The sequence below is a fragment of the Rosa rugosa genome, chromosome 2 (genome assembly GCF_958449725.1).
Source record: "Rosa rugosa chromosome 2, drRosRugo1.1, whole genome shotgun sequence".
In the NCBI taxonomy this organism is placed as follows: Eukaryota; Viridiplantae; Streptophyta; class Magnoliopsida; order Rosales; family Rosaceae; genus Rosa; species Rosa rugosa.
In genome coordinates, this window is record NC_084821.1 from 39,588,619 (window position 1) to 39,660,707 (window position 72,089).

The window sequence follows — 72,089 nt, forward strand, 5'->3', positions numbered from 1 at the left end:
AGAGAAGAGGTGGTGGGCATTAGATCTGTATAGTTCTTAAACTTGCTTGTTCAGAACACTTCACTTGATATATTGTTGCCTTTGTTCAAATTTTAAACTTGATACACCATTCAATATGGTTTCAGAGCTTAGTGAGTAAATTCTGTGTTTTGTCAGGTTAGATACCAGCTTTTATGAGGTTTTAGAGCCTTCTTCAGTGTACAATCAAAGACAAATGACACTTAAAAGAAAGAGTACAGGGAAGCAAAATGATGTACCATTTAGTTGCCCTTTTTCTGTATTGCAATATTGAAATCGATGTTATATATGGTTTTAATGAGTTTGCTCTATTTGTGTTTTCAGATTTGGTCAATAACCTTGGTGCCATTGCAAGGTCTAGCACCAAGGAATTCATGGAAGTCTAGGCTGCTGGAGCTGATGTTAGCATGACTGGTCAGTTTGGTGTCGGGTTCTACTTTGGATATCTTGTTGCTGAGAAGGAAGAGGAAGGAAAGGTATAGAGTTCGGAAGTTGATGAAGACGTACAAGGAAGTGGACTAGTACAATATGTTTCTGGCCTTGATGTTTTTGGGCTTTATGTTTAGGTAGGGTTAGTATGTTAATGTTGGGGTGATGATGGAATGAATTGGTTTTGAATGTTTAATCAATGGATATGTTTTTGAATGTTGGTCAATTGGTTTTGGTTAAATGCTATGTGCATAATGTCTTGTGACTCTCTCGTACCATTTCATTCCAAATGAAAACTATTGTCTAACAATTGTCTGACAATGGAACATTATAAAATGGTATTCAAAAACTGTTGTATGAACAATCTAACTACAATACTTTTCAAACAATTTTAATTGCCCAACTAGAAAAAACACAACAATAAAGTACCATGTTCTGTAGTATCACACCCAAACACACAATGCTTTCTACAAACTTCTGTTGTTTTGCTTCAATTCAGACAACAGCGTTATCTCAAAAAAATGATGTAGAACATTTAAAGGGACAACAGTTTCTACACAACTGATCTTGTCAAACTTTGCTTCAAAAGTTACTTTTCATGAGATTGCTGCTGACTTAATATGACTTGCACAACGGACTCTACACAGTCGTATGTCGTCCTTTCTGGTATTCAGACAACATGCATATTAATACTAGCGCTTGTCCAAATTGGATTCAGACAACAGTTTCGCGCTGTCGTCTGATACCTGCATCAGATGGCAAGAGTATTAACAACAGCAATTTTCACTATCAGACGACAGTGAAAAACTGTCGTCTGATTCATTTTTTGGCATAGTGTATGCATGTAATTGGAGCTAGATTTAAGTAGTGAAGGCTTTGGACAAAAGTCGAAATCAATTAAGGAGGATTGCAAATAGATGAGCTTTCTCATACTAGGTTGTGCACTTTGGTAGACATCCTTTCTTTGTTCTTCATGCATTGAATGTGTTCTTGAGTAGCTAGCTTTCTAGACTATGATTACATGTTCAATAGGTTTAATTTAGGTGCTTTCACTTAGATTAAATATTGAAGGAAAGTAAAAAAATGGGAAATCGTTTGCTTATTAACGTTTCACATGGTCAATTTATTTCTCATAACATAGAAAATCAACTATAGGAATTGTAATTGGATTTCTTGCATATGGATGTGGTTCTGATCTTTGTTCCTTGGGTTCCACCCTTGTATATATGTTTTTACATTTTCTTTTTTTTATTTATTTTAATTTTTAATTTTATAATCCTAAACCCCCTATTTGTGTTTACTTGTATATATTTCTTTCTTTGTTTTATTTTTGTAAATAATACTTTTTACTTTTATTAATTTGTTTTTGCAATTACAGGTGTACCCTCAATCCCCGGAATAGAACGATCCCTTTTTACTATATACTAACAACTACATTTTGCAGGGTTAAATTATGCGCTTGCTTTTTAGCGTATCATGAAGTGGAAGAGAAGCGATTAGGATGAACATCGAAGTGTGGGAGGAACAGCGAAGTGTGAAAAATGTTTAGAAGAAGGAGACTGTTTAGAAGTGAAGGCCCAACATGAAGAATTTGGCATTTGTCCTACTTCACGAATGTTTTAAATGTTATACCTTGAGGAGACTTCAAAGATTTTTCATCTCTTACTTCATTACTCGCTCCACTAGTTTTTAGAATTTTTGTGATATCCTATCCTTTCTTTCATTAGACCTCAAACCTTGACCCTATTACAACCTTGAATAAAGACTTTCTGATCTTTGAAGTTGTGCATTCGATTTGTGGAGACTTGTACAGAAGGGTGAGCATATGGTATCACTGGCCTTCATTCGAGTTTTGGCCTAATCATGGGATCATAAACAAATAAAAAATAAAATAAAATAAAAAATTAGAGAAAGCTTTTCTTTCTTGTTATCATATGTGAGCTATTTGTTTTCCTTATTACATCATTTATCTCACATATAACTTGAGTGAATACTTATGCTTAGGTATCAAGTCAGAAAATCATGAGGGAAAAGAAATTGAGAGCATCTTTGTGAGAAATTGAGTTGAAGCTTGTTTGAAACATGTAGATGTTGAGTTTTCTTTTGTTGCATTGGTTTTGATTATCCTTGCATTATATTTTGAGTATGGTGGTTATCAAAGTAAATTAGCTTTTAAGTCTGATTATGGATTTGATCTCGTGTAAGCTTGATTCTTGTTGACCATATGTGTGGGTGTTAAGAGATCTCTAAGATGTTGGAAGGCATTAGGTCCATGTCTTAGATAGTTAGTGTCTAATTGTTTGCTAGGGCCTACCAAAGTTTAAGTGTGGGGGTGTTTGATAGAAGCATTTTATCAACATTTACAATGTTAATCCCTATATTAATCTTTGTTAGTTTATTCTATTTTCCCTTTATTAATTTACTTTTGTGTTTATTAGGTTTCTGGGGGCAAATATACAAAAAGGAGATGATATGGAGGAAAGATGTGCAAATAAACAAAAGCTTGAAGTCCTGGCCCTAGCAAGTGACCTTGATGAATCGAGAAGCCCAATCCATGGAGATGACGTACGCAACAATAAAGGAGAAAATATTCAGAAAATATTGATGATGATATGGCAAATTCTCATTGGACAAAGTGTGGAGAATCCTAAATCAAATAGAGAATTAAGAAGTTGGCTTTCTCTACAATTCAAGGAATCTCAAACCAAAAAGGAATGAAAGAGGAATCAAGGAGCAATATCAAAGGCTATGCAAATCTGAAAAGCTTCTCTCTTCTTTTCTCTCTTCTTCTCATCTCCCGCGACTTCTTCGTCCCTTTCTTTAGTTTATTTTGTTTTTATTATTCTTTCTATGAGAAACTAACTCTTTAGTTAGGGGTTGTTGAAGCCCTAAATCATGGTTGTAAACTTGTTATGACTTTCAATTAGTTTTGTTTATCTGTTGGATGAGAACCTAATTTCTATTTTTACATTGATGATTCCTTTGCATGTTTTCTTTGGTGCACAACTTAGATTGCATGTTTAGGGTTCTATTGCTAAGAATAATCATTGCTTGTGCCTTGTTTCGAGGGTTCCGTTGAGAGTTCTAGAGTAGTAAATTGTCTATAAGGCAAGTGATTAGATTCCTAGGTTAATTGAGACGCGTCGTACTCAAGATGCCTTGTGATGTCTCGTTTTTCTATTGCATAATGATTTCTTTGTGTTAAATCTAGAGTTGCGTCAACGTAGGTTGCATTTAGAAAATAGGTTAGGTGTAGAGCGTCTTGTAAGAACCCAATTGGACATATCATCTAATAATAAAGTTTACACAATAATTATATGTGATGTCTTTCAATTAAATCAAAGGATCATATATGCAGTAAATCAGTGGCTATAATGTTGTGATTGATGTTATAGATTATGAGCCTAATAATATGTCTTAAAGGATATGAAATCAAGTGACTTAACCACTAAGGAGGTGACTTGATACACATTTACGCAAGCGTACGTATCATTGTCAAGATAGGGAAATATTAAGCCCAAAGTTTATCGTACCACGGGGATTAGTGGCTAACCCACAATCCTTGGGTAGTCGGAACTAAAGTCACTAATAAGCAAACAAAAGAAAAATAAAGAAAATAAAATAAATAAAAATGCTACTCTAAGGCACCAAGCCCTAGCAATGCTCGGCTTTGGTTTGCACCGAAGCCTAATAAAAACTAAGAGCCTAGTGATGGCTATTTACAATGAGGTAGAAATTGTCATTCAAAATTGTGATTTTAATTTATCTAAAAGACTACGTCAAAAACTAAATTAACAACAACAATTAAAAATGAAGAAAAATAAAAGAGAGATAGATTTTGGGTGCTAGGAATCACTCTCTAGCAATTTCAATGCAACAAACACATTTCAAGCAAACAAACATATTTTCATGAGAACCAAATCCGGTAGTACTTATTGCCGGTCAAGGCCACTAAGCCAAATTTCCTTAAGGGTATTCACATTTTCGGTTAGGACAAATATGAACTCTCTAACTCATGAGTTAGTACCTTACCAGGGCTACCAAAACATGAGCTAAAGCCGTAGAGCTCTAGAAATTAGGGATTTAAGCATGCAATAGTTACGACCTAAAATGTAATGATTACGTAGTTCTCTACATAATGCCGGTTAAGGCCACTAAGTCAATTTCTCTTATTTGGTATCCATTCTTCCGGTTAAGGCAAGAATGAACTCTCTAACCCTAATCATTATGCCTTGTTAGGGCCACAACGTCTAGGATTAAAGGCGAAGGGCACAAGAAAATAGGAACTTAGGCAATCATTCATTCTCGATTAAGCAACTACTTGACACACCACACTAATTACGTGAAGCTAGTGAACAAAAGAACCACCAATTGTATCACACATCACAAATCTCAACACATAACAAAGAGAGTGGTTAATTCCCTAAATTCATGCATCAAGAACCAAGTAGCATAGTAATTAGAGTGCACCCATATGAAAATGCATTATTTATCACTTGAAAAATAGGGAAAATGGTCCGTACGGTACCCCGCCTTTTCTTCCTTATAACTTTTGGTACCTGACAAAAAAAAAACATCAATACGGTACCTGGAGTTCTTTGCCCGACCGAATATTGGTACATTTGGTCGCTACCCCCGTTACGGAGTAATTAAAAATTCAAACGGGGGAGGGTACTTTGGTCCTTTAATATGTGTCAGTTTAACCTAAGATGTTTTCCCCTTCCCTTTCACTCACTTTCTACCTCTCTCTCTCCTATCTCGAAAGGGGAAGTCAAAGTTCCCTCTGTAACTCTCTCTCTCTCTCCGAATCTCCGAATCTCTGAACTGTCGCTCTCTCTTTCACTTTTATACAGAGATTCGATTCTCTGAATAGAAATAGAGAAAGGTAAGATCTGTACGATGGTGGGTAAGGTGTGGAGAGACTTTCGAATCCACCGCAATACGCAGGTAAAAAATGGTCCCCCCCCCCCCCCCCCCCGAAAAAGTTATTCCATTTGACTCGAATCTGCTGGAATCCTATGTATTGTTTATGGCTTTATATGGTATTGTCTGGACTTGGGGTGTTTCATGTGTTTTGTTTTTTGGGTTTTTGTCTGGGTCTGCAATTTTAAATTAAGGTTTTGTCGCTCTGATGTCGGGGATGAAGTGGTTGTGGAGGTTAAATGAAACAAGTGAAACAAGGTGGGGGTTCTTAAATCCCAGCAGCAGTGGTCGAATCTGGACATAAATGAAGAGGGCTGGGTTTGGTGCTTGTTTGGTGAACCTCATCACTGTTAAATGAATGAGAGTGAATGAATTTTTTTTTTTTTTTCTGCTCTTTTATCTGTGTGCATTGTGTGTAACAGTCTGAACATGATGAGTATACCATGTTGATTAGGTAGGTTAAGTGAATAAACTTTGTTACCATTGCAGATCCCAATCTTTTCACTATGAGGATTCATCATGGGGGGAGATTTCATAGTGAGAGGGGACTGAATAGGATTTACAGAGGGGGGCCAATTGTGCTATGTTGATGGAGTAGACGCGGACACGATGTCCATGACAGGGATACACTTCTGGGCCTATGATTTGGGGTACCAAATGCCACCAATTCAATTTTGGTTTAGAATTCCTGGAAGTGAGGAGGGGGATGGGTATCTGCCTTTATGCACTGATCAAGAGGCTGTGGAGATGTGTCACTATGTATGTCCAAGGTCAAATTATATGGACTGAATAGGATGTGTTAGCTGAAAATGTTGTTTTTGGTATAGCTTGCTAGACAATGGTCTCATAGATGTTGTATTTTGTATGTTGCATTTGCCTCAAACAAATGTATTTTGAATGTTGCATTTGCCTTTAACTCTATGAAAATGCAAGCTTTGTTTCATGTTATGTGCATTTCAGTTTGTCATTTCTGGCAAGATGAATATTTGCCATTACAGGTACTTATGTTCTGTCGGGTCAAAAACCTTAGGTACCAAAGTGATCTATAGTTTCAACAGCCCTCCCCTCCTTTTTCTTCAACTTTGGCCCCACATTCTAATTGTATGTCTGACTAATTTGGCGGTAAAAGTCACTAAAGTTCAAAACAAAGTCTGGCGGGAAAGTATGACTGCTAATTTGGGCGGGAGTGAGTGAAGGGACTAAAGTGCCCCTGTAAAGTTGTCAGCTGGCAACCTCTGTAACGGGGGTAACGACCAAATGTACCAATATTCGGTCGGGCAAAGAACTTCAAGTACCGTATTGATGTTTTTTTTTTGTCAGGTACCAAAAGTTATAAGGAAGAAAAGGCGGGGTACCGTACGGACCATTTTCCCTGAAAAATATGTCAATTACATCAAAATTGAGCTAGAGTTAGAAACCCTAGCTCCCAAAAGTAACTACTCACAACCCATATTCATGAACATCAAAATTACAAAATTCAAATAGCAAAGAGTAGAGAAAGTGTATGAGAAAACAAGGATAGTCACAAATAGCTATGAAGCTAGCATGACTAGCCTTAAATTACAACCCCACAAAATACCCAAATCTTGAATCTTGTAGAGATTGAGCTCCTTGATAGATCATTGAAGCTTTGTGTGAGTAGTTCTTCAAATCTCAAAAGAAATTATAAAGAAAAGAGGAAAAATGAAGGGGAAGGAGAGGTGAGTGAGAGCAGCCCAAGGCTGCCCCCTGTTTTGGTATGCGCGGCACTCTTCTTCTGTAGGGTTGAAGAGAAGAGGATATAAATATGGGTACTCTGCGAGAGAAAGAGATAAATGGGTGGCTATTTCGTGTGGAGGAGGAAAAGGTGAATGGGATAATGGGACACGTGGTTGGATAGGAGGGTATGATTGATAGCTTTGGTTAATTGAAAGGAGAGCACGTGACAGATTATTCTGATGGTAAGTGAATAGAATGAAAAATTGCCACATGCCAAGCTCATATTTGGTTAGACCAATTAATGGTTATAAACGTGCATGCATGTTCAAGTAAGTGGCTAATTAACCAAATGCTCAACTGATTAATCAATCCATGCTTATTGGTTAATTAAGTCATTCTAATTTCGTCATTTTGTCGAAAATCACGAATTGCTCTCCTTTCGCGCCATTTTCTTTTAAAATCGACAACTCCGCACATTTCCTACAAAATAGATAACAATAGATTAATTACATTATAATTGACTTGGAGATCCACTTGCTTCTAGTGTTTTAGATACAACTACATGCATAGAAATGCGTGTAATCAGGAGGTGCATATGGTAAGTGATAAATTCTCTTTGATGGGTGAGTTCTATCACATGGCACCTATATAAGTCAAGGTCCCTGTTCTCCCAATTCTACCGGTTCACAAGTAATCTCGCCCCATTGAGAGATAGAACATATCGATGTTGGAGAGAACAAAAGACTTTGTCTTACTGAATCCTTGTTTGAAGACGATGGACTCCATAGGTATTCATTTTATCTACGAACATTTATAGTCATTCAAAAAGTTTTGTACTTGTATCTCTATCTCTATGTAGATTATGACATGTTCATATTATTTTTTATGATCTTACAAGTGGTATCAGAGCCACTCTGCATATATAGAGATCGGTTGAAGTTTTGGTTGTTCCTTAAAAATAAAAATGATATCTCTCATTTGGGTTTTTTTGTATAAACAAAACAATAGGGAAATTTGGAATAAAGTAAATTACAATAAAATAAAATGGGGCCTGATTTTTTTTTATTTTTTTTTATTTCAAACGGTGCGTTTTGTTTTATTGGAATCAACATGATTCATCCCATTCATCCCCATTCTTCCGCTGCACATTTTGGGTTTTCAGAAATTCAGTTTTGGGGGTTTTTTCTTTCGGTGTTTATGCTTCTTATTTACTCAAATCAAGCAATGGGTTATTCACACTCTATCGCTGGGAGCCCATATCATGTCCCTTTTGTTGTTTCCATGCTTATACCCATCCATACTTCATGCTTCTCTCACCTATCATACAAGTAAGGAAAAACAATAGGTTAATTCAATCGTTGGGTTACTTGATCATCTTCATCCATAGATTAATGTAATTAGGTTGAACATAATTAGTTTGCATGATTGATTGGTGGTGGATGCAAATCCCATAACTTGTTTTATCTTTAATTTTCAAAACCCTGAATCAAGTCTTTTTATTTTCAGAGTCATTTATTATTTAGTCTTTATTAAATTATTTTGTTAACCAAAACATCTTCAAAAATTATCAAACTTTTTCGGTAGTTAGTTTATCGTGTCTAAAGTCTGTTTGTAGATTTTCGTGATATTTAAAATAGTTTAGAGTCATCTGCCAGTCAGATCTTTATAATTGGACAGTTTAAGTTTTATTTTGTTTTGAGTCTTTAGATTAGTGATTTAGACCACAATCTCTTGTGGGAACGATATCTACTTACCTATATTATTTTCGACATTCTTATAGAGTTAAGTTATAGGCATTTTTATTCATCTATTTATTTTTTTTTATTTTATTTTTTTTTAAAAGGAGGTATTGGGAAGGACCACAAGGAGGCACGCAATGGCCTTTTTACCCGAAGTCCAGCACAGTGCCGCGCCAAAGACGCAACGACACCCCCCCTCCGGGCATTTTTATTCATCTATTTAGGTGTATAGAAATAGCCTATCAAAAATCTTATGCATTAATGCGTGTGGTTGCAACCAGCATGGGAGCCGAAGATTTGAACATTATCTATCGCATTCTGCGATTATTTTGAGTAAGGAAGAAGCATAGTCCGTATGAGTTAATGACAAGTATGAGTTAATGACAAGTGGGTAAAAGATATCAATATCGGTACCAATATTGATATGATGCTTGCCCGACGACCAAATGACTGATGACATGTTGATCTCTACCAAAAAGAAGGACCACTGATTTGGGCAGAAAAGCACAAAACCTCATAACTTACAGAAAAGCTTTTTTAATTCTCCATCTATAATTTTGTAAAATCAACTTAAGTTTGTCAGACATTAAAACTGCAAACTCCTCACAGTTAGTTGTTGGCAGGTACATTTAATTTAAACGAGTCCGATCTGAATGTATAATTGAGAAAATAAATTCTCCATCTATAATTTTGTCGTTCTCTACTAGGTCCTCTATAAAACCTAAACAAGCTTTTAAATCATCTAACATAAGCAATCAACTCCCAAGTTTTTATATTGTTTGATTTCTTTCCTTACAATGGGGTTGGACAGCATACTAGGTTATCTGCAGAATAAGACAATTTTGATCACTGGTGCGACCGGCTTCCTTGGAATGGGTATATACCTCTCTCTCTCTCTCTCTCTCTCTCTCTCTCTCATTTGAGTACTTGTGAATATGTGGTTATTGCATGGCATGCAGTGTTTGTGGAGAAAATTCTAAGGGTGCAACCAAATGTGAAGAAGCTCTATCTTCTTGTAAGAGCCTCTGATACCAAGTCAGCAACACATCGCATGCAAGATGAGGTCTGTACATAATTCACAGCTGCCCTAATCAGTAACGAGATTAAACGACTTGCATTTTCATGTAATTTGTACGTGATGCAGGTAAATCGTTATGATTATTAATTGACTAACATAGATCTTCAATATCTTATACAGATTATAGGGAAGGAATTGTTCAGGGTTCTGAGGGAGAAATGGGGGGCAGATTTTGATTCTTTCATTTCCGAAAAAGTTGTTGCTCTCCCAGGAGATGTCACTTTCGAGAACCTCGGAGTGAAAGAACCCAGATTGGTGGAAGAACTATACAATGAAATACAGATAATATTCAACTCTGCAGCCATCACCAACTTTGACGAAAGGTAAACCCATTACATCAACCTGCATATTTATTTAAGAGGCAACTATAAATGTACGTTCATCTTTACACCTTTCTAGACCTTATGCATATTTATTTTACACCCAACCATATAAGTACGAGAAGATGCACAGCTACTGTAAATAGAGGTGGCAAACGGGCCGGCCCGGCCCGACCCAGTCCATTTTAAGCGGGCCTAGTCGTGCTTCGTGCTGTGCTTGGGCCGGCCCATTTATTATCGTGCCGGGCTCGTGCCGGCCCATTTACTTAAACATTAAGCCCGGCCCGGCCCATGGCCCGAGCCCATATCGTGCCGGGTCGTGCTCGTGCCGGGTCAATAACAGGCCGTGCTCGTGCCTACCCACTATAAAGCACGATTTTAAAATCTTAATTTGAACAAATAAAAAATAATTTTATTTAACTATTTAGAAAATTAAAATAAATTAAGTTCTACAACGTTTTTCTTAATCTTAGCTTTTTAAGATTAGATTTCTAATAATTTTTTATATTCCACTATAAAAAAGAAAAAAAATACTCAAAATATATTGTTTTTAGTATATTATTGTGAGATTAATCTTTATTAATATAATGAAGATTTAGTATCTATTATTATTTCCTTCAATCTATATAGTTGTATTACTATGAGATTAGTCTTTATTAATAAACATATATTTAATATTTAGAAAAAATGCTTATGTCAAAATAAGGATATAATGTTTTGTTTCATTATTTTGACAATATAAAAGAAAGCATTGGTGGAATTGTCATGAGATTTTAAATAAAAATGTCTCATATTCAAATCTCATCATTGTAGTTTTTTAATATTTTTAAAAACAAAATGAAATTTTGTGTTTGTAACGGGCCAACCCACAATATGTCGTGCTTGGGGCGTGCCGGGCCCATTACGGGCTCGGGCCAAGCCGGGCCAATGGGCCAATATTCTTAGGCCCAGCCCGACCCGTTATTCTAACGTGTTCGGGTCGTGCCGGGCCACTAACGGGCTTGAGCCGTGCCGGACCGCTTTTAAGCGTGCCGGGCCATTGCCGTGCTCGTGCTTAGTGGCCCGTTTGCCACCTCTAACTGTAAATTAAGAGGTTGCAGAGAGAGAGGGAGAGAGGGAGAGAAATCTGCATGCACGACATTTATTGTGCTTTGAATGATCCATCCAAGTACTAGTCTACTTTTGGAGACAAGCTATAGTATTTGTGGGTATCTCATACACTCATTTACAACTATTTGAACAAAAAATTATAATTATTTGAACCAAAATTACAACATTGAGAGCAAAAGTTACCATATTCATTTACACTATTTACATATAGTTAAACAAAAATTACAACATTGACAACGAATTTGTTCAAAAGCTTGTAACAATGTCGTAAGAGGTGTAATTACTATTATTAGAACTAAGATTACACAAAATAGGACTCAATATTACCGTTGTGACAACAAATTTGTTGTCACTTTTGTAAATGTGGGTATGAGATACCCACAAGTACACTAGAATTTCCCTAACAATTACATATATGTTTGTGTGCAGATATGATATTTCACTGGCGGTAAATACTTTTGGAGTTCTGCAAGTGTTAAGCTTTGCGAACAAATGTTTCAAACTACAGATACTTCTCCATGTATCAACTGGTTAGGATTACTTTTCTTTTCTAGTTAAGATGGGTTGGTCTACATAATAAATTTTGTAGTTTGGTTCAGTTAATGGCGGCCAGCTTACAAGTATAGTGAAAAAGAAAACTAATTGATAAGGGGGAGACTCGTACTAGAAGACTATATAAACTAAAAAGAATATAATCAGAAATCTCATATATATTTCCTCACTGATGGTGAATTATATGTTTCCAGCTTACGTGTGTGGGGAAAGGGCGGGGCTCATACCAGAAGACTCATCTTCAATGGATAAGATGGTAAAGGAGATGGGTAATTTTGATTTTGAAGCAGTGGAAAAGGGCCTTGTGCAGGAGAAATTGAATGAACTAAAAGCACTAGATGCTTCAGAAGAAGTTGTTACAAACACAATGAAGGATTTTGGCATTAACAGGTCTTTGACTTAGCATCCATGCATTAACAAAGCCTAGCTACTACACTAATATGACCCTATTTAATTTCTATTTGGATTTTTGTCTACACAAATTAAACTTTAGGGCTAGACTATATGGATGGCCAAACACGTATGTGTTCACAAAAGCAATGGGTGAAATATTTCTACAACGCTCGAAAGACAATTTGCCTCTTGTGGTCGTACGTCCAACAATAGTTACTAGCACTTACAAAGAACCATTTTCCGGTTGGATCCAAGGTTTCAGGTAAGATAGCCAGCTTCAATGTACTTTATGAGTTTTAGGTGATAAAATTAATTTTGTCTAATTCAAACACCCAACATTGTTTAATCATGTCATTACTAACTATTCAATCTTGGTGTATGCAGAACTATTGATAGTGTAATTGCTGGTTATTGCAAAGGCAAGCTGACATGCTTGCTTGTCGATCCTGCAACAGTACTCGATATAGTAAGTCATTCAGTCAATTACCAGTAATTTTTTTTTTTTTTTGCTTGATATGTGAATGATCTAAAGGGACTTAAATTTTGAACTTTGGCCGCAGATTCCTGTTGACATGTTGGTAAATTCAATAATCATAGCAATGGTGGCAAATGCAAATCAGTCTTCTGGAAATATTATTTATCATGTCGGATCCTCACTGAGAAACCCTTTGAATTTCTTTCAAATGCACAACTTTATCTTCCAATACTTCACCAAGAATCCATGGCTTGATAAGGATGGTAAGCCTGTCATTGTTACCAAGGGTACAATATTGACGACTATGGCTACTTTTCGCATGTACATGAATATTCGCTACATGCTACCTTTGAAGGTTTGTGCAAGGAAGCTTCAAATTTATATCATGGAATAATTGTTTCTTTTTCTTTAACAGTCAACGATTCTTGTTCTTTGTAATTTTAATTTCATTCTTCTTTTTCAGGGATTGAAGTTCATGAACAAAGCATTCGGCCAGTATTTCCAAGAGATATATGTCAACTATAGTCGGAAACTCGACTTAGTCATGCGCTTGGTAGAGCTATACGAACCCTATATGCTATTCAAAGGAATGTACGTGTGTTTTTCTATTTAATTATTTAGTTTAATGATTTCTTATATTTACTATAATCATCCATTGACATTAAGAATGTTTGGTGAGTTGTGTAGCTTTGATGACACCAATACAGAGAAGTTGTGGAGGACAGCAAGGGAGAGTTTCATAGAGGTTGAAAGTTTTAATTTTGATGCGACATGCATAGATTGGGAAGAGTACATCATGCATACTCACATTCCTGGCCTCCTAAAACATGTTTTGATCAAATGATAACTACATCTGAGAAGCACATACATTGTCACACGTCATACATGAATCTTGTTATAACTCATATAATTGAAGAAGGAAATTAGGTGGTCCAAAGTTCTTTCCTATACTTTATATGGATGATCAGTTTATCGTTGTGGTTGATCCAATATTATGAATTATCGCTTTTCTTTGTTGTTTAGGGTTTATTTTATTTTTATATTTTTAAAGAATGTGTTATTCTTTTAGCGATTTAGTCTTCGAAATGACATTATGTATTCATTATTTCAATACTATAATTATCGGCAAATGCAACATTTGCTTTGCCACGAATTAAACAATGGTGGGAGCTTTCACTGTTAATTTGAGTGCAATGTAGTTGGTATTTTATCTCACGACTGCTTATAAATGTGGATAAGGAAATTCCTATTGTACTAAAACTTGATAATGGTCATTGAAAATTCCTGTTATATTCATTTCTTTATCTCTCCTCTCTATTCTCTCCCTTCAGTCCTCTTACACTTGCATCTTCTTCTCTTGTCCTTGAACTCACCGAAATCATCAATCCATCATCCAATGAATTTTTCCTTCAACTTGTTAAGCCTCAGCACCTTGTCTTAGATCCCAGTTTATTTACTTCTTAGTGGATCTATCAAATTTGTATGGGTCTATGCCAATCATCTCTAATCCAAGATCCACAAATTTTATTGAAAACCATTCAACAACGACATTACTTGATCGAAGACTACCGCGCAGCTATATTTGATTGCCTCTCACCGACTCACTCAACATAAGGTGTGTCCAGACCATTACAATTATAAAATAGAAATGGATCAATGTGTACCAAATTACTGGCATTTTCATTTCCTTGTATTGTACTATTCTGCACATTGCAAGTATTTATTAAGCTATGCTCTTGGCAATGTAGTCACGTTTGATGGCCATGTAGTCACAATGGTACCTCAAGTTCAATGATATCATTGTCTCCTTCAGTTTTAATTGTTGATTGATGTATATACCTGAAGATCGGTGTGGAAGAAGCTATCGGCCTTACCATTGTCTCCTTCGGTTTTAAAGAAAACATTGTTGATCTATGTATATACTTAAAGATTAGTGTGGAAGAAGACACCGGCCTTACCATTGTCTCCTTCGGTTTTAAAGAAGGGAAAATTTCAAGAACAGTACATGAAGTATCGGCCATTCTAACCTTTTGTGAATCAACTTTCGAAACTATCAAAACGGTACATGAATTTCAAATCTCAACCTAATTTTGGTGTATGCCGTTACATGCTCTGTTAATTAATGTGTTTTCTGTCAAATTTTTGAGGGTAAATCCGTTTTTCAAGGATGATGGAAAAAAAAACCCAACTAAATTGAGCACCTCTCTCTCTCTCTCTCTCTCTCTCTCTCTCCCCTTCCCCCTCGTACTGACCGCAACCACCACACCACTTCGGGCGAACCGCCACCATCAACTTTCTGCCAGCCACATCACGCCTTGAGGAGGCAGCAACCCTATAAATCGGATCCATACCCAGATCGCAGGCAAACGAGCCAACCCAGATCTGAACAATCTGATCCGAGCCACGACATGCCGCCCCGACGTCGTCCCCATCAAACCGCCTCCGAATCTGCAACAGCACACCATTCCGCCGGCCGGGCCTGCAATTATCGAACCAATCCCAGCTAACCTCCGCAATTTCCCTCTCCCTCACCTTACCGTTTTGAAATTTTCCCTTTTCTTTTTCTTTCTTCTGGAATTCTTCTTCCTTTTCCCCCTTCACTCTCTTTCTTCACTCTATCTCTTTTACTCTCGCGTCCTTCTTCTTCCCCCTTCTCTGCACGTTGTCTTCACCTTATCCATAGTGCACTTCATCCCAAACACCTTCCTTCTCCCACACCACCGATCTCAACACTCCACCCACAACCAGCCACAAATCCACCATGGTCAACACCAGACCTCAAGCCATACGCCAAATCGCTGCCAACCACCAACCAATCAATCCATTAATCTCGTCCCCTCTCCCCCTAACGGCGACATGTCCTTGCCCAGACCCGAGGATGATCCGGTCCCTCTCCGATCTAAAACCCATTCTAAAACAAATACCCATTCTCTTAAAAAAAAAAAAAAAACAATCTGATTGCAGCTCCGACGGCAAAGAATAGCGGGTAAACCTCAAGTTTCAACCACCGGGAAGCCATTGACTGAAAATGAACGGAGAAAATTGGAGAGAGAAGTCTGGAAATGCGAAAAGAGACGGAGCTGAGCCACAAGTTATGGGTTCTTGTGTTTTGGAGCTTATTAGCTATCAAAGTTTCTGACCTTTAACAGTTTTTAATGGGGAGAAGGGGTTAACTCCTTGGCTGGGTTTGAATGGGGAGGGGGGAAGAGAGAGAGAGAACATGAGTTTGCTGGGTTGGGTTTGAACGGGACAAAAGAGAGATAACATATTGTTTTTTTTTTTTTTTTAAATTTCTCTCTCTCCATTAATTATTAATATTAATAATCAATTAATACGAAATTAAGAAGTGACTGAATTGCCCCTTAAAGTTTGACAGAAATCACATTGACTAACGGAGAATGTAACGGCATACACCAAAATTAGGTTGAGATTTGAAATTCATGTACCGTTTTGATAGTTTCGAAAGTTGATTCATGAAAGGTTAGAATGACCGATACTTCATGTACTGTTCTTAAAATTTTCCCTTTAAAGAAAACATTGTTGATCGCTGTATATGTTGAGAATATATAGATCCCAAATGGGAAAAATGAGACATTGCTTATAGGTTTATAAGGGTTGGGCTACTCCATCCATTAACAATTGGTTTTGAATGTGACCTCCAATTACTTTATCATGCTATTAGAGTTGGTTATCCCACGTGTGCATGCCTCACGGCCACACGGGCTCCACGTCACCCAATATAAGTTGTCCACGTATATGGCTTGAAAATTCGCTATGTGTTCAGGGGTGTGTTGAGAATATAGATCACACATGAAAAAATGGGAACCTTGCCTATGAGTTTATAATTAAGGGTGTAGACCACACCCTAAATTACTTTATAAGTATATACCTGAATATCAGTGTGGAAGAAGACATCGGCGTAACCTTTGAAAAATATAATCAAGTGTCTACATGATATAATCAAAGTGTCTACATGTGCATTCATATTATAACAGAGTCTACTTAGCATTCATCATCGAAAGCTACTTACGGAGAAAAAGCCTATTATGTATAAGAGTGAACATCATTTTTTCCCAATACCCAAGCTAACAAGGCAGTTGCGATGTGATTTGGAATGCAACATGTAGTAGACTGTAGTAACTTGACATAGCAACCTGTTTAGGCCGTTTATTTATTTTTCCTTATGCGTTCATTTTCCTTTACACTGCACATTGAAATAAATTAAATCAGCATCAGCATCAGAAGATCAGTAAATGGCCCGTGGGTGTGCAGAGAACAATTGCCTCTGCAAGGGCTCATAAATTTTCTATGTGTAAAAGAAACCCAAGTTCTAGATTGAACAAGCTCTAACCATATCATTTTTATGGGATCAGATAGTTTCAATAATATTCTATGATATTATTCTTTTCCACCTGTTTGAACCCAAAATAACATTTTTTCCCGATAAGGGGGACTTGAGGAAAATCGGGCCAGTATCCGTGGCCCAAGCTATATATTTTCGATAAGCTCGGAATATATTGTTTAGAGGCTAAATAAAGCCTACTTGAAGATCAAGCAATCGCGAGGCAAATCGTGATATTCATGGATTTACTAGTAATTATCAAGAGATTTGATGATTAATGGTGATTTGCTTGGTTATCAAGATTGTGCAAAACGGGAGGATAAATATACAGGCTGTATATATGGCCGAGATTACGCGAGCGTGAATATCAAGTTGGCCATATATATATATTTCCCATGCAATTATGGTCTTTGGTTGATCAATTAAGGAAGAAGTCAAGGTGGGCCACCAGCTAAGCTTTCCCATGCAATTGATGGTAGCTGGACGTGGGAGGGATAGGAAGCATGTGATCATCCTTGATTGTCAATAATGAAGGAATACATATGTATATATATATGTGATGTGGTGGCTCATGCATGGTGCAATTAAGGACAAGTCTCTCATGCAATGATGCAATTAAGGTGGACGTGGAACTATTTGCTGCCAATATGTATATGCATGCCGCGATCTACAGAATCTCCGCGACGAGTGCTCGCGAAGATATATATGTAATTAATGCATATCAAACAGATTCACATCAAAACTATTAAGAGTTTTGATTTGATTCAAGGCCAATAACTGTGGCCTAAAATATAGTATTTCATTCCTATTAGGAAGGAGAAGCTGCAGAGCCTATATATAGAGGCTAAAGACTATACAGAAAAGGGGCTCTCTCATATCAATCAATCCTAGCGATTACAAAGCCTCCCCGGAGCAAACCTTCAACCTTGTTGAAACCCGGTGACCGTGCGCCAGTCCTAGTCTCTCCAAGAGCCGACTGTCAGCATCACCAAACCAACCGGCGACCGTACTTCCAGTCCCAGTCTCCCCAGGAGCTGACTGCGAGCGCAACCGCCACTGTTACTACCAGCGAAGCAAGGGTAACGCCCTCGCAACCCAGCGAAGCTAAAGTCACGCTTTAGCGCAACCCGTGCTTTCTCCAAACTTCCCAGTGATTGCTCTGCTTAGTCTGCAATACTAAGTATCGATTCGGTGACGCGAAGAGGTCACATCCAAAGTCCTTATCCGTAAGGCAAAAGTCCTTTTCCGAAAGGCTAGAGAAGAACCTTGTGACGAGGTTAGTGCTCTCCTCGTCCACAGCGCTTGAAGAAGAAGTCAGGTCAAGGGACTACCCCAACGACTGCACCCCGCGGTGCTGGCACGCCTGCGCAATCACTCGCTCAAAAGAGACAGTTTGCAAGCCAACTGGTTTTGGAGCCAAACATTTTGGCACGCCCAGTGGGACTGCACTAGAGTCTTTTTGTAATCACCATCATTGGGATGCCAGAGGGAAATCTTTACCAAAGGAAATTCCTAAAGTGAAAAAATGGCCAATGTTGCCACCATTGGCGACACTACGACAAGGGAGGCTTTCGTTGCGAAGCCTATTCCAGAGGGAGCAACCACCGAGGTCGCTCTCGCGATCATGAGGGAAAACGTTGAAAATCATAGCAGGTGGTTAGCCGCTGATTTAGAAAGAAAACAGGCGAGGTTAGACCAGATCATACGCGAAACAAACCAGCGCATAGCCCAACTGGACGACGAGTCGAAAAAGGAAGCGATTGAGTCTAGAACGCAAGCCAGAAGAATCGCTGAGGAGCATACTCAGCAACAAAAGCAGGTCGTGGAGGCCATCGCAAGCCAAAACAAGACTGCTCAAGTCAGTTCGCATCAAGGCGAATTGGAACGTCAAGAAGCTGCTCGCGAAGAGGTTGTTTCTGAGACTGAATTGCCTATTGGTGGCAATCAATCCAAGGGTACTGATCAAGCCAAATATGTGGCTACTAATCAGATGCATGGGGGGCAAGATGCAGACCACGTTGATTCCCATGATCAACATAAGCAAGTTCATGTTCAAATTAATTATGATTCGGCTGCTGGACGCCACCTTGATCAAGAAATTGATCATAATCATGGTCAAGAACATGACCCACTCAATTATGACCATGCAGGGGATCAATTAAAGCATGGCCCACCTTGCAATCATCAATTTTGCCTTGGCCATGCTACTGGACGTCATGGTGAAGATGGCCACAATCATGGCCAACTTAATTATCAATTAAGTTGTGGTCTTGGGAAGCCAATTTGTGGCTTTATTAATCAATTCTACTTCAATTTCTTCATCAGTGCTTCAAGGCCAAGCGGTGGTTTTGATATATGTGGAGGATACATATGCAACCCACCTTGCAAGAATGGCCAGAATAATTATTCTAGTGGCCAATTTGTCCTTCGCGACTGCAAATTTGAGTATCATCAATACAAGTTAACTCTTGTTTACAATTATCAAGCTTCAAATTTCTGGCAAGAGAAATTTATTTATGATACTAAACAGTCCATAGAGGCGTCTCAATATGATGCCTGGAAAGAAAATAGAGGCAAACAAATATTTGATATGCCTATTTGTGAAGAAGAGATCAATTCATCAAATTTTGGTGATTCTAAATATGATCTCAACATGGAGCCAATATATGATGAATATGATGATGATTACAATTTAATTATTGGTTCCAAAAATCATATGCAGGAGTACAAGTCCTTTGAGGCTCTTGACCAACAAGTGGTCAAGTACAATAGCCAATCTGTGGCTTATTCTGAAGACACCATGTTCTATGATATGGTAGTTGGCAACAAAGCCGATCTTGGGACATCGTTATCTCCAAAATTGCAATTGAAGATCATGCTTCGTCAACCAACAAAGATACTTGGGGGGCAATATTACTCCTTCTACGAGCCAAATTTCTTCCAAGTTTTCGACGCGAAGTATCTTTGTTACATTCCGGCAAGCTCCCGCAAGAGAGGTTTTCATGCTATAAATTTTGATGCATCGGAGCTTGGAGTGAAGCATAGGTGGCCTCCCCCGTGGCCTTCTAGAGGTTAGCCAAACGCACTGCTGCTAGCTTCTTTCTTTGCTTTTAACTCTCTGTCAATTTTCAGCTTGCATCTTCCTTTTAGTTTAAAAAAAAAAAAAATAGAAAAAGAAAAAATACAAAAAGAGTTTCAAATTGGTGCATCGCAGAGGATGCAAAAATTGTGTTCTTGCCTAACAGTGGCTTGAACTTTCTGATATACTTAGAGGCCATTAGTTTTGGCCTGGGCACATATACAAGAGGCATTTAATATGCTTAATATGGCATCAACAATACTTTTGCCAATAATTGTGGCGAAAATAGAGGGCTGCGCTTAAAGCCAGCGAAGTGGTTTTGATTGCATGGCCTCGCGAAGAGGGTTCGCGAAGATTGGTGATTAATCGTTCACTGCTCGCATATATATGAAGAAGGAGAGCACGTGGTCTCTCAGCATGCAGCGGCTGCAGATTGTTCGCGAAGCTATTTGACATAATTATCAACACCGCGCTACTTGAATAACATGGAAGCACGTGATGACGACATTGAAGAGCTTCTACAAAGCACCGCGAAGATGTAGGGCCAGCGAAGTGGTGGCTTTGATAGCATTGGTTTAATTGCCTTAATCATTCCAATCATAGGTACATGAAGCATTATAAGTGCACACATGATAATTCTTGGGTTGCTTAGTTGTTGGAGCCATACGTATCCCTCAGCTTTGGCATAAATATATATCAGATGATGCTAGCTGGCTTAATTGTCAGCACTTGCCGAAGACACCCAGCCTTCATTGCAAGACACTCTGCCAAGGGTGGTCGCGTGCGCGAAGAGTCCAGAAAGGGACCATCAAGTTAGCAAACATTCGCGGGCGGAGCCCATTATCATAGCGAGAGAGTGGCCGCGAAGCGCGAAGGCGAGTGGCCGCAAAGCGCGAAGGCGAGTGGCCGCGAGCGAGTGCTCGCGAAGGAGGCTGCGCGACCGCGACTGTTTGTGATAAACGTTTTCGCGAATGCTTTCTAGCGAGCACTAATCGAGCAAGCGGAGTTCACTGATATACCTCGCCTGGGCTTCGCCAGCGAGCTTCGCCAGAAATTTCCAACAAGCTATGCTCCAACCGAGGCGAATTCGATCTATAGGGCCAGCGAATGGTCTTTAATGGATAGTATGCCAGTACAGTGGCAGAAGTCGAGACAGAGACAAGAGAAAGGGAGGTTCTCAATGCCATAGCAGCTTCAGAGAGAGTTATAATCCCGTCGGCGAGGAAAGAAGCAGATTGATATCCAGGGGACTCCATATCCAGGCAAGATTAATCCACAGCTCCCACTGCCGCTGCGAGGAATCAAGCGCAATCTCCAGGAAGTAACTATTGTTTCATTGTTTGTACACTGGTTGTTGGTAAATTAATCTCTTGTGGGTCATTCTGTTGAGCCATAGTCAAAAATCTGCGAATCTGGGATATGCATACAAGGTGTTTGATGGAGTGCCTGAGAGAAACATCTTGTGAAGATAACGCGCGCAGGCTTTGGGGGCATAACTGTTGCCTCAAGATTACAATCCTCAACAGAACACAGTGGTAGTCTCGTGGTGATTTCGCATGGAATGTGAAGATTTCATGAGAAGATTAGTAGCAGCAGTGTTCCTTGGTTAGTGCTTCACAAATGCACCATGGGATGTCAACTACACGCAAGTCAGCAGATTGATGATTATCACAAGTGATGTATGCCAATTACAGCGACAGTGCGCATTGATTTGCAGAGAAGGCAGCTACATTGAATACTGCATAGCTCGAACATTCTCCCAGGTATCAGAGGCTTTGAGCCAATGGGTGGTTTTTGCTTATATGCATATTTGAATGCCTAACTGATGGCTATATGTATGTGTGCCAGTCTAGTGGCTAATGCTTTATATAGGCCATCAAGCTCTTTATTAAGAGATTCAAATAATGAATTGCAGCGTGTTCTTACCCACTGGGGGAAGCATAAAAGAGGCTTGAAATCGTTTGGTTAGCCTAATGGCTTTTATATATAAGCGTGTACAGGGTGCCTATAGAGGTACTGAGACCAAAGGCAATTTGGCGTTGAGGCGTATTTAAGTTATATTCAACCAGCAGCAAGCGATCAGTCGCAGGCCTAGATCACAATTATGAAGGCTCGTCAGCATTTGCTTTATACATAGGCTGATAAGTAGCCTAGTCTGGGGCTGCTGCACGTCATGAGCAGGCTTAGCTAGACATGATGTTAGCTCGATTTGATCACTGCATGTTCTGTTCATGACTATTTATGGTTGATGTTCTTCAATAAAAGACTACGTCGCAACAGCTTCGTGGCAGCAACTGAAAGCATAAAGATGGTGTTTTGGTTTGATTCATAAAGGACAGAGCTGGAGGTGCAATTTTCTATTGCCAAATATTAACCACAAATCACGGGGAGAAAAGCAGGATTGAAGTTGCAGGACCACCATTCCTCCTTTGTCAAAGAGTTCACACCTACAGGAAGTAGGAGGTGATCTAATTTGGCTTTATATATATATCAACACAGGGCCTACCTTGTGGCTACATGTACTTTAGTCAGGTTGATGGCTATGAGCAAGTGCACCGGTGCTATTTTGCCCGGGCACCAGCTCAGCTTTCATTGATTTTGACTGGGTATAATCAAAATCAGGCTTCCACCGGTCCAATTATGACTGGGCAAACTTTGGCTTGGCATGACCCAGGTCAAATTAATGGGCAAGCCCATGACTAAACTCTTGCCCGGAGGCATCTGGCTGCCAGCTGAAGGAAGAGAGGAACGTGGGTGATGTCATTGGCTGACGCACCTTATCAAACGCGTTGCAAGCCCAGAGTGGAGGACACGGCTCAATAGAAACGCGCCATGTGGCCAAGCATCAGACTGAAATGCATTTTTGTCGCGTAGCGACAGTGAGTGAGCTCAGGGGACAGGTGGCATCGGGCCGTTGGCTTGTTCAGAAAATTTGAAACCAACGGTCCTTTAATCTGGGCCGTTGGTTTCAATTAATGTTTACAATCCGACGGTGGAATTAATATGTATATATATGAATGATGCTGTTCAGAATCCAACGATAAAAACCAACGGTAGTTTTTAATATGTATATACATTAATTGTAACGGTAAGAAACGGTAAGAAAAAAATTGTTAAAAAATTCTAAAAATTTCTCTATAAATACCTAGCATTTTCTTGACATCTCACACCCAAAAAATTAGAGTTCATAGTTACACATTCCTCCTCTTCATATAGCTCTCACCATTCAATTTTTTCATTATCCAATATGGCCGAACAAATGGGAAACACACGTCCAGTGCCCGGACAAGAGGGAGATCAAAGTGAAGATACCCAAGATAAAAGGAGATGGACGGATGAGGAAGATGTTCAATTGTGCAAGTCTTGGAAAGTTGTAAGCCAAGATCCGGCTGTGGGCACAAATAAAAAAAAAAACGACTTATGGTTGCGAGTGAAGCGACACTTTGACGCAAATTGGCCCAAGAGCCGAACAACCCAATCTTTGCAGGGAAGGTGGAAAATTTTGAAGGTTGAACTTTTTGAGTGGCATTGTGCATTAAGGCAAGCGAAAAATTGGTACAAGAGCGGTTCGAATGCGGTTGATGAGGTATGTATTTGTTGATAAATCATTTAATTTGTTGATACATTATAGTAAAATATTACATGATAATCATTATTTATAATATCATTTTAATTGTAGTAATTGCTTTTTGTTACAATTAAGAGTTCATAGTTGATAAATAATGATGTAATTACAACGATGTTTATATTTGTACTTGTTGATTTTTGTTGTAAAACGGTAAAAATACATTCTTATTAAAATTATGACCTTTATATTTTTTGATAAATCATTTAATTTGTTGATACATTATAGTAAAATATGTCTTGATAAATAATGTAATAATTATAATATCGTTTTAATTGTAGTAATTGTTTTTCTTTATAATTAAAATAATTAGTTGATAAATAATGATGTAATTACAACGATGTTTATATTTGTACTAATTGCATTTTTTATTACTTTTTTTAATTACGTAGCAAGATGAAGCACAAAAATTGTGGCATAACGGGATGAAGAAAAAAGGGAAGATCAAAAGACACCTGTTTCAGAGTTTTGATAGTTACGCTGTTGTGGAGGGCTTTGCACAATTTAAAGACTTCCCTAGCCATACATCCGGAGGAACATCAAATGTAGGAAGTCAACATACGCACACACAACCAATTGCTGAAAATTCCCCCATCAACTTGGACATGGATGTAGATGAGGTAATTGCAGGTGAAACTGCAGGTCCAAATGTGAGGCCTCAAGGAAGGAAGGCTGCGAAAGAAGCAATCCGGAAAGCCAAAAAGGCAGCGAAAGAAGGAAGTCCTTACTCAAGCAGTCTCGAGAGTATAGCGAACAACCAAATAGAGGCAACGAAGGGCAAGAAAAAACTCGATGACGAATTCGCTCGAAGTCTCCAAGAGGAAGAGAAAAGAGCATGTATCCTCTTGCAAATCGAAATGCGAAAAGAGCAACTCCTATTTCAAGAAAGGCAAGATCGAATTAAAGAGATGGAAGAGCGTATTAAAGAGAGGGAAGAGCGTATTATGGAGATTGATACAAGTAAAATGACGCCAAATAAAAAGCGTTATTGGTCAAGAAAACAAAAGAAGATAACGGAGAAAGAAGATCTTGACGAGCAGCCGCCACCTTCTATGGGTGGATACTATCCGCAACCAAATTTTGGTGGTGCATTTCCACAACCAAATTTTGGTGGTGCATACCCACAACCTCCTTACCCCGGTGCATTCCCACAACCTCCCTTAACCGGTGGATTCCCACCACCTCCCTTCACCGGTGGATTCCCACAACCCCCTTACCCCGGTGGATACTATCCGCAACCACCTTACCCCGAGGGATATCCTACACAACCACAATTTTCACCTTTCTCTACGGGTGAGTCCACCAACCCGTACCCTAACCCTAATGATGAGCCTTCAAACACAAATTACCTTTCTAGAGAGGATGAGGATTATGATTTGAACAATTAGGTTATTATGCATGTTTGTTATTGTATTGTACTTTTTCCTAGTTTTTCATTTATGTAAGCGACAATTTAATGAAATAAAAGTTGTATTTGGAAATTCCATGTATTAAAGCACACACCTTATATTCAAATAAATAACACATAATAAACATAAAAAAGAACAGTAAATTTAAATAGTAAATTGCATAATTATGACATTAATTATCCGTAAATATATTTTATTTGTTTCAAAAAAATTTTAAAAACCTATGAACAGTAAAACAAGAACGGTAAATAGTCATAGTGAAACCCACGGACGAACAGTGAATTACGTGAACAGTAGTGTGAACAGTAGTGTGAACAGTAGTGTGAACAGTGAAAAGTGAACAGTGTTGACCGGGCAAGAAAAACAACGGGTGCAAACCCATGTCCAGTGGCAGTGAATAGTAGCTTGACCGGTCGAATTTTTGACTTCTCGACTTTGCCTTTTCTTGACTACGGGTGCACTTGCTCTAAAAGATTTAATCAAGACCATCACATGTTCGTTATTATATAAAAATATTGCAACCAGCTTCAAGAGAAGTACAGGTTTGACTGACAACTATTATTGCCAGACTGTGGCATGTGTAGAAGAAAGAAAATCATGAACTTCTCTATGTCTTTCTGCATATGGTTAGCTCAAGAGCATAATCATGAAATCATGTTGTACATGAAAAGAATTTTTATTTGTTTGGCCAAATTCTGTGGCCATAAGCTTTTGGATGTTCTGTGCCAGCGTACTAGCAGCCCCTCACTGACAAAGATGAAAATTGAAATCCATTGAAGAGTGGCCGGGGATAATTCTTTCATGCAAGGCATCTGTGATTCAAGGCTCAGGTCATGCTTATTATATGATTAATCACTATGCCACTATTATAATCAACTATCTGATTGTTCGTCACAGTGAGTTAGATTATGACATTCATACTTCATGGCCTAACTAAGAGGCCTATATCCATGATCAGTCAAGTGATTTCAATGTTGTACTTATTGTGAAGCCAATGCAAGTGGCTTTAGCGCGACGTTATCGTAAGATTAGTGCTGACTCAAGACCTCTTCAGTCAAGACGGGGAACTTTGACTTCGAGGTCTCGGGGGCAATGTTTGAACCCAAAATAACATTTTTTCCCGATAAGGGGGACTTGAGGAAAATCGGGCCAGTATCCGTGGCCCAAGCTATATATTTTCGATAAGCTCGGAATATATTGTTTAGAGGCTAAATAAAGCCTACTTGAAGATCAAGCAATCGCGAGGCAAATCGTGATATTCATGGATTTACTAGTAATTATCAAGAGATTTGATGATTAATGGTGATTTGCTTGGTTATCAAGATTGTGCAAAATGGGAGGATAAATATACAGGCTGTATATATGGCCGAGATTACGCGAGCGTGAATATCAAGTTGGCCATATATATATATTTCCCATGCAATTATGGTCTTTGGTTGATCAATTAAGGAAGAAGTCAAGGTGGGCCACCAGCTAAGCTTTCCCATGCAATTGATGGTAGCTGGACGTGGGAGGGATAGGAAGCATGTGATCATCCTTGATTGTCAATAATGAAGGAATACATATGTATATATATATGTGATGTGGTGGCTCATGCATGGTGCAATTAAGGACAAGTCTCTCATGCAATGATGCAATTAAGGTGGACGTGGAACTATTTGCTGCCAATATGTATATGCATGCCGCGATCTACGGAATCCCCGCGACGAGTGCTCGCGAAGATATATATGTAATTAATGCATATCAAACAGATTCACATCAAAACTATTAAGAGTTTTGATTTGATTCAAGGCCAATAACTGTGGCCTAAAATATAGTATTTCATTCCTATTAGGAAGGAGAAGCTGCAGAGCCTATATATAGAGGCTAAAGACTATACAGAAAAGGGGCTCTCTCATATCAATCAATCCTAGCGATTACAAAGCCTCCCCGGAGCAAACCTTCAACCTTGTTGAAACCCGGTGACCGTGCGCCAGTCCTAGTCTCTCCAAGAGCCGACTGTCAGCATCACCAAACCAACCGGCGACCGTACTTCCAGTCCCAGTCTCCCCAGGAGCCAACTGCGAGCGCAACCGCCACTGTTACTACCAGCGAAGCAAGGGTAACGCCCTCGCAACCCAGCGAAGCTAAAGTCACGCTTTAGCGCAACCCGTGCTTTCTCCAAACTTCCCAGTGATTGCTCTGCTTAGTCTGCAATACTAAGTATCGATTCGGTGACGCGAAGAGGTCACATCCAAAGTCCTTATCCGTAAGGCAAAAGTCCTTTTCCGAAAGGCTAGAGAAGAACCTTGTGACGAGGTTAGTGCTCTCCTCGTCCACAGCGCTTGAAGAAGAAGTCAGGTCAAGGGACTACCCCAACGACTGCACCCCGCGGTGCTGGCACGCCTGCGCAATCACTCGCTCAAAAGAGACAGTTTGCAAGCCAACTGGTTTTGGAGCCAAACACCACCGATATGCATTATACTAAGATTAGGAACATAATTTAACTAGGACAATATAATTCAACAGAAAATAGTTATGCATGCAGATGCAACCTCTGATATCCAGCAATTATTTTGAGGCTGGGTGATGACCACCTGAGCAAAGAGATATCGATCAATGTCAATATTAATACCATGATATTGTTATGCTGGACGGCAAATGACCAATGAGAGTCCTCTACTAAAATGAAGGATCAATGAATAAATATCATCATCCTATGTAGATTTAAAATTGTAAACTCACAGTTAGTAGTTGGCAGGTATATTAATTGTATGCTGGGCGGAACTACTGTTCGGCCTGACGGGGTCGGGACCCGGAGCCCCCCTGCCGCACCCCCCCAAACCAACAACTCCCTAAACCCAAACGTCAGTTTGTACTAAAAATAATAATAATAATAATATTTATTTTATAAAGAAACAATAAAATAAGAAATAAAAGTTATAATAATAATAAATAAGTACTTATATTTCCTATATTGGGTCTGTAATCTGTGCTTTGCATTCGTAACTTAGTTTTTTTTTTTCTCTCTTAATTTGCACCAAGCCACTGAACAAGCAAACTGTGAAAGGTATTTTGCGATACTTTTTCTTTTTGCTGTATTATATTTTTATTTCTTTCTTGTCTAAACTTGCTATTTCATCGATCAAATCTTTAACTGAATTCTTTTATCATATAGTAGTTCGGTTATATGATCGATACTTTATGTCTAGACCCCCCCCCCCTCCCCCCCTAAACTTGCTATTTCATCGATCAAATCTTCAACTGAATTCTTTTACCATATAGTAGTTCGGTTATATGAATCGATACTTTATGTCTAGACCCACCCCCCCCCCCCCCCATGATTCCAACACATACCCATATTAATTAGATAGCTAACTAGTATGAAATAAACAAAGAAACTGGTAATGAACCTACAATTAACCACATGAGTAAACTTAATAAATAACAATAACAGCAAACTTAATAAATAATATACTCTTGGTTGATTATTCTTCACTTATTTTTTCAAATTATAGTGTACCTACCCAATTAATATATAATTTTTATGTGTGGATGAATAATTTTTCTATAATATTATATATAGTAGTTCTCAAGATTTTTTAAAATAATAATAGTATCTTGCATTAAAATAAAAATAGTATAAAAAATTACTGCCGCTCGAACTTAGTTTATATCCCGACCCCCCCAAGTTGTAAATCCTAGTTCCGCCGCTGCTTAGCTGATGCAAGCAATCATCCTAGTAAGCTTTCGATTAAGAGCTCAACCAAGGATAACATCCCCACCCCCAGGGTTCACATTGTTTATTTGCAATGGGGTTTGACAGCATACTAGGTTATCTGCAGAATAAGACAATTTTGATCACTGGTGCGACCGACTTCCTTGGAATGGGTATACCTCTCTCTCTCTCTCTCTCTCTCTCTCTCTCTCTCTCTCTCTCTCTCTCTCTCTCTCTCTCTCTCTCTCTCTCTCTCTCTCTCTCTCTCTCTCTCTCTCTCTCTCTCTCTCTCTCTCTCTCTCTCTCTCTCTCACTACTAGAAAAGAGGCCTAAGGGGACACAATTTATGTGTGCCTATTGCTACCTATAGGGACACATATGTGTTCCTAATGATCAAAGGGGACAAATAATGCATTTGTGCCTATTGAAGGTGTTCCTATTGCTAAATGGCACACATAACTCATAACTTATGTGTCCCTATTCTTGAGTCTGGGGCCCACCATTGTGTAACCACCATACTCATACTCCCCTTCAAATACGTTACTGTTCATTCATACTCCACAAGCTTGGGGACAGTTCCCAGATTTGTGCCAATAGGCATGTAATTATTTCTTTATTTACTTTTAGTTATTCCTTTGTTTTTTTTTTTCCTTTACATTCATGGATTAGAAAGAGCAGCTTGGGAATGGAAACAATACTCAGGGAATGGCAAAATGCTGGATACCAAATGCATTATTAAATAATTACATTGAGACAATTGCAGCAAAATAAATCCACATTTACATATATTTTCTCCTTTAAACAACAACGAGTTTAAACGTCTGGCATGCCTAAGCCCCATTCACCTTGGACTAATAAAAGCTTCATGTATCTAACATATTTCAGTCCTATAGTATCCTCTAAGAGCTAGGCTGCTGGGAAAAATTACCTCCTTCCAGTAATTAATATCTGTAGCTTTACTTTTGAGGAATTACTTCTACGAAAGCTGATCATCATGTCATTTGGAGACTTGGTATTATTGGAGAAGTCAGCTGATCATCATATGTCATTTGGCCAAATCTACCAACATGTGATCTTTAAGTATGCTGACAAATGAATAATCAAAGACATCCAAATCAAAGATCGATCAAAAACAAGTCTCATGTTATCTAAAACCAGCAATACTTTAAGTTTCTCTGTTTCGATCTTCAACTATATACATATATGCATCATATCTTACACACTACAAAGTCGAAGCTTTCTTATAGAGAAGGAGGGAAAACCTGACAGTGTAATAACTGTGTATTCCAAGAAGAAAATTCCCCAGCTCTCAAGCAAGCCCCTGAATAAGTAAGACAGAGAAACCACAAGCACATGTTAGCAGTATTAAACAACAGATCTCAAACATAAAAAGTATTCATTCAATTTGATTGGCAAGATTAAGAAAAAGAATCGCAAGATTAAGAAAAAGAATGAACAAAGATATTGATCGAAAACTTACATGTCTCACTCGTTTTTAACCTCACTTACCCACTTATGCTCTGCATCTTGATACATGTTTTCATAATTGTCTATAAATGATACATGCTTACCACCTTCCTACACTTCAAAAAACATCCAGTTAATAAGAGTTTCAAATAATAGAATGCTTCATAAGCGACTTTTATTTAATTACCTTAACTGCCTGCAAAGCATGCTGAATAATTGGCATTGAACCACCCCAAAGTCGTGCAAGTCCCATCCAATCAAATAAAAGCTGGACTTGCTTGTGTATAGTGAAACTTAATGCTTTATACTTACTTTCACTTTTAAAATATGGATGAGAAATTGTGCCAAAATAAGTCCAAAAGGATATTCAAAATCAATATGGAACACATAAATTGAACAGCAAAGTAAATAAAAAAATGCAACCAAATAAACTGAACAAATAGAAGGAACAAAGAAAAAGACCTTTCTTATTCCTCTAAATGAGAAAACCTGAAACAAAATCAGTAACACAGTTGAAGAATGGAGGCTGAGTCTGACCTGCAATCAAAATTTGAAGCAAATGTACTTTTAGAATAGCATGCTAGACTATAAAGGCTTTAACTCCAGTTTACTAGAGTATCATATCTTACACACTTTGAAGCAAATGCATTATGAATGCAGGATCATATTTTACTAGAGTATAACGGCCGGTGGGATACTTCTCGCTAGCTAGCTCTGGTCACCTATCAAGCTGATCAATTAACCTCATAATCCAAAACGTCTCGTCCTCTTCGATTTCTTCATTTCGTCGTCCTGAAATCATAGAAAAGTTACATTCTTGAACTTAGAGTCTGACATTTCGATGCTCAAACCAAGCAAACTCATAATCTCAGGGAATATTTACCAATTTCCTGCGTCAAGCTATTTTTCTGCAGGACCTCCACAATGAAAACAAAGATCAAAATGTATAGCGAAAAATATGTCCTACGAAATCAAGGTCACACTAGGATAGAGGCGTATTGCAATAAAAGTGCTAGTTACTCACGAGGTTAATGAAGTTATTTTAAAGCATTTTTTCAAACCCAGTAAGGATCAGCCTCTTGAACTATAACCTAGACCTTTAAACAACAACAACTAACAAAAAACCAAAATATTTTTTTGCTAATTCATATAATTCACTACTTACAGAACACATTAAACACAGAGCAGAAAGCATATATCTACACTTTACATACCCACAACTTTGAGTTCAACAAAAATAAGAATCAATGTTCCAAAGTCTCAGCAAGTCAAAGAGCATTTAGCTCTAAATTTTACCATTCTGACTAAACAGAGACAAAGAGTTGACATTTTTCTCCTTGAATGCATTCTCCCAGTTCAAATAAACATAAGATACAGTGACAGAATGATAGAAATTAGCGAACTGACCATACCCCAAGTGGTCAGTTCAAGAAGCACCTTCAAACATAGGATTCAATTCAGATCGAATTGACGCTTGGTTTCGAAGAAGATCACATCCATCCACAAAATGCAGCAAAGCAAATAAAAGAAAAAATACCTCAAAACTTGGACTGTGAATAACCTCAAAACGATCTGAGTGTCTGGGTGATTCTTCTTCTTTTTCAGGTTCTGATTCGGTGCCTAAGCACAGATTGTCAGATTGGGGACCTGACAGATTGAAATTGGACGATCGATTGAGGAGGGGTAATGCATCGGTAGTCACCGATTATCGATGGTGGTCACTGGAGATAGATGGTGATCACCAGTAATCGTTGGCGGTTGCCGGCAATCAGAGAAGGTTGGTGGTAGAGTGGTTCACATGGTGGGGAGATGAACAGGACGAGTAAGAGAGAGAACTGGGATGTAGAGACAACACAAAAGACAACTGAGATTCCTAACAACGCTTCCAATTGCTCCGCCAGCTGCCAACCCTCCTTTTGAAAGTTTGCGACATGAAAAGGGGGAGGCCGGAATGATCTAGATAGATCGGGAAGTCGGAGAAGGGGGAAGGGAGGAATTGATTTTAGATCTACTTTCTCTCTCTACAGAGCCGAGAGAGAAAAACAAGCTACAGTAGCGATGGGAAAGGATTTCCCTGGTTGTTGACGATGGGAGAGAGAAAGTGAGATGGAAAATACGTATTTGCAAGTATAAATTTTTTTTTCTATTATCTTCTTACTGAAAAATTAATTATTTATAATAAAATATTGTACTTTAATAGTTTCTTCTTACATTTTCTTTATGGGCACACATGATCTGTGCCTTACTCATGCAATGGGCACGCATATGGATATATGTCCCTTTTCATCATGCAATGGGCACACATACAACAAGTGTCCCCATATATGTGTCCCCATAGGCCTCTTTTCTAGTAGTGTCTCTAAAATCAAGCAATTTCACTTGCGAATATGTGGACATTGCATGGCATGCAGTGTTTGTGGAGAGAATACTAACGGTGTAACCAAATGTATATAGCTTCTTCACATTTGGTTGGACCCTTAATATTTATCTTCTCGTAAGAGCGAACCATGCCAAGTCAGCCACAGATCGGATGCACAATGAGGTTTGTCCATAGATTCAAGCTGCCCTCATTTACTCATTAGTTATCACTTATCAGATCGATTGCATTAATATATTCAACTACTTTTGTAATGCACGTACTACTGACACACATTCTCTTAATCATTTATTTACTACTAACATATATATAACTTGAATATATTGTATTATCAGGAAGGAGTTATTCAGGGTTCTGATCGAGGGAGAAATGGCGTGAAGATTTTGATTATTTCATTACCGAAAAAGTTGTTGCTCTACCGGGAGATGTCACTTTCGAGAACTTCGGAGTGAAGATCGATACCCAGATTGATGGAAGAATTGTACAATGAAATGCAGATCATATTCAACTCCGCAGCCACTACCAACTTTGACGAAAGGTAAAAATATCAAGGGTTGAGATTATTTGATAAGGGTTGGGTCACTTGCACCGTCGGTGCATAAAATAATTTCCACACTTGAACCTACATATTTATTTGACAGCCAACAATATTATCTATGTTCGTCTTTACACCGTTCTGAAACATATTTATTTTACACCCCACTATATATGTACGTTCTCATTTACACCATTCCAATTTCCAAAGAGAACATGTACAGCTACTGTAAATTATGTGTGTACGTCAGAGGCTGCAGGGAGGGATCCGCACCACATTTATGGTGCTTTCAATGATCGATCTAAAGTGCTAGTCTACTTTTGAAGTTTCTGTTAAGTTACTATAATATTTTGGCTGAGTTTTTTTTTTTTTTTTTTTTTTTTTAAGGGGGATTTTGGCTGAGTTTATACTATAGCGATTTTTGAAGTGAATTAACAAGTGGATGACCCATAATGAAAAATTTTACAATATATTAACATACATATAATTATCACTTTTAGCACTTAATTACTTAAATGAGAACATATTTTACTCTAATAAGGATCTTATTTATCTTAATGAAGACTTTTTTCTAGTTATTATATTAAGAGAAATTTTAAATACACACCCCTAATCACTTAATACACATCCCTATTATTTTATATTTCAAATTAGATTTTGTAGGTAGGTTAAATGACCAAAAAAGACATCCATGCATTAGAAGAAGAAAAAAATAGTCATATTTTCCTTATATTATTCTATTTATGTATAAATAGTTAGATAAACACAACAAATTTCTATACATGGCCTCCCAATTTAATACAAGAATAAAGTTAGAAACTATCTAATTTAAATTTTCCTTAAATAAATTGTAATTAGATGAGGTTAGAGACCATAATATTTAGAATTTCAAAATCAATGGCATTAAATATTTTTAAAACATATCGCTTTACTCCCATTTTTTAGTTAATTTCCTTTTTTTCTAAGAGTTATGATTAATCAATTTATTTTCTAATATAATACATCACAGGTGAAAAAACTTTGTAATTGTTAATTTGTTTGGCCCCTCTAATGACAACTATTTAGTTCCGCCACTATGGAGAAGCTACTGGTATAGTTTTGGTTGAATGTTCAACTCATAATTTTATACTTGATTAACATGGTGTTTGGTGGATGAGAGCTCAAATAACACAAAGCCTATTTATATGCATCTATTTAAAGGGAACAATAATAAATCTTTATGGATTTCTCAATAACTAACACAAGTAATAAATGTCAATATACTAGAATATACTAATCATATTAAATAGTAACCTTAATATAGTCAAAAAGTAGGATATTTCATGATTTTTGAGATCAAGGGTATTTTAGGTACTTTGGGTTGTGTATTTAGTAAATTATTAGAATGAGAAATTAAATGGGTGGTGTATTAAGTATGAAGTGTGTATTAAGTAATTAGGGGTGTGTATTTAAAACTTCTCTTATATTAAGCCTTAAAATTGTAACATGAGTCTTTAAAGTAATAAATATTACATAAAATAATATATGTATGAGAAATGATAATTAACGTACCATAACTAGCTGGCCGTTAATTTTTCTTCTTCTTCTTTTTTTGTTGGAAAAATGGTATTTTATTTAATATTATTTCCCAAATGATTTTCTACATTCACAGGAAGTGTGAATATAGACAAGAACATAATTGATTAAACTACTCCCTGATAAAGAAGACCGGAGTCGCTATTAATTGTGAGGGACCATATCATAAACACTACTAATATATATTTCAGGGTATTATGTATACGCCATTACCCTCATCACTGTTTTTTTGCCCTCATATCATAATGGGAAATTCGTCCAAACAGTGTCTGAACTTTTCCAGACTATTAATTTTCATACCTATACTTTGAAAAATGTCATAATGGTACCTGAAGTTTTGGCCCCGACCTAATTTCTGTACCTAGCAACAGTAAAGTCGTCAAGGGTGTTAAATTTTGAGGGGTAAATCTGGAACTTCAGGTATTCTCAAGGGAAAATCTTCTAAACAGTGTCTGAACTTTTCCAGACTATTAATTTTCATACCTATACTTTGAAAAATATCAAAATGGTACCTGACGATTTAAGCCTGACCCAATATTCATACCTAGGAACAGTAAAACGGTTGACTCCGTTGAACAGTACCAGAAAAGTATGCCAATAACTACCATGCCCAATACGAGATTCAAATACCAATATCAACATGGTATACCTAGATCTAAATATTCATATACCCGTATCCAGAAGAACTCAGGAAGATACGCGTACGATGCCAGACCACCGCCAACAGCCGTGCTCAGACCCATACTTGATCGGAACCCGACCTTCATCTACATCGACGACCTGAATTCGGAATCGTCCTCCGACACCCCAGAACCTGACTTAGGGTCCCGCGTCAAGGCTTTCTAGCAGATTGCCCAAACTACGACATCCCGTTTTGACAGAGATCGGAATCGCTTCGCCATTCCATTTCCGACAGAGATCGGACCCAGACTTGACCCAAAGTGGAATTACCAAAATTTCAGATTCCTTTGTTATTAGACTCGTCGGATTCCAACCTAAAGCATTGAAATTTCCTTGTGCATCCACCCAAATAATCTCCATGATTCCAATTATCTGGTGAACTAGGCTTAAAACCGAGCAAACACTTGCAAACCAAACCATTTTTGCTGTTATAGCTACCAAAATTTCCACATGCATCTACCTAATCACGACTTTTCTTTCCTTCTTCTCTGTTGTCTTCTCCCAAACCCATCAAAAAAAGAAAAATTGAAATTGATTTCAGCTGCAAATAATTGAATTTGATTTTTTGGATTGTGGGTTTTGGGATTTTTGATTGAAATCGAAGCAGAGAAGATGCTGGAGAAGATCGCGTTGCCGGCGAAGCCATCACTGAGAGGGAATAATTGGGTGGTTGACGCCTCACATTGTGGATTCGATCTGTACTAGCGAATTCCAACATATCTTCTAGTACCAGAGCTTCTGTTAGGAGTAAAGAACCCGAGTTCAATTTTTTCTCCTGATAGAAAACTGAGGTAGGTAGCTGAGTTCTGCGGCTCTCAACTGCTTTGGAATCAACTCCCATATTCGAAGTTGCGATCGGATCATACATCTATAGATGTAAGACGAAGACCTTTGACTTCGAGGTCTGGGGGGCAATGTTTGAACCCAACGGTAGTTATTGGCATACTTTTCTGGTACTGTTCAACGGAGTCAACGGTTTTACTGTTCCTGGGTATGAATATTGGGTCGGGCTTAAATCGTCAGGTACCATTTTGATATTTTTCAAAGTATAGGTATGAAAATTAATAGTCTGGAAAAGTTCAGACACTGTTTGGAAGATTTTCTCTTGAGAATACCTGAAGTTCCAGATTTACCCCTCAAAATTTAACGCCGTTGACGACTTTACTGTTGCTAGGTACGGAAATTGGGTCGGGGCCAAAACTTCAGGTACCATTATGACATTTTTCAAAGTATAGGTATGAAAATTAATAGTCTGGAAAAGTTCAGACACTGTTTGGACGAATTTCCCTATCATAATACCCTCTTCGGGTTGGCAGGCCATAGCATAATTGGTCGGTGGGACAAACACTGTGCAGCACGCGGCGTACTCCAGTGGAGCCCCTGAGTTGACTAACACTTACATGTGCAGGGGCATAGCAAAGAATGGTAGAGGAGCGGTCAATTCTCACTTTAGCTTTTAAATCAGTTATTTGATATTTCTAATTTTACATAAAATGTAAAGTTTTCGTTGACCTCTTTATTTCTTTTCAAATTTTATGACTTTTATTATTTTTTATTTATTTTTTATAAATCAATTAAGTTCTAATAAGTTTAAGCTCAAATATGTCGGTGAGCTGTAACATGTTGGTAAATTATAATTTCTATTTTAAGGAATCAGAAATTGGGAGAGAAAATTTATGTGCTTTAACAGTTCACCGACATATTTGAGCTTAAACTTATTAGAACTTAATTGATTTATAAAAAATAAATAAAAAATCATAAAAGTCGTAAAATTTGAAAAGAAATAAAGAGGTCAATGAAAACTTTACATTTTATGTAAAATTAGAAATATCAAATAACTGATTTAGTATTTCATTGAAAATTTCTGTGATGTTGGGTGTGTGAAAAAGTAATGTGTATTTTTTTTTTTTTGAATAAAGGGCTGGTGCGGCTGCCCTCACGCCTTGATTAATGAAACTGATGAATACAAGGGGGGACATTGAGCCTAAACCCCTGATTACAAGAAGCATCTAGAGAACATCCTGAAATAATATCATGAGTCTCTACCAAATAACAGTATTCAACAATGCACCAACTAGCAAAGAGCGCTCTACTGGCGACTCTATTTGCTTTGACATAGCGGTGACATAACGGAAAGATAACTCGATATGTAACACAATTACAACATAGCATAAGTACCCGCTTTAGCACAGCTTTCCTACTATGTTGCCGCCGGAAGATAAAACCGACGACACTTAGCTTCACCCTACCACTAGGCGGAAGCGACCATTTGACAAAGCAATGAACTCGCCTCCTACCTAGAGCAGACAAGGCACTTTGAGTGCACATACAGGCACAAAGCCCGACTAGTCCCACGTAGGGACTTATTGCTCGCATAAAGCGCAAGATAACTAAAAACCATAAATAAGTAAATAAATTAAAACTTAAGGCAGGGCCCCAATAGGGAGACCAAACCCAAACTACAGCCCAGATTGGGCCTACAGGCCGCATCCAAGCCCAACAGACCAGCCCAGCAAGAGGACCAGATCCATCCCTCCTGTTCCATGGCAGCGACTGCATCCCCCCAACTCCGCCTCCCCACCACTGGCGTCGGGCCACCATCACAACCCCATCGCGGTCTCCAACCCCCGTCGCGGTCTCCACCAGCACGACCCCTTCGCGGTCTCCACCCCACACCAGCCATCGACGGGGAGCTCTGCAGCGAAAACCAATATGAACGTCCGAGCAGCATACCATCAGTAAGCCATCGATCCATCCAAACAGCCTCTGATCCACGCCACCAAGCCATCGAACCCGACGCGCCGACCACTGACTGCCACCAATCACCACTTCGACCCGGCATAGCCCCGATCCAACTCCGATCTAATCCCACGCCCTCAACGCAGCCACTGCTTTCAGCCAAAAAAGAAGAAATAGTACCCCTCCCGAACCCAGCCTCCGAGCCTGAGATACGATCACGGAACAAAACACCCATCCGGCCGCACACATCGTGCACCGGCTAGGCCAGAGGCCATTGCCAGCGCCGAGGCGCAGCCGGACAGGCTCAACCACAGAAAACGGCGATATAGAGCGAGAGCTTCTCTGAGGTTTCTCTAGCTTCTCGAGGGTTTTTTGTTGTAAAAAAGTAATGTGTATTTAGTATTTAGAGGTGTGTGAATAAAATTTCTCTTATTCATTTTACCTTTGGAATGACATTGTGTATTCATTATTTTTTGTGAAATTGTTTTTTTATTTTATTTTTTTATAAAGTTCATTTTTTGTTTTTGCTTTTGTATAAGAAAAATAACTTTAGCTAATGAGAGAATCTTACATACGTCAACCGCACCACGTGGCATCGTTCACTCTTACGAGAAGATATAGGACAAAAACGGGATGATAACTGGGGGGTTTCCGAGAAGATATAGGCAAAGACAGGATGATAACTGGGGGGTTTATGAAATAAGAAAAAAATTAATGGGGTTATTGGGTTACTTTGAAGCCAACCAATAGAAACAGAAGTTAGAACATAGAGTAAAAGAAAAGTAAACAGAAAGTGTTCGTAAAAAGATGAAGAAAACGTGGGTTTTACATTGAGACACAGCCGTCAGCCAATACTTGAGCCATAGCACGCCAATTTCAGCCGTAGTCAGAAGAGAAAACGGTTGTCGTAGACCCGCCGTTTTGGGAAAACTTAAATTAGGATTTTGTGCATGTTTGAAATTTTAATTTTGACTAAAATTTCAGTATTTTTAATTTATGATATTTTGATGGAAATTTCTAGTGTCAATAGAAATTTCAACAAATATCGACAAATATTAGTATGTAAAATATATTTTCAAAGATACTTATCATTTTTAATATCAGTATGATCAAATATTTTGAAAAGAATTGAACCCTTAAATTTTCTCACTAAACGAGTCGTTGTGGAAAATTCTACATGTATGTATTGTATGTCATCATACATGTATGTATGTCATACATACTGTAATACCCCGGAAAATCCAAATTAAATTCCGTGGTTTTTTTTAGAAATGATTTCACGATAGTAGGAGCGAGTACGAAGCTTGGAAAAGTTGTGGAATTAGTTCGAACGATTTTATTTTCGAAAACGAACGTTTTTAGGGGGTCAACAAAGTTGACTTTTTATACGTTCAAAATTTGGGAAAACTTCCTTCATGAAAGTTGTAGAGCTCGTCGATACGAGTTCGTGGACATGTGGAACGCAATATTCGGAGTTCGTATGATTAAGTTATGAATATTTGAAAATTGGGAATTTTCTATAAATAGGAAAAATATCTGATTTTTTTCATTAAGGACAAAAAATTTGTTTTTTTGCGGAATAGTCCCCCCTCTCTCTCTCTCTCTCTCGCGCAAAACCCTCCCCACCCTTGCCGACCCGCCGACCCGACCCGACGCCAGCGGCGCCGTCGCTCTTCCTCCGGCCACGACCCGGCCCTCCCCGAGGTCGCCTCGAGCCGCCCAGCCGCTCCCTGCCACCGCCTTGCCCCGCCGCTGCCCCCAGATGGAGATCGAAGACACCCCAGCTAGGTGAACCCGACCCGACCGGAAAACCATTTTTCCGGCGTTGCATGGGCCGATCGTCCCCATTTTCGTGATCTCCTCCTCATGCTGATCATCCCCATGTAAGCCTTTCATCACGATTTTTTGTATAGAACGCTAGATCATGGTTTGACTTTTTCGACGTCCCTGATTTAATCTGGAATCTGATCAGACGCTCCGGATTAATCCAACTTCAACGCTTGATCTAGGACGATCTAGGCCAAACCAGACTTAGCTCCAGGTATGGAAGTCGATCACCCTTTCATTTTGAACCAGTTTGTAGTTGGTCACTTTGCCATCTGAGGTGGTTGACCGGCGTTGACCGCCCACTGACCACCGCTTGTGGCGGCGCATCAGACCATATTTCGAGTTTTCATTATCTAGGCGATGATCTATGCATCCATACGAGCGTTTTGATATATAACATGGTCATGTTAGAAAAAGTTGATAAATAGTGGATTTACGTTTTGACGTTACTATTTAACGTTTTTACGTTTATCTTCGGTTTACGATCTGTGAAGATCTGACCATCGGTTTTGCTTCAATTTTGGATATGTTGATCGTATGACTGTCCCGGTGACCTTGTGAGGTCACGGGCGAAGATCCGACCGTTGGATCTTCGTATAATTGAGAAATAGTGATTCGGAAGGCGATTCGTGAGAATCTGACCGTCGGATTTTCATATAATTTTGTGGAGATGTTAGTAAAGGCGATTCAGGAAGATCTGACCGTTGGATCTTCGTGATAATTTTGGAGGATGATCCTAAAGGCGATCCGTGAGGATCCGACCGTTGGATCATCATTAAATTCAGATCCGACCGTTGGATCATCGTTTAATTTGAATCTGAGCGTTGGATCGTCGTTTAATTACATATTTGAGTTGTTGGCTAAGTCAAGATCATTATTGGACTAGGTGATTGACGGTTTGAGTTGGTGGACGATTGTGGATCGTATTTTGAGCTGAATTGAAGACGCAGCGGGATTATCGAGGTGAGTAAACCTCACGTGGTTCATATTACGAACCCAATATATTTAATTGCTTTATTTTGCAATCATATGAACTATTGTTGGTGTATTAGACATTCCTGTGTGAATGTCTGTATATATATTATTACGTGAAATAATATGTATTGTTGGAGTTGTGTTGAGTTATTGTTGAGAAACAATATATTGTGAGAGGTGTTGAGTTTTATTGTTGAGGAACAATAAATTGTTGTGATCTGTGGAGATCACTAGGTCACGAGGTGACCATGGCATCTATTAGTGAATCACGCTCTCGTACCGGGCTGGTGGTTATTAATAGTATTAAATCGTAATCACGTCTGTGGCCGGACGAGTGGTTACGTTCAGTTAGAGCTCTAGTCTGTCTGCCAAATGTGGAGTGACCTTATGAGTGAAATTGAGAGTAACTCATAAGTGTCAATATATATATGGTAACCTTATGAGGGAAATTGAGAGTAACTCATAAGGGTCTATATATATATATGAGTCTGTCTACCAAATGTTGGGAAATCTTATGAGCGAATTTGAGAGTAACTCATAAGTGTCTATATATATATATGAGAGTGAGGGATCTTATGAGCTAAATTGAGAGTAACTCATAAGTGTCTACATATATATATGAGAGTGAGTGATCTTATGAGCTAAATTGAGAGTAACTCATAAGTGTCTATATATATATATGAGAGTGAGAAAGTAACGTGGGTTTGTGGTAGTCTTGAAATCTAATAAATCAACAGTTCTTTCTTGTTTACTCATACTGGCTGTAAAAAGCTTACCGGGTTTTGTGTTGTTGCAACTCCCGGTACACTATTCAAATTGTGTAGCGGGTAATCCTACAGGACAGGAGAACCAGGACGGTGATCGTGCGGTTAGAGCAATTGTTAGAGTTTTACTACAATTGTAAGTTGTGAGGTGTGTTATGCTCATTTGAGCTTTATAATATATTGTGAGAGTGAATTGTAATAATGAACTCGAAGTTTCGAGATTTGGGTTTTTGTAATTGTAATTATTCAGGTTTCGGATTTGAATTTATTATTCAAAATTCGGGGCGTGACAGTTTGGTATCAGAGCGTAAGGTGCATATTTGGTGATGTGTCAATACCTTCCGAGTGATGGCCAGTCTGCAGCGGATCCCCATCGTGTGCTCTTTGGTATTGGCTAAGTCATTGGGTATGCGTGAGTGTTGGGAGTTGTTTAGGCCGCTAGGTCGTTTAGGGAACGTGAATACATTCCCTATAGTATTGACTTGGTTAATATGAATTTGTATTTGACTTATACTGTGTTTTAAGTGTTATACAAGTATTAGCCAAGCATACTATACTCCTTAGGTGATGGATATTCGAAGGGGTTGTACTTAGAACCTTACAGTTGTCTTGTAGGTTCGTATGAGAATAAGTTCAGTGGCCGCGAGTTACAATCCTTGAGGAATAGGAACCTCTTGATTCAACTCTGTTAAGTCAACGAGGATTGTTTTATGGAAATGAGGTTCTTTTGATTGTTGAAGTGTTTGGTTGAAGGCATGGTCTGGACCTATGCTCGTCTGTAATGTGGATACGAGTATTAATCGATGGTAATTTTGCCTTTTTAAGTTGGATATACTAATGTTCTTGAATAGATTCTTGACTCATGTGGAGTTGTGAGTAGTGTTGCGGTTAGGGAAGGAATTATTGCGGTTACTTCTTCCTTGTGCTTGTAAGTTGTTAAGCAGGGTTTAAGGTGCGAGACAAGAATTTTATTTTGTGCTCGATGGTTAGAAAGGAGAGACCATTGTTTTGGGTTGTCGTTGAGTACTATAATTCCTTCAGAATCAGGATTGTTGGTAGAATTGGAATTAGTAGTAGTTTTGGTGATTCTGAATTTGAATTGAGTTCGCGAGATGTGTCTTATATACGTGGTTGATGTTACTTGCATCATTTTGGAACGATACGTTACGATTCACAAGGAAAACTGGATTTGAAATTTATTCGTTTGAACACCATGGGTTGATGACCTGACCGTGACTTGTGAATATAGTTTTGTTCAAGTGAATGAAATTGAATTTTGTGGCCTTTGTGTGGTGAACTAGTTTTCTTAAGTTTTGGATCGTAGTATGGAGATGGGCTGCAGTGAATTTGAAGTTGTTGTGTGTTTTAAGTTTAAGTAGGCGGGACACTTAAAGTTTTGCAATGGAGTTGATTTTGGTGTAATTAATTGGGAGAGTTAGAATCAGTTCTTGTGAATGATGTTGGATGAGAGTGTGTGCCTGTGGTGATTGATTTTAGGTGTTATAGTTAAACGCAATTTCGGATATTGATTTTAGTGATTTTGTTAGGTATCCATAGTGGTTCAAGTGAATTACTATGTGATATGGAGTTTGATTTGATTTCTGAATCGCTAAATGTTAGGGATTGAATTGTGGTGAGTTTTTGTTGAAACAATTGATAGATGGAATTATCGAGATTCTATAAGAGTTGTAAGAGTAACTCTAAAAACGTGGGTTTTTCCTAGCTAACTCAGGATGTGTTTAGCTTTATAAATCCCTAATCCTATCGATGAAATTGTTGTGTTTGGTTTGACTCAGAGGATACTAGCTAGACCTCGATGCGACTTAATTGATTGTTGGATTCTTTTTGAGTGATTGTTTTTATTGCATCATTATGAAAGATGTGTGCAGTAGAGTTGTTTATGGTTTTGAAAACAGTATTGGGTGACCAAGGTTCGATCCTTGGTGTTGTTGTTGGTTAAACAAACAGGAAAGAAAACATGCACACCATCTTATTGAGTTTATATTACAAAAAAAAAAAAAAAAAAAAAAAAAAAAAAAAAAGCGAGGACTATGCTATACTAAGCCTAGTCAGCAGCTCCGGATGGGTTGAGGCTGAGCTCAAGAGAAACGTTTGAGCCACTGTGGTAACCGCCTGAGCCACCAGAATAGTAACCAAAAGCGCTACCTTCCTCGGAAGTAGCCTTCAGGTTACCAAAGACGTCCTCGCCGTGCACGGGGAACAGAGGAAGAGTTTGAACCTCCTGGTGATCTCCTCCTCGTTGTTGCAGGGATGTTTGTCCTCCTGTTGTGCCAAAAGAGTTGTACTAGTATTAGTGTTGAAGTGTGAGGAAGAATATGAAACAGAATTTAAATCAAGAAATCCTTCATTACCAGTAGAATAGGTGGAACCAAAGTTGAGATCAATGGATCTACCATCATCAGTAGAACTAGTGGACCCAAAATTGATGTCAATGGATCCACCAGCTGGCCCAAAATTGATGTCGATGGATCCACCAGCACCAGTAGAACCAGTGGACCCAAAATTGAGATCAATGGATCTACCAGTACCAAGAGAACTAGTTCTCATGGGCACTGGAGCAGCCTGATTACACCTATTCATCTGCTTCTCTCGAGCCCTGACGTTCTGGAACCAAAAGTAAATGTTCTTACCCTCAACATACCCATACTGGTTCAGCTGGAGACAGATCTCGTGAATCTGCTCTGTAGTTGGGCACTTAAATCCCTTGACATAGTAAAGATCCTTGAGGATTCTTATTTGTTCTGGAGTAGGAATCCACCTGGTACGGCTTCGCCAGAAATCCATGTTGGCACTACTTCCAGCTGCTTGGGTGTTTCCTCCCTCCTCTGTTGGTTGCTGTTGTTGTGGTTCCATTTGTTGCGGGGTTTGGAGCTCCATTAGTTGCAGAGTTCGTGGCTCTTGGGTCATGGGGTGAGAGGATGTGGAAATCGAGGAATACATGGTTTAGTGTTTGAGGGAGATTTTGTTAGAAGGATTGGAGTTGTTGAACTGGTGATTGGAGATCTGAGATTCTCAGAGGAAAGATGAGATCGAATCTTCAAATGGAAGAAAAGATCTGAGAAAGAAGGATTGAAGATTTGGAGGAAAAGATTGAAGATCTGAAAGTTCAGAGGAAAGATGGGATTGAATCAACTAGATGGGAGAGAAGATCAGAAGAGAAGGATTGAAATTGATGAAGAAAGGATTTGAGAAGAGAAAGGCTGAAGAGTTGAGAGAGAAAGGCTTGAGCTCGGAAGAAAATTTCTTTTCTTTTGGAGTGAACAGTTTTTCCCCAGAATGCACCTATTTATAGAACAAGGTGAGCAGATCTCCACCGTTGGATGAACGATCTCAGAATTTGAATCCACGCGTTGGATTAAAGTCATCCGAAAACCCGGAAAAGTTGTTGGCGCGTGGAGAGCGTGTAAGGGGACAGGCCGAACCTCGAGATGCTGTGGCAGACAGCTTTAGCCGAAAGCAGATTTGACTGCCGTAAATCACGGAAGGGATAAGCCGTGACACAAGTGGGCCGTACTTGGGCCTGTCTCGGATCAAGGCATCACTGTAGCTGTGGGTGGAGGCCTGATGGGCCGAGTTTCAGAAACAGTTTTGGACATGATGGGCCGAGTTTCTGAAACAGTTTTGGATACGTTGGGCTGGGTTTCTGCAACAGTCTTGGATGTTTTGGGCCGAATTGTTGAAACAGTTGAAACAGTTGGTTTAAATAAAAGGATTGGTATGGATAATAACGTGAGCAGCCGTGCTCGAGTGGTTGAGTGTACAGTTCGTGTACAAGAGGTCTGAGGTTCGAACCTCGCCTCTCGTTTATTTTTATTATGTTCGTTTATGACATAATAAGTATAAAATTTGTACACATTATATTAAGCACAGCTTGTGCTCCAGTGGTTGGGGGACAAAGGTTTCGTGCGGCAGGTTGAGGTTTCGAACCTTGCCTTCCCCGTTATTTCATTTATGTCACTTATGACATAATAAATATAACACGTGAGCATATATTAATGAAGGCAGCTCTTGCTTCAGTGGTTGGGAGCAAAACCTTCGTGTTTGAGGTCGGGAGTTCGAACCCTACCTCTTACAAATATTTTTGGGTCTCGTATATGCTTGATATACGGACGTATATACGGTATGTACGGTATACATACGTATATACGGTCTGTACAGTATGCATACGTATATACAGTTGTACTGTATGCATACGTATACACGATCTGTACGGTATGTATACGTATATACGGTATGTACAATTTCATACCGTAGCCGAGCTGGAAGTTGGTGGGCCGATTGGTAGGCCCAAATAGTAAGCCCAATTGTTCGGCCCGAATAGTAGGCCCAAATGTTAAACCCAAAGTGGTTTGGGCCGGTTCGAAATGTGGATGGTTCGGTTTCTTCGGCCCAATTGGCCAGCCCTAGTGCTTAGCCCAAGGATTGAGCAAGCCCAAGTCATCATCATTGGGTGACATAATTAATTGGCGTGCTTTTGGGGATGATTTGTTTTGAGTGATGCATCTCTATGGTTGTGAAGAGTGGTGCATGCTTAAGTTTTACTATGGAGATTTACCGTGATGCTAATTGAGTAGCGAAACACTTTGTGGGAGTGTTTACTGTGCTTGTATGCCAGTACAGAGTGAGGATCTATGAGATGATCCATGTGACGATTTTGTGTATGTGATGTGGAGTGTTGTTGAGCAGTTGTTGTGTGAGTTTACGTTTGTGATGAAAGGATTTAGTGGCCATAGGAATGTATTTTTATACAAGGGTTGAGGCTTTGTAGATTACTACAGCTTTGGGAAAGATGGAGATTCGATGGTTAGGTCAACCTTAATCAAGAGGAAATTGACTTACGCTCAAATTTCGGGACGAAATTTCTTTAAGGAGGGTAGACTGTAATACCCCGGAAAATCCAAATTAAATTCCGTGGTTTTTTTTAGAAATGATTTCACGATAGTAGGAGCGAGTACGAAGCTTGGAAAAGTTGTGGAATTAGTTCGAACGATTTTATTTTCGAAAACGAACGTTTTTAGGGGGTCAACAAAGTTGACTTTTTATACGTTCAAAATTTGGGAAAACTTCCTTCATGAAAGTTGTAGAGCTCGTCGATACGAGTTCGTGGACATGTGGAACGCAATATTCGGAGTTCGTATGATTAAGTTATGAATATTTGAAAATTGGGAATTTTCTATAAATAGGAAAAATATCTGATTTTTTTCATTAAGGACAAAAAATTTGTTTTTTTGCGGAATAGTCCCCCCTCTCTCTCTCTCTCTCGCGCAAAACCCTCCCCACCCTTGCCGACCCGCCGACCCGACCCGACGCCAGCGGCGCCGTCGCTCTTCCTCCGGCCACGACCCGGCCCTCCCCGAGGTCGCCTCGAGCCGCCCAGCCGCTCCCTGCCACCGCCTTGCCCCGCCGCTGCCCCCAGATGGAGATCGAAGACACCCCAGCTAGGTGAACCCGACCCGACCGGAAAACCATTTTTCCGGCGTTGCATGGGCCGATCGTCCCCATTTTCGTGATCTCCTCCTCATGCTGATCATCCCCATGTAAGCCTTTCATCACGATTTTTTGTATAGAACGCTAGATCATGGTTTGACTTTTTCGACGTCCCTGATTTAATCTGGAATCTGATCAGACGCTCCGGATTAATCCAACTTCAACGCTTGATCTAGGACGATCTAGGCCAAACCAGACTTAGCTCCAGGTATGGAAGTCGATCACCCTTTCATTTTGAACCAGTTTGTAGTTGGTCACTTTGCCATCTGAGGTGGTTGACCGGCGTTGACCGCCCACTGACCGCCGCTTGTGGCGGCGCATCAGACCATATTTCGAGTTTTCATTATCTAGGCGATGATCTATGCATCCATACGAGCGTTTTGATATATAACATGGTCATGTTAGAAAAAGTTGATAAATAGTGGATTTACGTTTTGACGTTACTATTTAACGTTTTTACGTTTATCTTCGGTTTACGATCTGTGAAGATCTGACCATCGGTTTTGCTTCAATTTTGGATATGTTGATCGTATGACTGTCCCGGTGACCTTGTGAGGTCACGGGCGAAGATCCGACCGTTGGATCTTCGTATAATTGAGAAATAGTGATTCGGAAGGCGATTCGTGAGAATCTGACCGTCGGATTTTCATATAATTTTGTGGAGATGTTAGTAAAGGCGATTCAGGAAGATCTGACCGTTGGATCTTCGTGATAATTTTGGAGGATGATCCTAAAGGCGATCCGTGAGGATCCGACCGTTGGATCATCATTAAATTCAGATCCGACCGTTGGATCATCGTTTAATTTGAATCTGAGCGTTGGATCGTCGTTTAATTACATATTTGAGTTGTTGGCTAAGTCAAGATCATTATTGGACTAGGTGATTGACGGTTTGAGTTGGTGGACGATTGTGGATCGTATTTTGAGCTGAATTGAAGACGCAGCGGGATTATCGAGGTGAGTAAACCTCACGTGGTTCATATTACGAACCCAATATATTTAATTGCTTTATTTTGCAATCATATGAACTATTGTTGGTGTATTAGACATTCCTGTGTGAATGTCTGTATATATATTATTACGTGAAATAATATGTATTGTTGGAGTTGTGTTGAGTTATTGTTGAGAAACAATATATTGTGAGAGGTGTTGAGTTTTATTGTTGAGGAACAATAAATTGTTGTGATCTGTGGAGATCACTAGGTCACGAGGTGACCATGGCATCTATTAGTGAATCACGCTCTCGTACCGGGCTGGTGGTTATTAATAGTATTAAATCGTAATCACGTCTGTGGCCGGACGAGTGGTTACGTTCAGTTAGAGCTCTAGTCTGTCTGCCAAATGTGGAGTGACCTTATGAGTGAAATTGAGAGTAACTCATAAGTGTCAATATATATATGGTAACCTTATGAGGGAAATTGAGAGTAACTCATAAGGGTCTATATATATATATGAGTCTGTCTACCAAATGTTGGGAAATCTTATGAGCGAATTTGAGAGTAACTCATAAGTGTCTATATATATATATGAGAGTGAGGGATCTTATGAGCTAAATTGAGAGTAACTCATAAGTGTCTACATATATATATGAGAGTGAGTGATCTTATGAGCTAAATTGAGAGTAACTCATAAGTGTCTATATATATATATGAGAGTGAGAAAGTAACGTGGGTTTGTGGTAGTCTTGAAATCTAATAAATCAACAGTTCTTTCTTGTTTACTCATACTGGCTGTAAAAAGCTTACCGGGTTTTGTGTTGTTGCAACTCCCGGTACACTATTCAAATTGTGTAGCGGGTAATCCTACAGGACAGGAGAACCAGGACGGTGATCGTGCGGTTAGAGCAATTGTTAGAGTTTTACAACAATTGTAAGTTGTGAGGTGTGTTATGCTCATTTGAGCTTTATAATATATTGTGAGAGTGAATTGTAATAATGAACTCGAAGTTTCGAGATTTGGGTTTTTGTAATTGTAATTATTCAGGTTTCGGATTTGAATTTATTATTCAAAATTCGGGGCGTGACACATACATTTGCAGATGTGACAACAAATTTGTAGTCATTTTAGTAACATGAGTTAATTTTTGTGTAAAACCTAGTTCTATTAACAGTAATTACTCCACCAACAACTTTATTACATATTTGTTAGCGAATTGGTTGTCAATGTTGTAACTTGTTTTAATTATATGTAAATGGTGTAAAATGAATGTGGTAAATTTGTTGTATAATATAATAAATTTAGCAATTAAATTATAATTTTAGTTTAATTAGATGTAAAATGAGTGTATGATGAATATCTCTGTACCTTAGACAACCGAAGTGTTGTTGCATGAGTATGGCTCCCACTTTCTTTATTGCTCAAACTGTAACACATGAATAAGCAGATTCTTGTCCAAGTGAGACCGGATACAATTGTTCATGTGTAGCTTGTGTACATTTAGCTAGAAGATTAATTTGACAAAGAAAAAAATGCAAAAAATTAAATTTTTTTAGTAAAAATGAAAGATAAGTTTTAAATACACACGCCTAAAAACTTAATACACATCCCTATTATTTGATATTTCAAATCAGATTTTATAGATATGTTAAATGACCAAAACATGCATATATGTAGTAGAAGAAAAATAAAATTGGGTTATTGTTTAAGGAAAAGAGAATTCAGAAGAATACTGAGATGCTTTCATTGATAACAGGGACTTCTTTATATAGAGGATTATATATGCAATATCTTGGAGTACAAGGTATTCTAATCAAATACGAATTAGAAGATCTAGAATATTCTACCCCATTACAACTAGAAGAAGTAATCATGTATGAGTTAGGCACACACAAATTGAGTTTCCTTCAACACTCTCCTTTGTGCCGTCCAACAATTGATGCTCCTCACATTACCTCAATAAAAACCTTGCTGAGTAACAAAAATTCAGTGGGACAAAAATAAACTCAGTCGAAGGGGAAAAAGAGTACAACACACCCTTCACATTTCGAGGTCAAAACATGTACACATCAATCCTCCCCCTGATGTCAACGTCTCCCCCTGATGGCTGCGATCATAGGAGTTCGGATAATTTGCACATGTTTCTCGTAGACCAATACTTTGCACATATTTCTCGAATGTGGATTTAGGCAAAGATTTAGTGAATAAATCTGCCACATTGTCCTCAGATCAAACTTGATTCACTTTGATCTTGAGGAGAGTTTGTTGTTTTTTATTGTAGAAGAATTTAGGTGAGATATGCTTGGTATTGTCACCCTTGATATAACCTTGCTTCATGTGTTCAATGCAAGCAACATTATTCTCATAAATGCATATATATTCATCTGTGGTAGACTTCAAACCACAAGTACTTCGCATATACCCAATTATAGATCTTAACCATTTATATTCACAAACAACTTCGTGAAGAGCTATATTCCCTGCATGATTTGAAGAAGTAGCGACAATAGTCTGTTTTATAGACCTCCAAGATATCGTGGTGTTTCCCATGGTAGATACATAAAAAATTTGGGAATGCAGACAGACACCCGACATTAGCAAAACCTACCAAAACATCATTTGAACTTTGGTGAGGGGAGGAGGGATGCAGGCTAATCTTTTCGGCGGCATTTCTGAGGCATGATGGGTCCGATTTCATCATGTCATCCTTCGTTTTCTCTCTATAGGGATAGAATAAGCCCATATCTATCGTACCCTTTAAGTATTGAAAGATATTCTTTACACCAGTCCAATAGCGTCGCGTTGGCGCAAAGCTATATCTAGTTAACAAGTTCATAGCAAATGAGATGTCCAGTCTTGTGCATTGTGCTAAGTACAATAATGCACCTATTGCACTTAGATAGGGTACTTTGGCCTCTAACATGTCTTTGTCATCATCTTTGGGAGGAAACAAATCCTTCTTAGGGTCAAGACTATGGACGACCATAAGAGTGCTAACAAGCTTAACTTTATCCTCATTTAAGCACCTAAACACCTTTTGAGTGTAAGCCGATTGCTGAACTCCATCGACACGATGCTCAAGTTCTAAACCGAGACAAAATCTTGTTCTCTCAAAATCCTTCATATCAAATTCGGATTTCAAATGTTTAGCAGTTTCTCTTAATCCATCAAGAGTTCCAATTATATTCATGTCATCAACATGTACCGTGACAATAACAAATCCGAAACTTGTCTTCTTAATGAAAACTCATGGGCACAATGTATTATTGAGATATCTCTTCCTAATCAAGTAGTCAGTTAGACAGTTATACCACATCCGTCAGAATTATTTCAATCTATCTAGTGAGCGTTTCAACCTTATTCAACAAACACACAGTATGGTCTAAAGCCACTTAACTTGGATAACTAAAGTCCATAAGGAACCTTCATGTATATTTCGTATCTAGATCCTCATAAAGATACGTTGTGACCACATCCATAAGCTGTATATTTAGTTTTTCAGAAACTACCAAACTGACAAGGTACAGAACGTAATGATGTCCATTACGGGAGAATATGTCTCCTCGTAGTCGATTCCAGGACATTCTGATAAGCCTTGGGCCACTAGGCGAGCTTTGTACCGTACAATCTCATTTTTCTTATTATGCTTTCTAAAGAAGACCAGAGTAATTATATGGACCAAAACATCTGGATTGATCCCTAGATTTAGGGTTTCGCTCGCGGCGTCCTCCTTTAGGGGCCCTATTATAATCAGAGGCGTTTTTGGTGAGCACATCAGTAGTGTGCTCTTAGATCGCAGATAGGATCCCTTTGGCTTTGAGGTGATTTCAAACATCACAAACCTACTTGTATATCCAATGCCTATTGTTTCCAGTAGAGCAAAATTAAGCTTGTTCAAGTTCGACATCCTAAAAGAAAAAACAAGAGCATGGTTAGTTTCGGAGCTTAAAAGCTAACCACAAAAATAATATAAATTTCTGAGCGTAATTCGCTACCAAGAAATTCGATTTCCAAGAAATATTAGATTAGATCGAAACAGTGATGTATAATGGTCGATCGTTAAATCACTCTCAATGTACCAACCTTTAAAGGTAGCACGAACCCCTACAGTTCGGCTCAATCAGGTAGGAGGTAGAAGAAGGGATATTAGAATCCCCAAGTGTAGGAAAACAGGAATTTAAATGAAGCAGCAACACTAAATAAAGCTGACTTGAAATAGTTGTTGGCGAGGCTAACGAAATTGCTGGTGAGGCCAATGCATGATCAGGCTGAGCGAAGGTAGGGCCTAGCGAGACTAGCTGGTGCGGCGTTGGGTTGTTGGTGCTTTCGTGCTATGAAGGCAGGTTGCGCAAAGGTGCTGTGCTGGCTTGGCAAGGTTGTGCGGTACTGTAGGACGGTAGGCTGCTAGCAGCGAGGCAGGAGCATGCTGGTGCTGGGGCAGGTGAGGCAAGGGCTAGTTAGGCGCACAGGCGTGAGCTGGAGTATGCTAGCAAGGGTAGCGGGCTTTGCGAGACTAGGCTGGCAGGGTGCACAAGGGTTGTGCAGGAGACGTGCTAGCGAGGCTAGCAGAGGAGGGTAGTGAGGCCAACCCGTCAGGAAAGGCTAGCAAGGCTTAACGTAGCAGGTTTATTTTTGGAATTTTTCTAAGGTTTTGGCTATTGAATTAAGGTTAGGACTTCGTGCTGATAACAAGTTTAAGGAATAGAGAATTCGGGAGAATACTAAGATGCTTTCGTTGATAATAGGGACCTCTTTATATAGAGTATTACATGTATAAGATCTTGGAGTTCAAGGTATCCTAATCAAATACGGATTAGGAGATCTAGAATATTCAACCCTATTACTACTTCAGAAGTAATTTTGTTTGGGCCAGGCACACACAAATTGATTTTCCTTCAACAGTTATTGTTTTTTTTTATATTTCTAACATTGAGTTTTTTTTTTTTGTATTAATTTTTTGAGAAAACATTATAAATGGTCCCGTGGTTTGGGATCAAGACTATGTTTGCCCTTGTGGTTTAAAATATCTAATCTTGGTCCTGTGGTTTGATAAATTAGTTAATCTTAGTCCAACTACAACATTTTATTAGTGAGGCTCTCACATGTGCAGCACATGTTGGGGTAGTTTTGTTTTTTACATTTAAAATACAGTCACCCATTCTATTTTTTTGAATAAACAATCACCCATTCTATATTAAATAAAAAATACGAAAAAAAATAAAAACACATAATATAAGAAAATTGAAAAAAAAAAACAAAAAAGAAGATAAACGAAGAAGAAGAAAGAACGCCCTACAACACTATTGCCCGCGCAATAGCCATGGAACAACACACTACACCATTTTTTTTTTCTCTCGATCTCTTCCTCCTCTCCTTGCTTCTTTTTCTTCTTGGTTAAATTATTCTCCTCTATCCTCTTTTTTAGTTTTCTTCCTCTCTCTTCGCCCATAACCAGTTTCTTTCCTTCAATAAAAACAACAAACTGACAAAGTTTTATTCGAAACTGATGAAGAATGATTTGTGCCAAATCATATGAAATTTCAATTCTAATGGCCATATTCAGACTTTGATACAAGAATAATGATTTTCACCTCTCAATCTGATTTTGGTATGGCACACTAGGGGTAAGGTATGAATGTAAGTGCCCGGGGAAAATCTTGCCGCCGGTTGAGAGAGTGGGTTTTTACCGATGGTGGTGGTAGAAGTTCAGGGTGATTTTTATTTCTTATTTTGTAGTTTTTTTTTCTTTTAAGATTTTTGTTCCTCTCTCTATTTTATTCAAGGGTAAAGTCATAGGGCTGTCACTCGGTCGGTTCGAATATAGGTATTACCAACTTCAAAACCAAAGCTTTCGGTTTCAAAATTGAGCTTGGTACCAACCAAAATTTTCGGTTTTTAATCATAACTACCAAATTCGGTATTTCGGTTTTCGGTATAATTACCAACTTTAGAACAACTAATTCTTTGTAATTAAAATTAGAACGAACAAAACTAGGTTCTTCAATTTTATAGTCGTAAACTTTGTACTCATCTCCTAATTATAGCTTTCTTTTGTATATATGACATCAAGTTTGAGTCATTTTCAATAAAACTAGGTTATTTAACCATCTTTGACTAGGTTACTTAAAATACATGTACTATTAATGTAGTATATGTAGTAATGTTCATACTATTATGAAAAATTTTATGTTTATTTCTTAATATACATGTATGTGTATTGAAATCCATAGTATATAAAGCTAATATTTAGATAATCGGTGGATTCGGTATTTACCAAAACCAAACCAACTTTTTTAGTAATTTTTCGATTTCGGTTTTATCGGTCTCGGTTACAAAAAAATCGGTTTACCAAACTTAAAACATCGGTTGGTATTCGGTCGGTTTGGTAATTACCAAACCAAGTGGCAGCCCTAGGTAAAGATGAACATTAGGAACAAAATTTCATATAGAGGTCGTGACCCAAACCTTATCCTAGTTATAGTTGGACTAAGATTAGTTTATTTATCAAATTACAGGACCAATATTAGATATTTTTAAACCATAAGGACAAACGTAGTCGTGACCCAAACCACGGGGATCATTTATAACGTTTGCCCTAGTTTTTTTTAGTAAGTAGTTTCCATCTTGCAAGTCATATTCAATACGTAATATATATATATATATATATACAGTCTTTCTATGCTAAGAACCTCCTTAGATTTTAAAATCTAAAGATTTCTTTGAATAGACTCACTTTTTTATCGCATATTCATATCTTGACCGTTCAGTTTTTAGGTCCTAATGTATAGATCACTTGTGCAAATTTTCAGCCAAATTGATGTTCGTTAAGGTATCGAACTAGATTAAATCAATGAACGAACCGAATCTGTCCAAGCTGAACCGTTCGTGTTCATAATTGTAAATCCCAATTTTGAATGCCACAAATACACTAACAAATTAGTTCATCACACATAATAGTACATGCACTAACAAATTAATGCCTAGCCGTACCAAAAAAAAAAAAAGCATCAATAAGCTACATATATACTTAATTTCTTTGTAGGCAAATCTTTCTACATAAGAACCTCTAAATCAGTTTCTTCACTTAGTCTGTCAAGCAAAGCCTTCCTCATAGTAGAATTCAATATCTTCGATTGGCTTGGCTTCTTAGCTGAGAAGGAGGTTTTCATCACTATTGAGGATGATTTCTTCCTTGTAGAAGGGACCTAAACTTTCAGTTTGGAGCTAGAAGCTTCCTTTACTTTGGAAAACTCCAACAAATCGGTGACGCCTCTTCTTCCTAGCAGAGGATTCCGTCGACTCAGCCATAGTAAAAACCGGTGTAATCACACCCGTCAAGATCGGGAAGATGAAAGTCTATTGTATAGAACTTGCGTTAGGGTGTAACTTAAGATCTTTTCTCTCTACCTAAACCTCTAGGGTAGAGATATTGGCTTGCATGGGTAATCAAATGGCCCCCATCATCCTTTTTCTTCCAGATCGATCTGAAATCTACATACTTAATTCTATTAAAGCTCCAACTTGGCACCTTGCACCCGTGATCAATTTCCAGTCCCCAACACCAATTGCTGATTATGTCGATCCAATCATCATTATCGTTCTAGTTTCTCTCGTTCTAGGTGCACACGAGATGTATCTTACTTGGTCTTTGCAAATTTGACTGCGTTACTTTCCCTTTATTATCACAGTGTGAATTCCCACCCTGATGTGCTCATATTTTCCTATATTTTTATGCCTCTTAATCTTAATGTTTATGTTTAGTTCTCTTTATTTATGATTCATTTATGCTGTTTTAGTGTTTTTGTAGGTTTGTTTCATAGAAAGAAGAAAAGAGGCTAAAATGAGCTAACTAGGATTGAAAGGCGATATGCAATCCCAAGTCACAGAATCTGCCTGTGCAAAACACCCAACTTTGCCGAATTACCAGATCAAATCAGACAATGAGCCCTATATGCAAGAAAGCTACATATGTCTACTTTTTGTAGAATTTTATGGATCTCTATTTTAATACTTTTAGAGAAAGTTATGATTGTTTGAGTAAAGATAGGTCAGAACAAAGAATCTGCTCGGGAATTTACGACCATTCATGGATAACTCAAGTTCTGCAACACAAGATCGTCAATCCTAATATTTCAAGGAAGTTAATTCAGATGAGGATTCAATGATAAACTTATTCCTACTTTTACTGAATATATTTCAAGGTTTTCCCATTCCAAATGAAGAAAGGAATCTGATCCCAAGTCTAACAAGGAAACTTGAAGCCAAAGATGAGTAGAAATCTTCCCTACATAAGGGAGCACGAATTTTACATGAGAAGGAAGTCTCGGGAGCACAATGTAGACGCCTAAGGAGCAGAGATGACTCATCCATCTTCCCCATCTTTTCCCTTTCCATTCTTTTTATGTTTTTGTTATGTTTTACATAGTTATCTTTTGCTAAACCTTTTTCTAGGGTTAGGATGATGTCTTATCATGATTGTTTATGTATTTTGATGTTATATTGATAGATTTATTAGTTTCTTTATGATGAATGCTTAATCACTATTTGAATTGATGATTTATGTTTAAGTTCTTTGATTGATAACCTTAGGGCTTTGTATTTAGTAATTGGAAGACAAATTTGAAGCAAAGATGTAATATAATTTGATTAGCTTCTTATGATTAAGTGTGATAAATTACATTATTACTTGAGAAAGACTAATGGTTTGCTTGATTCTCTTGTTTTCTAGAACGTAATGAATCCTTGTATGTTAAGTTTATACCTGAGAATGATAGATTGCATAGCTAGGGTATAAGATCTTTACTCGAGAGGGAGAGCATCATACACTTAAGGAAAACTATGGTCTAGAGTACCTGAGAATGACTTAGATACCGGAATTATCATCTAGAGAAACAAAAGAATCTGTTAATTGCATTGAAACATAAATAGGATTGTTAGTGGTTGATTCTGAAACCTTAGGTTTTATCATTATTTGTTTGTTTCTTTAATTCTCAAATTATTTGTTTATTCGAAAAGCTCAAAACAGTATCTTCTTTCTCTTGATTATTTATGTGAGTTTGTGTTTGGATTAATTGAGTTAGGATTTAAATTGATTATCAATCTTCAATTGGAACGACCTCGTACTTGCATATTATACGAACGACGATGCATGTGCTTGTGAGTTTTTATTAAAATTTCACAACACACCCCACTACCAGTTTGACTTGAGTCTCTTTCTTCTTTCCTTTTATCTCTGCATGCCTTCTCTTTTGCTACTTTTCATCCACTTCATTCTAACCTTGGACATTTGGCGGCTAATCCTTTCTCTACACTGTCCTAGGCGATGTGTTGTGCTTAAATACTTATTCTTCTGGTCTAATCGTATTCTCCACCTTCATAATTGCAATGTTCTTCCTAATTTTCTCTTGTCTCGTCTTAGATGCTATTGGAGTTTGTTATCGGTGGTTCATCATCACCTTTCCCTCAATCTTGCTAAAAAACTCTTCCTGCTTCTGCTTATGTTACCTCATCTCCACACTTCATCATCCTCAATCTTGAACATAACCATGGCTTTCCACCAACACACCCAGACAAATGACAATAACACAATCTCCTACCAACCCACCTTTTAATCCGCCTTCGAAAATTCATGTGCCTTCTGGGGAAGGCTCTAGCAACCCTCCTCATTCAAATCCTCCTAACGCTAATCCTCAGCCCCCTAATCCTAATCCCAATCAACTCCATGTTCATGTTTGACGTGGCCTCTATACTGTTGCGATTGATGATGTTGGCCCCCTAGACATCCGGGGCCTCGCCATAACTCTGTCATTTCCATGGATAAGTATAACTCTACTTGGTAGGAAAGATATTTGGTGAAAGACTTTCAAAATTCATGGTTCATGATCACTGCCTCTATAGCTGGGCTGGAGTTACTGGCTCAGTCCAAATCGACCCAATTGGATATGACTGGTACCGTGTGATGTTTTCTGAAAAAGAAGAGCTACAGTTTGTCTTGGACAATAGGACCTGGTTCATGCATGGCCAGATATTTGCTTTGCGACACTGGTTCTCGCTCCATGTATGCACGAGTATGTATTTAGATGCCACTAGATGAAGCATGGCACCGTGACATTAATGTCTACCCTGATCCGGACTTTGAAGATGCTACCTTCATCTATCTCAACTATGAGACCCTCTAGAACCTTGCTTCTACTGTAGCCGTCTCGCCCATCTTAGACCTGTAAATGGACTAGATTTAGAGGGATTGACCTAAATCAGAATCCATTTAGTAATAAAAAATTTCAATCCGACTCCCTCCGTTAACTTAGAGGATCATTGATAGCTCAATCCAAATCCGTATCCGCCGGATTAACTGATACTCGATCCGTTAATCCGATCCGTTTATAATTATGAATATTTTTTAATATTAAATTTTTATCATGTACCAGATAAAACATTAATAAAATATTAAAACAACATGAAGAGCATCGCCAAAAGTTGAATTACATTATCAAAATACTCCCTAGAACGATAAACTAAGGTAACTAAAATACTAAATTGCAAAGTATTCTTAATATTTTATATTTTTGAAAAATGATAATACATTAATAAAAAATAATATTTTATAATTATGAAAACGAATCGGATCATTAAGGGATCAGATCAACCTAAATTCGTATTTGATCTGTTAAATAAACGGATTAACTGATCAACGGATCAAATTTTCAATCGAAACTCGTCTAATAACCACGAATTCGGAGCATATCCGGATCAAAATCCTGTCCATTTACAGGTCTCGACCATCCTGTTAGATCTTCCCCTGATCGTGCTACTCACCAACACTTTATCATGGTTAACCGCTTTCCTGGCGAACCTCCTGCTTACCTGGCTCATATCTCCCTTCCTGCTGATGTTCAAAATGTCATCCCCCCTAAAATCATGCTACTTTTCCCTCAGCCTTGTGCGGCTCTTACTGCATATTAGGAAGTTCCAGAACATGCAAACAGTGATTTTACCTCTCCTGAAGTTCATTCCCCTGGTTGGCAACATGTTCGTGTTACTTGTCGTCCTATTTCAATGGCTTATAATACCCCTCATTCTTCTCCCGCTCTTTGCCAAGAGGGCATATCCTACAGTCAGGTGGCTCGGGCTCGCCCTTGACATGACAATGCTCTTAGTAGCCCTAGAAATTTTATTCCTCCAGCCCCTCCAAATTCTCCTACTGGCCTTGTTGAAGTTCCTGCTCTTCCAGCTTTTCCCTTGAACCCAGATAACCCGGCTAATCATTTCCTCAACATTGTTGAGGATGATCCTCTAGTACTGCCATCTAGGGGTGCATTTGGTTTATATCGGTTCGATTTTGAGCCCAAACCGAGAACCAAACCGAACTTAAACTTTAGTTCGGTTCAGTTCAGTTTTTCATTTTTGAGAGTTCAAAATCGAAATCCGAACTGACTGTCCGATTCGGTTCGGTCCAAGTTCAGTTTTTTTTTTTGAAATAAAAATTATTTAATAATGATATTTTTTTTTCTCTGCCTGTTCAATAATTTAGTTCTTTCTCTCTTTTTACTGGCTTTTTAGGCCCTTACTCACCCAATTTTCTACTAACAAAAATTACTCCAATTTTATAGTTCTTTCTCTTTTTACTGCCCTTTTAGACCCTTACTCACCCAATTTTTTCTACTTACAAAATTACTCTGGAAACTAGGAAGAAATCAAGGCCATTGGAGCCTTTTTGACATAATAAAAAATAAAAATAAATAAAAGCGCAAAACACTAACTACCACATAATTGAAATACCCAAAAAACAAAAACAAAAAAAAAAATTAATCCCTCTTCTGTATGTCCAATTACTTTATGCTTCTTCTGGGGTTCAAAAACTCCAGATATGAGGTTTGGATTTCTAACAAGATTCCAAAATGTCCTGCATTCATAAAGTTCAGCTTATTATTAGGCTGCGCAATAGCACATAAATGTCAAATTGTGAAAACATAAATATAGATAAGGCCACAAAATTGGTCCATATGAACAAGGTCCCAAGTTATTGTAAGCAATAGCTCTACATGGAACCTCAAGATGGCTTATGAAGATTAAACAAAAAGGCAACCCTTTCTCCGTTTCTATATAATAATGAAACGGATGTATGGATCATAAAGGGAAAAATATTTATCACTTTGCCAAAGCAAAAGAATCAATTGATTTACCTGTGAAAGGAGCAGTCAACCCAACCGAGCCTTTCATTTGACACTACACCTCTTTAACAATCCCAGCAACTCCATCTTCCCTGCAACTCATAAAATAATATCATCAATTGCAAATAATCACCACATAATTATGTAAATTCATAGATCAAGAAGAAAAAGATGCAAACTTGACCTATGAAAGGAGCAGTCAAGCAAATGAGCCTTTCATTTGTCACAACACCTCAGACCCATCATTACCAATCTTAGCAGCTCCTGCAATATCTACGTGTTAGAACCTGCAAGTAAAATACATATAATAATCAAGTTGATGATAAGAACTAAAAGAATTCATAATACAAAACAGACGTGAGAAATATATAGGAGTACGTGTGATACATTTGTTCATTTAAGAAAAAAAGAATAATGAGGATCCAACTCCATATTATATATATGTATGTCACCGCAGGTATGTACTTGGAAAAGAATGGAAAGACACAGCAAAACTGAAGATATAAGGAACTGCAACTTGGATAAATATGATATGAAAAGGGTAAAGACTATTATAGGACAAGCTCTGAACTAACCACAACACCTTAAAAGAATCAAAGACACTCACTAAACAAAAAAAAATCAAACACTGAACATAAAGCTCAAAATGGGCATAGGAAGAACCTTCCTTTCCTAAGTTTGCACGCAATACCCGTAGCACCCACTCCAGATCACTCTTAAATCTTTGAAATTGCACACAGAACATGATCAAATATGGACTCTTTCTCCTGAAATGACATGGTGAAACAATTATTGAGTTAACTAAGATTATATTACAGAATTAGAGCCATATTCACTAGTAAGTTTCTGTTTGTTCGGTGGTTCACCTTTTGCCCAGATCAGCCTCAGATCCACCACTTCCAGAGTCCCAGAGAAAACCCAATTCCCAGACCTGACGAAGCCAACTAGAGGAAGTTTAGACACTGATCTCTGCACCAACAAAACAAATCTAGGATTACCAATATCAGATCAATTGAATAATCTTTAAGTGAATTTTCGTACAAGTAACATACCTTGGCAACAAAGCTCGGAAAGGAAGAAGACATGTGATACAAGATATCCAAATACGATACATAGTTAGATATAATAGGCCCAGGCTTTTCAGCTCTTCACTCTCCTCTTTTCCCTAACCAAATCAAGAACAAATTTCAATAAACAACAAGTGTACTATTCAATTTTTTTGGCAACGAATTAAAGAAGCACAGAGTGTTATTACCTCAGGCTTGGATTGTTTCAGCAGCAGCATATGGTTTTGCTGATACAATAACGGATAAGGATCGACCGCACCAAACAATCAATGTGAGAGTGAGTATTTATATCGCGAAATTTCTAGGGTTTCTGACTTGCACCAAAAACAACGTTGTTTTACAGAGTTCGGTTCGGTTCGGGTTTTTACACCGTAAAACCGACAAGCGAACCCAGTTCAGTTCAGTTTGGTTTTTTTTTTTGTTTCGGTACGGTTGTTTTCGGCTTCAGTTCGGCTTTCGGCCAAGTTTTTTTTTCAGTTTTCGTTGCCATCTGATTCTTTGCCTCCTATTCCCTCTATTGATTTACGTTAGTGTATGGAGGAAGGGATACCATTGAGTTATTTAATGAATGTTTGATGCTGTTGACCCTACTACAATTAGACTGTCCCCCACTTCACAACTTGATTATGCTTTTATCAACCAATATGGATCTTTCACTAGCAATTATGCCCGCGCGATGCTGCGGGTATATTACTCAAGACAGTGATTACAAATATTGATGCATTATATAGCTAAAGGGTTCTTTTATACATTTCAAAATCTGGTATCCTGACCAGATGTGTATTTACAATTTTGCAATTAGGATAACTTAACTGACTTTAGCTAAAGATTGTTAGACTTGGCTTTTGGATTTCCAAAATGGGTTCAAAGTGATAAGAGTATACGTGTTTGTGTGAAAAGGGCTTGGCCAAACCAGCTACTTCACATTAGCTTGCATCCTTGGCGGGGGAAACAGGTCGTTTTCCTTTCTTCCACCTTATCATCTGCCCATTGTTGCTCAAGTTCAGTTTCAACCTGCCACAGAATCACCAAAATTTAAATATTTCAACTCTATGCCTAGCATGTGAAGAAAGTGATTCATTTAGTTACACATAAACCCTTGCCGAAATAAAGATCAGCCTAAACCTACAGCTTCAATCAAGGTTGCTGAAATAAAGCAAAGAGCTAACTCTAGAGGTCTAATGCCACCCAACTCGTGCAGCAACTATTCAATTATATACGAATGCAACTGCAATAACCATTTACCACCAGAATGTAGAAAATCAGAAAATGCAGAAAACTAAACCAATCCACAACACAAAAAACATAGAAAGCAAAAACATGGTCTTCAAATTGTCATGAACTTTCTGTGCAAGGATGAAAACCATCCATGATGTTGCCCCTGTATTCTTATTGATTCTACTAAACTGAACCGTCACCAAGTTTTCATAATGGTCAACGTTTATAATCTAAAACTTTGCTTGAAAATTTGAGAAATTATAAATTTGAAGAACTCAAAACAATCTATGAACTAAACCATACATCCATAGAAACTTAGTGCCTAAAGTTTACATCAATCTGAAAGAAAAAAAACATTGGAAGACAATTAATTTTACTGGAAGATAATTGAACTATTGAAATTAAGAGTACCAAGCAGATGCTATAGATCAGTAGTGAAAAATTTGAAATTGTAACAGATCAAAAGCATACCTTGAAACAAAAACAAAATTGATACACCCACGCATACCTTGCCTTATCTATTGATTTCTACTGTAACTCTATTTTGTCAGATTAATAGAAAATTTTCAGTTTCCCAATTCTTGAAAAACAAAAACAAATACTATCATAAGGAACAAAGTTTTCGAGATCAGAAAGAATAAGAAGTTGTAAACATATGGTTTACAGAGATGAAAAAATTGATCGATCTGGGTAGAAAGATAAAGGTAGATAACATGGTAAACGAAATAAACTGATTTTATGAAAGCTAAATTTTACCAAGATTCTGCTGATGTTGATTGCGATGGATAAGCCTGATATCAGCGAACAGTGGGTGTTGACCTTTATGGAGGTCGAGGCCGGGATCGGGATCGGAATCGGGACCGTCAAGCAGTGGCTGACGATTGACGGCGAGGGACTTTCTTCGAATCGCGGCGGGCCGTGCGGACGGATAGAGTCTTCTTCCGAAACGCAGGTCTTCTTCCGAAACGCAGGTCTTCTTCCTCTCTCTGTCTCTCTTTCGCTCTCTCTGGATCGTTCTTCTCTATCTCTCTGGATCGGTTCTCTATCTGCAGATCTAGGGTACTGGCTAGGGTGAATGGCCGATTGTAATTGAAAGGAAAAGGAGGACAAAATCGTCTTTTCACTATCGGCTCGAGCCGAGCCGGTACTGTTACTAAGCCGATTATGAACAGTGAATCCTTTAATATATAGTATAATTTTCTTCTTAATCAAAAAAACAAAAAATTCAGGAAAATTAGATGGCTCCACTAAGTTTGATTGGGCCTCCATATCCGCCACCGGCCCTCCCACTTTTCTAGGGAGAGGAAAGTGAAATTAGAGTCGGTACGACTCCCAAAAACAAATATCAACCTAATCAGTATAGTTATGAAGTATCTAAAACTATCTTTTTTGAATCAAGCATCTGGGGAAGAAATAATATATTCATTACAAGTCAGAATAGGCGGTCACATATCCTTCCATTGTCATTTAAGGACATAAACAGACAAGAAGATAGTGGTAGTATCCGCAGTGGTACATAGAAATAGACATACTCAGTATACATTATACCAATGAAGTTATTTATCTAAAACTATCCGTAACAGTTAATTCAATTTTATGATGACCAACTCTTTTAATTATATTTGGTACTGTGAATGACTTTTGAATTTCTAATTTTATTAATTTCTCGTAGATCCGATTTGATTTTTATTATAACACTACGAAATGAAGGATCTTAAGAAAGTAATAACAAAGTACAAACATGTTTGTCCGGACTCAACTGAACGGTCCTAGACACAAGCAACAATCCGATTAAATAAACACATGCGTGGACCATTTGATATACACTAAACATTAATCAGTGTACGTACGTAGGTTCCTTTCACCAGTATCTTAAGTATTGCAGAAGGATGAAATGATACAACTCCGACAAAAAGTGAGCCAATAGCCATCAAAGACTTGATGAAATAAATTGGCAAGCAATCTTATTCATATTATAGCAATATAACTATATCCTTTGTTGAAGGGTCGCATTCGAATTATATACCTAGCTAGGCAATGGAAACTTATGAGTTGAGAAATGAAATCAAGAAATTCTTGAGGTTGAGTGACTTGAAGTGTTCAGCTTTTCTCTCGTTGGCTGAAAAGAATCAATATTTTGCTAGGTTGCTTATCAAGATGATAGATAAAATCTAGGGGTTAAACGACATGAGGAGACCAGAATAAAAGGGTCATGGACATGCCCACACATCTGAATATTGAGAAACAATATTCTTATAGGTAACCATCGATCTTCCGAAATGGTTTAACCACAAAAATCAGCTAGCTAGCCAGCTCTATCTACCCTGTACAGATAATATTGTTGGGCATTGAAATTCAAATGTACGTGTATCTACTTTTCTGTTTTGCAGGAATAGCATGAATCATTGTCCTTATTTTTAGGCTTAAATGCGGGAATAGTGGATTAATGACATCGAAATAATACTGTTCGGCATAGATATCCGAATAAAAGGAGAGAAAGAAAAGAATGAATAAGTGAGACGGTGTTCGGCCTCTTCTTAACATATCGAAAACATTTCTTTGATTTAACCCAACTTGTGAATGAATCCAAAGAAATAGAGCATCTAAGTTTTAGTTTAAGAGCCACACTCAACCAAGACTTCAGTACTCCATCACTATAAGATTTAGTTTTACCACAGAGCAAGACACTCCAGTTTAGACTTCCCTTGCTTGATCTCTCTCTATCTAGCCCTGAGTTTTTAGCACTCTTTTCTACAATGGAGTCGGCGAGCATACTCCGATATCTGGAGGGCAAGACCATCTTAGTTACCGGAGGTACCGGCTTCCTTGGAATGGGTAAGTACTCTTTCTCTCTGTCGCTCTCTTAATAGTAATTAGCTTAATTTGTGCATGGATGAAGTAGTATAGTAAACTTGGCCTGATGAGGGACATAATAAGCAAAGATTTGAATCTGCAAGCTGTAAATGTCGGCAGCTGGGTTTAATAAACATGTCCTACTTCATTTTAGTATTGATTAAAACGTCCGAACGCGCTTACGGCTGTCATCAAGATTGGTTCTAATATGCCGTCGAAACTTTTCGAAGAAACCATCCAAAATCGACCAAACAGTACTTCCCTCTCTACACTCCCAATTTATATTCTTGATTTAATATGGGAAGGGATAGCATAATATTATATCTACGTAATAAGATAATTCTGACTGCGCTTCCTTGGAATGGTAGTATGTATGTGTGTGTGTGTGTGTGTGTGCAGTAAGACAATTTTGGTTACTGGAGCCACTGGCTTCCTTTGGATGGGCCTCTCTCTCTCTGCACAATAAGACAATTTTGATTACTTTCTTTTTTGGTCAAACAATTTTTATAACTGGAGCCACTGGCTTCCTTGGAATGCGTCTCTCTCTCATGATAATAAGCAATTTTTTTTTGTTTTTGTTTTTTGGTCTGAAATGACAATAAGCAAGTTAACTTGTGGATGAACGCAGTGTTTCTGGAGAAAATACTCAGAGTTCAACCAGATGTGAAAAAGATCTACCTCCTTTTAAGATCCTCCGACGCCAAGTCAGCCACAAAGCGCATGAACAATGAGGTTTTAATAACTACTCAAAGAACAATTACACTTTCGTTTTCATGTCACTTTGTAGTGACGGTAATTAGTTATTTTCAATTTACTGACTGGCCCTGTTTGCAATATGGATTATAAAGATCATAGGGAAGGAGTTGTTCAGAGTTTTGAGGGAGAAATGCGGCGCAGATTTTGAATCCTTCATTTCAGAAAAAGTTGTTGCTTTGCCAGGAGACGTCTCTTCTGAAAACCTCGGAATCAAAGAATTGAAACAGAGGGAGCAAATGTGCAGTGAAATAGAAATCGTATTTAACTGTGCAGCCACCACAAACTTTGACGAAAGGTAACACCAATTTAGTGTGGAAGAGCCTTGTATATAACCCCACACACACACACACACACACACACATATATATATATAGGGAGGTTCTAGTTGGACCTTTAAATTTGATCTTTGGACCTCCATCTTTTTTTAGTTATCAATAGATTTTGTCAACTCATATGAAAATACAAATAAGGACAAAGAGAGAAAAGAGGGAAAAAAAAAATAATCTTCTTACCTTTCCTATTAATATAACATTCATTTTTTTTTTTTGAAATTCATTATATTACCTATATAACTTTATAATTTACCTAAAACAATTAAGTAAAGATAATTAATTTCTATACATGGCCTCATTATTTAACACAAAAGTAAATTCAAAACAATCTGAATTTGAAATTTCCTTAAACTAAATTTATTGAATATTTTGGTGTAGTTATTAATAATTAAGATCCAAGTTTTTAATTAGATTTAATCGATGTATAAATATATTTTTTATTTGAGAACCAAAGTCTTTTCTAGAACCATCCATATTGCAAAAAAAAACAAAAAAAAAATTATGATCTGGATTAATAGAAAAATCTTTGTAATTGTCTACTTGTTCGGATTCTCCAAAAATCACTTTCTGATTCTGTCACTGAAAGTATACAAAAAATGTAGCCAGCTTACTCACAAAATTCTTCATGAATGAATTGATAGAGACAAGAAAAAAAAAATTGTTGAAGATACATATTTAATTAATTGTTTAAGGGTGTTTTGGTAAAATTAAGGAGGTGTACTTAGTTTTTTAAGTATTTAGAAAAGTGAATTGGAGGTTTAATAAGTAGGAGAGGTTCAAATATCAAATTTAGAGGTCCAACTAGAACCTCTCTATTATATATATACCCTAAAATGAGTGGTTGTGATTATTAAAATACACCCTAAAATAAAAACATCCTCACTTTAAGAGTTTAAGGACTTCCTCTATATATATATATATATGTGTGTGTGTGTGTGTGTGTGTGTGTGTGTAGGGCTCTTCCACACTAAGGGCCCTCTATATATGTGTGTGTGTGTGTGTGTGTAGGGCTCTTCCACACTAAGGGCCCTCTATATATATGTGTGTGGGTGTGTGTGTGTGTGTGACTCTTCTAGTGCGAGATCCTTTTTTTTTGCCAATTTAAGGGATAGTTTATTAGACAAAATTTTCGGTCACATATTAGGATCTTGACCGTTCAGTTTTTAGTTTCCTATGAGTAGATCAATTCTGCAAATTTTCAACAAAATTGATAATCATTTGCGTATTCATAATAGTGATTTACTAATTATGAACACGAACGGTTCAGGTTGGACAGATTTGGTTCGTCCATTGACTTAATCTAGTTCGAACCTTAACGGTCACCAATTTTGCTGAAAATTTGCAGAAGTGATATATTCATGTAAACCTACAAACTAAACGGTGGAGATGTTGATATGTGACTAAAGAGTTTGTCTAATAATCGATCCCTCAAATTAGCCAAGAAAAGAGATACCTTAGTGGAATATTGGCCATTAATGGCCCTCACACACACACACATAATTAAATCAGTGATCCATATCTAGGTTCCATTGTAAACCTAATTGATTACTTCCAATTACGTAAATTAATAGTTCAATCTGCAGTCTAGGGCATTAATTATATCTACTCTTAATTAACATCTTACAACTTAATTAACATCTTACTTTGTTTATGTAGGTATGATATCGCCCTGGACGTCAACACATTTGGAGTGCTGCATGCGATGAACTTTGCAAAGAAATGCTTAAAACTAGAGATGTTTCTCCACGTATCAACTGGTTGGTTTGGTTTATTCTTTTATGTCATTTTAAATAAGTTGTGCTTACATCATATAGACAAAAAAAAAATTATAAGATGTTGTGATCTAGTAATCTAACACTTCATTATCTTAATTGTTTTTTCATGTTTTATGTAAAGGTTAGGTAAGAATTTATATATTGTTGTCAAAATACTATATCCAAGTCAATTTGGACACTTATCTAAGTCTGTTATACATATACATCTCACATTGTAGTTCATATTCTAGGAAAATTCTAATGGTGATATTTAGAAGAAAGAAAAACGACTCTGATTAGTACGTACTTAATCTAAGAGATAATAAACAGTTAAGATGGATGTTGTATCCGAACTGATTGAACAAGAGTATTGTCCAAACCTTTTTCTAGCGAGGACAGCAAAGCTTATATTGTTTTGGAAAAAAAGGAACATGCAGAGAACTAAATAGAACTACGTCCATAAAAAATATCGATTAGATTTTCAGTATTCTTCTAAGTTTCATCGTTATTCATTATTACCTCAGTCTTTTAGTGTTAGTGTGTATGGAATTCCTTTACTGATCAATGGTAATATTGTTTCCAGCTTATGTATGTGGCGAGAGGGGTGGACACTTACTGGAAGACTCATCTTCGATGGATGAAATGGTGAAGGAGATGACTAAATTTGATTTTGAAGCAGTGGAAAAGAAACTGGTGAAGGAGAAATTGAATGAACTAAAAGCACAAGATGCTTCACAAGAAGTTATTACAAACACAATGAAGGATTTCGGCATTGAAAGGTTTTTCAGCATCCATAATTTAACTCTCTAAAAACTAATCTCACCTAATCTCTTTTGTATTAATATAATAATAATTGTTAGGACTTCTCTAATTGTTGTTGCTTTTGCTTTTAAAAAAAATTATTAGGGCTAAAGTGTATGGATGGCCAAACACTTATGTATTTACGAAAGCGATGGGAGAAATATTTCTCGGACGCTTAAAAGAAAATCTACCTCTTGTCATTATACGTCCAACAGTGGTTACTAGTACTTACAAGGAACCATTTCCAGGTTGGATTCAAGGATTCAGGTAATTAATAAGCTACATAGAAAATGGCATTTCCAGTCTCTTTTCTTGCAAACTAGACCTCTATCTTCTTTTTGTCATGCATATATATATCCATTGGAAAAACAGTCATGTAAGAAGAAAAAGGAGAATGTAGTTTGCAAAAATAAGAGTGTCAATTTCATTCCACAGTAATTAAGTGTGATCAATTTATTGCAATCATTTTGTCATTTTGACTAGCTCATGTGTGGTATATACTCAATGTCGATGTTTTACAGAACCATTGATAGCGTAATTGCTAGTTATTATAAAGGGAAGCTCCCATGCTTACTCGTCGATCCGATGATAGTATTTGATATGGTGAGTTTTCCAAATAAACAATTTAAAAATTATTATCGACCAGAGTGTAATTTTTTTCTTTTGTCTATGAGGTAGCCATCATATATATCTATATATATATATATGATGGTCTCTTTGTATGTAAAACCTAAAGGGAACGGTTAAATTTGAAAATGTGCAGATTCCGGTGGACATGGTGGTGAATTCGATAATTGCAGCAATGGCAGTGAATGCAAATAAATATTCTGGCATCATATATCATGTAGGAACCTCACTGAGAAATCCTATAAAATTTTGTGATATTTATGATATCGTGTTCAAATACTGCACTGAGAATCCATGGATTAACAAGGATGGAACCATTGTTAAGGCTGGCAAGTTTACAATGTTCAGGACTATGGCTAGCTTTCACATGTACATGCAAATTCGCTACATGCTACCTTTGCAGGTTTGTTTGTTCCCCTTCCTCTTCTTGATGGGAACTAGAGAGAGTAAAACGAAAGTAATAACTGACCTACAATGATAGTCAATAATGTCACTTTACAAAGTTATTCTGCACATTAATGACTTACATTCGCACAAAAAAAAAATGGAAGAAAAGTTCAGAATGGTTTTCTACAGGGAGCAATAATAACATTTTCACATATAAAGGAATATAATAGGATTAACAACTGTGAATCACTATCTATGCGCAAATTGCATTTAGAGGGTAATAGCAGTCTTGAGATTATGTCGCTTCAATTCTTATTTTATTTGTTACTCATTTGAAGGGATTAAGGTTGGTGAATATGACATTTGGCCAATATTTTCAAGAATTGTATGTGAACTATGATCGTAAACTCAGATTGGTGATGCGCTTGGTAGAGCTATACAAACCTTACATGTTTTTCAAGGGCATGTACGTATTCTTTATTCAATTTAATTCCTTGATTGATTAAACAATGTTGAATTTTTCAATTTACTCACAATGTACTACATGTTCTACTTGCAGTTTTGACGACACCAATTCAGAGGAATTACAAAGGATAACAATTGAGAGTTACAAAGATGCAGAAATGTTCAAGTTTGATCCCAAATGCATTGATTGGGAAGACTACATTTCGAAAACTCATGTTCCTGGCCTTCGAAAACATGTTATGCTCAACAAATAATTTGGGAGAATCATATTATTACGTACTAGTAAGAGTGTCTGAACATTTAATTTGTATTGTTGTCTACTCAACTTTTTACGTGATGAAGTCCGTGAGTAATTGTAATTGTATGGTCATATGTATTTGGCTACTTGAGGACAACAGATGTGGCCAATGTTTGAGTTCTAGTAATTATTAATAATGTAGCTCATCTGAGCTTGCATCAAGATATTTGCCTTTTAATGATCTAGCCTATCTTGACGATGTGGTGTTAGCTCAGTTGTTAGAGCGCCCACTACCTATGATCCAGGTCCTGGGTTCGAGTCACCATGGGGGTAGGAGTGAAATCATTTGATCCTCTTTAAAAAAAAAAAAAAAAAAAAAAAAATCTAGCCTATCTTCCAATAACAAGTACTCTCACATAAAATAATTTTCTCAACTTTCCAAAAAAAAATAGATTGAGTTGAAAAGGTATGGTCATCCAGAGTTGAAAAGGTATGGTCATCCATTATTCAATTTAAATTCAGCACAGTACAATAACGATACACCCATAAGGGCGCACAATATACTACCTAGCACATTCCTAAATGATACACAGCATATCCCTAGCACACCCACCTTTAAGATTACGCCCATTATAAATAGAACTCTGAAAATGAATAAAATAAAACACCAGAGCTTTTGTATCTTTTACGATCTCTTCACTCAAAAAGGGAAAAAAAGAGCCCTATCATCCTTTTGGGAAGGAAAAAAAAAAAAAAAAGAGGATGGAGACCCAAAACAAAACTTTAAAGTAAAACTTAGGGACCTAATGGGCCTAAACTAACCAAGCCCAAGTTGCAATTTGGAGCCCTACAACACCAAACTTTTGCAAACATATCCTTTGTTGTCGTAACAAAGCCGTCGGCAACCCACACTAATCACCACCCTTGAACAACAAGACATAGTCATCACCACCATCTCGACTGCAATGCCACTGACAGGACACGCTCCGGATTTCAACTTGAAATTCGAAGTGACACTGCGGGGCCCACCTTAGGAGAAATTTTATCCAAAATTTGGCAGAACTTTCTCTAAAAATAGACTACCCAAACCTGTAAAACACACTCAACACTCCTATTATACAAATCTAATCTCCAACTCCTGGAGCCTACC

At 37.9% G+C, this 72,089-nt stretch overlaps 3 protein-coding genes and 1 long non-coding RNA gene across 9 annotated transcripts; 3 read left to right on the forward strand and 1 right to left on the reverse strand.

Annotated features, from left to right (window-relative positions):
* Nucleotides 1-9,524: 9,524 nt before the first annotated feature.
* LOC133734759 (fatty acyl-CoA reductase 1-like) lies at nucleotides 9,525-13,896 on the forward strand. The gene is made up of 10 exons (XM_062162372.1): nucleotides 9,525-9,683; nucleotides 9,767-9,870; nucleotides 10,006-10,208; nucleotides 11,745-11,845; nucleotides 12,062-12,257; nucleotides 12,361-12,522; nucleotides 12,645-12,726; nucleotides 12,821-13,090; nucleotides 13,199-13,326; nucleotides 13,423-13,896. Exons 1-10 carry the CDS (start codon nucleotides 9,605-9,607, stop codon nucleotides 13,577-13,579), a joined length of 1,482 nt encoding a protein of 493 aa, XP_062018356.1. The 5' UTR covers nucleotides 9,525-9,604; the 3' UTR covers nucleotides 13,580-13,896.
* A 3,906-nt stretch (nucleotides 13,897-17,802) lies between these two features.
* LOC133728976 (glutathione S-transferase T3-like) lies at nucleotides 17,803-25,392 on the forward strand. 2 transcript variants are annotated; one of them, XR_009856161.1, is made up of 2 exons: nucleotides 17,803-23,742; nucleotides 24,174-25,392. XR_009856161.1 is itself a non-coding variant. In XM_062156441.1 (2 exons), exons 1-2 carry the CDS (start codon nucleotides 23,404-23,406, stop codon nucleotides 25,167-25,169), a joined length of 1,335 nt encoding a protein of 444 aa, XP_062012425.1. In that variant the 5' UTR covers nucleotides 23,089-23,403; the 3' UTR covers nucleotides 25,170-25,390. The 2 variants fall into 2 exon arrangements, 1 of the variants encoding a protein (XP_062012425.1); XM_062156441.1 differs by having other exon boundaries at nucleotides 23,089-23,742; nucleotides 24,174-25,390.
* A 4,201-nt stretch (nucleotides 25,393-29,593) lies between these two features.
* On the reverse strand, nucleotides 29,594-32,460 carry LOC133732234 (uncharacterized). Of its 5 annotated transcripts, none has more exons than XR_009856988.1 (6): nucleotides 31,892-32,460; nucleotides 30,984-31,146; nucleotides 30,542-30,891; nucleotides 30,368-30,465; nucleotides 30,150-30,208; nucleotides 29,594-29,972 (listed from the first exon to the last, which is right to left on the reverse strand). It is a non-coding gene; the product is annotated as an uncharacterized LOC133732234 (long non-coding RNA). The 5 variants fall into 5 exon arrangements; XR_009856990.1 differs by adding an exon at nucleotides 31,238-31,262 and having other exon boundaries at nucleotides 30,150-30,465; XR_009856991.1 differs by adding an exon at nucleotides 31,238-31,271 and having other exon boundaries at nucleotides 30,150-30,465.
* A 32,534-nt stretch (nucleotides 32,461-64,994) lies between these two features.
* LOC133732036 (fatty acyl-CoA reductase 3-like) lies at nucleotides 64,995-71,164 on the forward strand. Its single transcript, XM_062159493.1, has 10 exons — nucleotides 64,995-65,561; nucleotides 66,208-66,311; nucleotides 66,428-66,630; nucleotides 68,324-68,424; nucleotides 69,005-69,200; nucleotides 69,328-69,489; nucleotides 69,744-69,825; nucleotides 69,986-70,252; nucleotides 70,575-70,702; nucleotides 70,796-71,164. The coding sequence occupies exons 1-10, from the start codon at nucleotides 65,483-65,485 to the stop codon at nucleotides 70,953-70,955; spliced, it is 1,482 nt and encodes a 493-aa protein (XP_062015477.1). The 5' UTR covers nucleotides 64,995-65,482; the 3' UTR covers nucleotides 70,956-71,164.
* The last annotated feature ends 925 nt before the right edge of the window (nucleotides 71,165-72,089 follow it).

Excerpts from the sequence above, each read along its gene's own strand:
- LOC133732036 (XM_062159493.1), top strand. The coding sequence starts at position 65,483 with ATGGAGTCGGCGAGCATACTCCGATATCTGGAGGGCAAGACCATCTTA. Across the intron at positions 65,562-66,207 it reads TACCGGCTTCCTTGGAATGG|TGTTTCTGGAGAAAATACTC; the intron begins GTAAGTACTCTT and ends GGATGAACGCAG. Across the intron at positions 70,703-70,795 it reads TACATGTTTTTCAAGGGCAT|TTTTGACGACACCAATTCAG; the intron begins GTACGTATTCTT and ends TTCTACTTGCAG.
- LOC133728976 (XM_062156441.1), top strand. The coding sequence starts at position 23,404 with ATGGCCGAACAAATGGGAAACACACGTCCAGTGCCCGGACAAGAGGGA. Across the intron at positions 23,743-24,173 it reads GTTCGAATGCGGTTGATGAG|CAAGATGAAGCACAAAAATT; the intron begins GTATGTATTTGT and ends TTAATTACGTAG.
- LOC133734759 (XM_062162372.1), top strand. The coding sequence starts at position 9,605 with ATGGGGTTGGACAGCATACTAGGTTATCTGCAGAATAAGACAATTTTG. Across the intron at positions 10,209-11,744 it reads ATCACCAACTTTGACGAAAG|ATATGATATTTCACTGGCGG; the intron begins GTAAACCCATTA and ends GTTTGTGTGCAG. Across the intron at positions 12,523-12,644 it reads GGTTGGATCCAAGGTTTCAG|AACTATTGATAGTGTAATTG; the intron begins GTAAGATAGCCA and ends TGGTGTATGCAG.